We start from the raw sequence: 72,089 nt of genomic DNA, 5'->3' as shown, positions 1-72,089 counted from the left end.
AGTATAGTAAAAGCCGAAGTCCTTTGTCTAGGACACAAAAAAACCTGCGTCATCTGACCCTTTCTTTGCTCCTCCAATTTTCCTCCTTCCTGCATCCCTCCTCTGTCTCTGCCGCAGCATTTTCACTTCTTTTGTGCAACAAAATTAACTCAGCAATCTTGTTTGTTGCCTGCTCTCCCTTACTAGGAAGTAGGCTTTATGAGTGTGGGGATTTATGTCTACTTTGTTCGCTATTGTGTCCTCTAGTATCAAGAGCACAGTAGCTTGGCACACAGTAGGTACCCAGTAAATACGGAATAACTGAATCAGAAGACAGATAATATATGCTCACCTGGATCACCTAGAAAGACTATACACAGGCAATAGAAGAGCCCCCAGGACTGAGCCTTGGGTCTCGCCAACACACAGAGCTCCCCTGTCCAATATGGTAGCCACACGTGGTTTTTGAACTTTTGAAATATGCTAGTCCAAATTAAGTATAAAATACCCACCAGGGGCACCTGGGTGGCTCCATCGGTTAAGAGCCCGACTCGAGATTTCAGCGTTCAAGCACTATATCAGCCTCTTCACTGACAGTGGGGATCCCGCTTGGGATTCTCTCTTTCCTTCTCTCCGCCTCTCCCCTGCTTGCTTCTCTCTCCCTCAAAGTAAATAAACACTTTTTTTAAAATAACCCACCAAACTGTGAAGAATGTAAAGTATCTCATTAATTATTCATACTGATTGTTGAAATAATATTTTGGATATACTGGGTTAGTTAAAATATGTTCTTAAATTTGATTTCACCCATTTACTTCTACTTTTTTTTTTAATGGAAAGATTAAATACTAGGAAGTTTAAAATCATAAATGTGGCTCCTGTGATATTTCTGTTAGACACATCACTCTCGAGACTTAGAAGAAGAAAAGCCAGCAGGGGATAGTGTCCAGTGAGCCAGAGAAAATATCAAGCAAGTATGGTGCATGGAAGATGAGAGAAATAATTGTGCCCAGTAGGAGAGAACAGTTAACTAGATCATGTGAGTAATATGAAGATGGAACATTGACCAAAGATTTGGCAAGATGGAGATCACACTTAACCTTGAGAAGGGTGGCTTGTGAGAAACGTGTGGACAGAAGGTCAAATGTAGACAGTTTAAGTCAGAATATAAAGAAGTACAGACAGCCAATATAGACAACCCTCTCAAGAATGCCTGCTATGAGAAATGGGATACTTGCTGGTCACAGAGGAGACAGAAAAAATTAAAGGTGGGAGGGATTTTGAAAGCTGAAAGAAACCATCAAAGAAAGCCCCAAATTGGGAAATGTAGGCTAAACACAAAGAGTATAGAAGCTTAGCATTTTGAATCTGAAAGGGCCCTTGAAGTTCATCTTGGACATTATAAATAAGGACTTTGAGGCCCAAGCAGGTGAAGGATTTGTCAGTGTCCTACAACAGATCGGAAACCAGAACCAGAAACATGGTCTACAAATGATTGCATGGTCTCCAATGAGATTACATAATCTCATTTCCACAGAGAAGAACATATCCGAATCCTAATATATTTAACCCCAAATATTTTTCCTCTCATAAGCAGAATGTTTATGTGATTATTAATGGTCCATTAAGAGCTAACATATAAAAAGAATACCTAACACTTATTGAATACGGTGTGCTATGTGTCTGGTATTTTACATATATTGATAGTGATTCATGGAATAATCCCATGACGTAGATAGGTATCACACTGGTTTTACAAAATAGGAAAGCAAAATTTTGAGAGTTTTAGCTACTCATATATGTAACTGCTTGGAGCCAAAGCTCACAGTCTTTTCAATATATCAGATGGCCTCACAATCATAAACTTTTTGCTTGGAAATCATCCCTCTGTAGGGGAAAATACCCAAATCAGCCAGCTGATGTAAAGCAAAACTACTATCCAAATTACTAAAGCAATATCCACTCGTAAGTCAAGTAGCTCCTCTCTAAGGTATTTGTTTGGCATTGTACTTCCAAGGTCTGCACTCAAACAAAAAATTTTAACCAGGACAATCTTACAGCTCTGAGCAAACAGTGGCACAATCACGGAGGGGTTTGCCTGTTAGTTTTCTAGAATGAAGCACACTATTTTCCTACAGAAAATCCCACTCATCGAGTGAAAACGATCTTACGTGCCGCTGGTATAGAATGACTGAGTGTCTCCACTGGAGTAGCTTCAGTAATTCTCTGTGAATTGGATAATACTCACAAAGAGATTCATGTTCAACGAAGAACACCCATCTGCACTTCACGCCTAGGACTTTCATACCTGTGACCACATACGACTTCTCTACATAGAATAGAAAACAACTCTGGATAATTACTCTTTCCATGTACAAAAATTAAATTGCCTGGAGTGCTCAGAGAAGGGTAGAAATGAGAGGTTCTGGTAAATTTTATATTCTGCTTAACCTGAGGTCAACAAAACGGACACTCTGTGTTCCAGCTCCACTGAAAATCTCCCTTAAATGCCTACATCTTCTTTCCTTACTGTGTAGGAAATTAAACATTATTTGATCTTTTTCTTAATGACTCAGTATTTTTCAGTGCTTCGGGGCATTATGTTCAATACCATCTCACAATACCTATCCAGGACTTACTTATACATAGAGCCAATGGAGGGAAGGGAGTTTTACAAAGTATATTTCCATGAACTTTGCAGAAATATGTTTACTTACGATTTGCCTCCTTTTGCGAAAAGTTGAGTAGCCTAAACACTTCAAGTAATGAGATTATCTGCTAATTCAGGTTTTAGCACCCAGTTTTGATCCCTTGTCCACTAAGATTATACAATGCTGTTAACTCCTAAGAGAAATACAGCATATATTGAAGGATTTTGATTTCGGGTCTTGTTGTTGTAACATTGCTGGTGGGTTTGTGCTGACCCTGCCATAAGTCCTCACTTAGAAATTGTTGTGAACAATGATAATTCACATTCACAAGAAATGACGTTCCCAAGATGATCGGTCTGGGGCGACGAGTCTGTGGCCACAAAGAGGCAAACTTTCACACGTGTTCATCTCCAGGGCTTTCCGTCTTTATTTTTCTTAACTCCTCCGTGGGGTCTCTGATACAGCTGGATCCTTCCATTTGGAAACTCTCTTCCCCAAGCTACTACTTCACTTTTTCTTCTTTTCCCTCATCCTCCTGCTCCGACCAGACCTTAGTTTCCCTCACTAACTCTTCTCCTTGTGCCCCTCAGCTCATTCGTCTTTTTCCTCCATTTCTTCCCTCAGTAATTTCATCCGCTTCCCAGACTCTAGCTGCCCTGGATCCACTGACAACTCAGAAGTTCAGGATCTCTACTGAGCCCCAAATGTGTATATCTAAGCAGCCTCCCGGGCAAGTCTACCTGCACATTCTGGAAGTGACCTAGAAGTTAACGCATCCAAAGGAAGCTCATTAGGCCAAGGTTTTCCCTTATCACTTAACAGGCCAGTTAGTTACCTGGTCACTCAGGCCAGTCCCCTGGAATCCTATTTTTCCCTCACTCCATTGATTCTAGCTCGGACAGACAGCAAACCTGTCCTTTCCGCGAAGCTGGTGTATAACCTTAGTTCAGATCTGCAAACTTCCCCTCTGGCTTTCCTCTTTCCACCTGTTCACTGCCCTGTGCATTGCACACACTTTGCACAGGGGCATCTCTCCAAAACACAGATTTGAACTATTATACTGCTCCTCCTTGGTGGACCACCACCCGCATCTCTGGGGACCACGTCCTCGACCCAACCCATAAAATAAAGTCCAGAATTATTTTTCAGAGCATGACGTGTCCTTCACCTCCGGCCTTAACTTGTCACACCCACCCCCCACCCCCCGCAATGCCTTTGCACACACACCTAACAAACACCACCTCCTGCTTTCTGCTCAACTCACTCCTGTCTCATTACCCCTAGAACTCCTATTTAACCTTCAAGGCACTTTGTCAATATCTCTTTTATGCACTTATTACATTGAATTATAATTGTTAATTTATTTTTTTTTAATTTTTTCAACGTTTTTATTTATTTTGGGGACAGAGAGAGACAGAGCATGAACGGGAGAGGAGCAGAGAGAGAGGGAGACACAGAATCGGAAGCAGGCTCCAGGCTCTGAGCCATCAGCCCAGAGCCTGACGCGGGGCTCGAACTCCCGGACCGCGAGATCGTGACCTGGCTGAAGTCGGACGCTTAACCGACTGCGCCACCGAGGCACCCCAATATAATTGTTAATTTACACATCTCCCCCTATATTGTGTTACAATTACTAAAAGACATGAGACAGGGACGATGGTGTTTTCACCATTAGAAAGATATGCTAGATATTAGATAGATATGCACTGTCTAGCATAGTACTTGTAACTCAGTGGGTACTCAACCGATGTATTGGAATTGAATGGCTCAGTGATGAACTCAGTCTAAAATGGTCTAATGAGCTCATCTTCATCGTCTACCCCTTCATTATCCAGGACAGGCATCCTCTTCGACATAAGGGAGAGGGGATTTCTAATTTCAGGCACAGGGTATGTCTTCCTGATTTGTGAGGAAAAAAACAACCCCTCTTTTCTTCACTTCCTCAGGGGAATAAATTGCATTACACAACTGTGGGAACAACATGTTTTTTAAGGGCATACTTTGTTGACCTGATCAAGTCTTCCTTGTCTCTTCTGTTATTCCTTCTCTGAGCCTGTCTGCCTTTTTTCAAAAGAGAAAACACCACAGAGCATTTCTATAATAACATGGTGTATATTATCACGTTAGCTACAGTTATAATAAAAGTAGCTACATAATCAGATTATACTTTGCCTCATAGCCATAGAAATAATGGGGCTTTATCAGGAAATTTTTATAACCGAATGGAAATTCACTAATGCAATAGGAAGTTATCAAATGTAATATAATTCAGGAGTCCCAAACTGCTAGTGTCTCAGTAGGTGAAGGGGGGTAAAAAAAAGCTATTTTATTATAATGAATCTGTTAACAGAGACATGCTTATTATTCTCATAAAAATGCTCAGCATATGTTTTTTCTCTTATATAATCTTTTCTTGCTTTATTTCATTTTGTTTTTACTTGGATGCTTTTTTATGAAGAGTCTCTTTGAGTATCAAAAGAAAATTAAAATGATCAGTGATCAGGGGGTTATTTAGTAGAAGAAATCATCCAAATCTTGAAAATATGGACTTGTACTTCCAAACTGCTAAGAGAGTTTTAAAAAGGCTTCCATAAATGTAATACACACAACAGAATATCAGTGTGGCCATGTGTTGTGGAAAGTGACAGGCTTTCTACTCAACATACATGAACTAATGAGCAAGAAATCGTACATCATATCAGATAGCCACTGCTCAAATCCTGTCCAAACGTTTACCTGTGTTTCCATGGAACGACAATGAACAAATATGCAACATCTAGGTAGGTACAATTTTTGCCTTTACTAGACAATGGTTTCATGACAGTCGTATTATCAAATTGAAAGAAAAATATTAAATGGCTTTTCTACTTCATGATAAATCAAATTCTAGAATTCAAAGGAATTTTTCTTTGAATTTTCTTTTCCTTTCTCTAAAAAAAAATACTCCTTAGTCCAGGATTGGGAAAAGAGTAAGTGACCACACACACACACACACACACATACTTTATATTTATATTTATATTTATATTTATATTTATATTTATACACATATACCCACGTATGTAATAGATACCTGGTGACCTGTTATTCTGGAAGTTTTGAAAGGGAGATGTTTAGGGGAACCTGGGTGGCTCAGTTGGTTAAGTGTCCAACTTCCACTCAGTTCATATTCTCATAGTTCATGAGTTCAAGCCTGCACTGGGCTCTGCGATATCACTGCATGGGATTCTTTTTCCCTCTCTTCTCTGTCCCTCCCCCACTCACACTCTCTATGTCTCTTTCTCCTTCAAAATAAATAAATGAACTTAAAAAAATAACCTTAGACAATTGAAATATTCCTAAAAAGAAAAGAAAGGAGAAGTTTATTTATTGGTTCAATGGCCTCCTCTCCTAAAGTATAGCTACTTCTCCTTCTGACCACCTGGGAGCAACCACAATTAGGTAACAACCGTCTGCCATGAAAATGTACTTAAGAGAGACCAGAAATACTTATTTCAACCACTTAGACATATTTGCCATTTTGTCCTTTTGATCAATGCTTTCTACACAGTTTTGTTTCCAACCAGAATATTCCTATGGCTCGGGTTCAGGATCTGATCTGTGCGGAAGGGCTCCAGCTGGTCACATCAGCTCCCCTTCTCTGGACTACAGACACGGTGTTCTCCCCTCCAGCATCTAAGCCGAGCAGAAAAGGAGGATGTGATCTGGTAACGACACAACCACACATAATTACTTATACTTTTTAGGATCATGCTTTCCAAATCTCGTACAAGCCCATTGTTAGTATGTGATTCTACGTGGTGGGATAGATGGGTGGGGGTTAGAGGATGTAGGGAAGAATAGGAACCAATTTGGGGTGGGGACAGGTGGTGTTAATTCAAAATGACACATCTAGAAGAGACTCATCTTGGTCTGCCGTTTGAGGACAAAGCTAAAGGAATGAACAAAGTCTTCAGGAAGCATCTTTGTATACGCAGAATTAACATAGAAAGGCAGGGCGCCTGGCTGGCTCAGTCCCAGTCCGTTAAGCGTCCAACTTCAGCTAAGGTCATGATCTCATGATTCATGGGTTTGAGTCCTGCATCGGGCTGTGCACTGACAGTGCAGAGACTGCTGGGGATTCTCTCTCTCCCCCTCTCTCTACCCCTCCCCTGCTCTCTCTCTCTCTCTCTCTCTCTCTCTCAAAATAAATAAGTAAACCTAAAAAAATAGAAAGCCAGTTTTCTGTCCTTCAGAACGATCCCTTCATCCTCGCAGGTAGGAAGTTCAGAGTTCCGTGAAGGGTTCCAACAATCTGCTACTCAGCCTCTTTCCCTTTGCCACTAAATAGCATTGCTTTCATTACTTAAATGTACTTCTGTCCAGGTTTGGACACACTACCCTCCGCTACCTATACATCTCATCCGCTGTTTCTCAGAGCGCTGTGGCCCAGTGGGGAGGGGAGAGGTCATAGAACAGCTCATGCAAGTGACATTATGTTCTCACACCAGTGATCCTGTACTTAAATGTCCCAATTTGATGAAGAGTAGAGATTTGTAATGAATCACTCCCTCTTTAGGAATACTGACTTCTCAACCCCAGAGTTTTAAAATACCTGTATGAGTAAAAGCAAACTGAAAACCGTAAAGCTCCTATAAGAAAACATAGGTGGTAAGCTCCTTGGCCATGACCCTTTGGGTATGAGACCAAAAGCAAAAGGTGACAAAAGCCAAAATAAACAAGTGGGCCTACCTCAAAGTGAAAAGCTTCCACACAGCCAAGGAAACCATCAACAAAATGAAAATGCAACCTACCAGATGCAAGGCAAATATTTGTAAATCATATAGTTGATAAGGTGTGGGGAGTTAAGATTCAAAGTATATAAAGAACTCATATAATTCAATAGTAAAAAAAAAAAGATTATATTAAAACAGACTGAGAATCTGAATAGACATTTTTTTTTTCCAAAGAAGACATCCTAATGCCCGACAGGTACATAAAAAGGTGCTCAACATCACTAATCATCAGAGGAATACAAGTCAAAACCACAGTGCGACATCATCTCGCACCTGTTGGAGTGGCTATTATCAAAAAGATAAGCGATAACACATATTGGCAAGGCTGTGGAGAAAAAGGAACAGTTGTGCACTGTTGGAATGTAATGGGTGCAGCCATTCTGAGAAACACCATGGAATGTCCTCAAACAACTAAACATAGAAATACCATATGACCCACTGATTCCTCTTGTAGGAATACACCCAAAGGAAATGAAATCACTCTCTCAAAGAAGTATCTATATCACCTTGTTCATTTCAACGTTATTTACAATCGTCAAGACATATAAATAAAGTGTCCACTGATGGATGAATGGATAAGGAAAATGTGAGATGTGTATACACACACACACACACACACATGCATATGTATATGCATCCGTATGCATATAACTCACATATCCATATATGTATGAATATCATTCAGCTATAAAGAAGAAGAAAAGGCTGAATATGCTGCCATTTGGGACAACATGGGTAGACCTTGAGGGCATTATGCTGAGTGAGAGAAGTCTGAGAAAGATAAATACTGTATTATCTTACATGCAGGTGAAATCTAAGGAAACCAAATTCATAGAAACAGAGGGTAAATTGGTGATTGCCAGAGGTGGGGGTTCAGGGGTGGGGGGACATGGGTGAAGGGACTCCAAAGGTGCAAACTTCCAGTTACACAACAAACAAGGTCTGGAAATGTAACGTACAGCATGGTGACCATAGGTAACAATGCTGTTGAGTCCATGTGAACATCTCTAAAAATAAAAGTAGGACTTAAAAAAGTGTTTATCACAAGAAAAAGATGTAACAATGTGAGGTGATGGGTGTTAATCAAACTTACTGTGGCAGTCATTTGGCAGCGTATACTATTTTGCCAGAATCATTTCCCAGGTAGCAAATCATTACGCTGCTCACCTTAAACTAATACAATGTTATAGGTCAACTGTATCTCAGTAAAACTGGGGGAGAAAAAGATTACAGGAAGATAAGTCACAAGGCATAGACTTCCTTGTTCCCGTCTTCCTCTACTGTTCTATGGTGTAACTGTCTTTAGTATTGAAATCACCCTTTTAGAACAACTGCCACCTGCTTATCAGAGATGCAGGCTCTGCGATTGTAATACCTCAATGAGGTACCCCGCTCGCGAACTTTCAAGGGGCAAGATCTTGGCCATTTTATTTAAACCCTGTACACTTCAGTTTCCTAATCTGGAAAAGGAAGATAGTAACCATAATAGCCATCTGGGCTTGTTCTGAATATTAAGTGAGCTAATGTGTGTGATGTGCTTGCTACATTGTAAGGCAAATAAGTAGCAAATGTTGATTATTATGAGAAATTAAACAGCGTATTGCTGGTTAATAATGAGTCCTATCATTATAATGAGTCTTATCATTATAAATATATTATTAAATCCACACTTTGTTTAAATTTTACTATTATCTCCAAAATATGTAGCAGTTTTAGGGGCACCTGGGTGGCTCAGTCGGTTGGGCATCTGACTTCGGCTCAGGTCATGATCTTGGGGTGTGTGAGTTCCAGTCCTGAGTCGGGCTCTGTACTGATGGCTCAGAGCCTGGAGCCTGCTTCGGATTCTGTGTCTCCCCCTCTCTCTGCCCCTCCTCCACTCATGCTCTGTCTCTCTCACTCTCAAAAATGAATAAATGTTAAAAAAAATTAAATATTTAAAATATGCAGCAGTTTTGTGGGTTTTTTTTATTTCGGTTATCCAAAAAGATATGTTTTGCATAATCATCTTAAGGAAACAAAAAGATGGGTAACTGCCAGGCATAAGCCTCAGGATGCCGAACAGCTTTACAGAATCACCAACTGCTGTGATCATTTCCCATTGTCTCTCTTGTGTCTGTTACATTATAAAAATCTTGTCAGCAGACTCATGTCATACCTAGACCCAGGAATTTCAGTCACTGGGGTTTCTGAGAGGCGCGGGCTTCTGGGGTAGAGGAAATACCAGCACCTCGCTTTTCAAAACAAAGTATATTTCCCTGTGCCCCCGAGTCTAGGAGGAAGACCATGCACTTTGCCGCACGAGTGTAGACAGACTTCCCCCGGGAGAAGAGGAGATAGCCATGAGAAGAGAACACAGGTAGGAGGCGTCCTGGAGTCAGAGGCCCTCAGCAGGGCCTGACCTTGGGAGATGAGCCCTACACAGCAGGCAGGAGAGAAATTGGAGGGGACCTGATGCAGAACTTGGAGTAGGCACACAAAAAAAGATGTTGTTAGACGTGAGACACTTCAGTGGAACAGATTCTAAGGTTGACACTCGCTCTGATGAAAAGATAAACCGACAGGGGCATTACTGGGTAGTTAAGCTAGTTTTTAAAAGGGGCCAGGTAGGGACAGTTAGTACCTGGATCCTGTCTTCATATGTGGGGCACCTTGCCCTGCAGGTGCTCTGAGTTGCCTTTCAGGTGCTCTGTTCTTCCCTAAGTGAGTATGGAACCAATGGTCTGCACCAGTTTTAATCATACATCGTTGATCATTCCACCAAGGGTCCTAACCATTCACTGAGAGTAAGTCTGGGGTCTATGCAAAGATAGTGAGAACAATTGCTATATCATAAAGCTAGAACATTCCACTTGGCATCAGATGCTCGATACTGAGTGCTCTCCTTGCCTTCATCATTCTGAGGACCTTAATGATGTATGCAAAAATCAGTCTCCTGGCTACGGTGTCAGATCACAGCAGGCTTCATGATTCTTCTACTTAATTTTTATTTTATTTTCTTAATTTTTTTTAATGTTTATTCATTTTTGAGAGAGAGAGGGGGGAAGAGAGAGAATGAGTGGGGAAGGGGCAGAGAGAGAGAGGGAGATACAGAATCCGAAGCAGGATCCAGGCTCTCAGCTGTGAGCACAGAGTTTGACACGGGGCTCGAACTCATGAACCGTGAGATCGTGACCTGAGCCGAAGTCCAATCATAACCAAGTGAGTCACCCAGGAGCCCCACTACTGACGTTTTTATTAAGGACCACTGCGGCTCTCTATTGAAAGAATTCCTGAGACATTAGGAGTGTTTTGTTTGGAGAAGGGAAAACAGAAGCCAAAGGTCAGAGAAGGCTTTATGAAGTCAGATCACCTCCACACCTCACTTCCCATCCCACACTTTCTACTCACAGAGTGACCTCTCCCACTGTGACTCCATCCTGTCTCTTTACGCTTCACGGGAAAATCTGATTTGCTTTGCAACACACTTTGACAGATTTACTTCCATTTGCTTCCATGAGTTTTGAGATTGAGCTCTCTTGAACCCTCAGACAGGGACTCCTGTTCTAGGAGACCACTCTTGAGATTGTCCCAAGCCTTTGGACATGTATGGACTCTTCAAATCCATACCCGCTCTCTTGAATGGTGTTAGATGGCCGTGCTTCTGGGAAGGATTTGGAGCATATTTCCTGGTGGGTGGTGAGTCCACAGCTGGGATTATGTGAGCAAACTTGAGCCTAGCCTGTGTCAGATCTTTCTTCCAGGTGCTGCAGCATTCAGTGCCATTGAGTGAGTGTGTTTTGTTTTACTCACTACCGACACTTACGTGGCATTTTCAGAGAGTTCTCAGGGCTGCGTTGCATGTTTCCAGCCCCAAGAGTCACAGTGGCTTTCCGCCCTGTCTGCTTCACTCTAGAGAGTCCGTGGAATCATTAAAGGGGGAAACCGTGGCAGTCGAAGAAACACCCACAGCAGCCATCTCATAATGATCGTCCTTTCTTAACTGAGAAAGGAAGACTACCACTGCCCAGATGGGGATCTCTGGAAGTCACCCCCATTCTTCAATTTAACAAACATTTATTGGGAATCTCCATGACTGAGGCAACAGGGAAGAAGTCGATATGACACTTTTTAAGAAAAAATCTGATATTATGAAACGACTAACAGGTGCCATATTTTACGTACATTATCCCGGCTAATCCTTACAACAGCTTTTTGAGCTGGGGAATATTATTCCTGTTTCACAGATGAAGAAACGGAGGCTCAGTGAATTTCTCTCCCTCGCTCAAGCAGTAGAGATAGAACCTTCTGACTCCAGAATATAGAGCGATCTTTTTTTTCAACGTTTATTTATTTTTGGGACAGAGAGAGACAGAGCATGAACGGGGGAGGGGCAGAGAGAGAGGGAGACACAGAATCGGAAGCAGGCTCCAGGCTCTGAGCCATCAGCCCAGAGCCCGATGCGGGGCTCGAACTCACAGACTGTGAGATCGTGACCTGGCTGAAGTCGGACGCTTAACCGACTGCGCCACCCAGGCGCCCCTAGAGCGATCTTAATGTGGATGAAAAGACAGTTCCTTGGACAACTAGAATTCAAGGTGATAAGTATAACAGGATGAGAACATTTTCAATTGCCATATGAGTTTCGAGGAAAGAGATAAGAACTTGATCCTCCCTTCCCCTTGACCCCCCCACACAAATGAGTCCCTTCCTACCCACCAGCTTGGCATGAAGCAGAACAACTTAGAAATACATTGGAACACAGTGTCGCAGTTACTTAGGTTAAAAGTTTGGAGCTGCACCTGGGTGGCTCAGTCGGTGAAGTGACCCATTTCGGCTCAGGTCGTGACCTCGCAGGTCAAGGGTTCAAGCCCGGGTCAGGCTCTGGGCTGACAGCTCAGGGCCTGGGGCCTGCTTCCGATTCTGTGTCTCCCTCTCTCTCTGCGCCTCCCCCTTCACGCTCTGGCTCTCTCTCAGAAATAAACATGAAAAGAACCCAGAAGCTTGGGGATAAGACTGTTCACTTTCTATGCATGGATACTGTCACACATTGGTGACAGTTTCTCAGAACTGGGTGATCAGTTTCTCAAAATGCCCTGCTCAGGAGATCAGCTGGGGCTCAACAGGGCCAGGCCGATAAGAACCCTCCTTACCCTCAGATGGTCTTCTGTTGTCAAAAGCCAATTCTGTTTTCCCCTTCCGGAAAGTAGTATCTATAAATCTGAATGATACCTATTTTCCATTGTAGATGAAGCAAATATTGGTAACCAGGTATGGAACAACTTACTGCCTAGGTGAAAAAGATATGTGGAAATGTACGGAAATAAAATCATTTTTCCACATTTGGTAGCAAACTTCTTAAAGAATTTTTTAATGTTTATTTATTTTTGAGAGAGAGAGAGAGAGAAAAACAGAGAGAGAGAGAGAGAGGCAGAGCGTGAGTGGGAGAGGGAGACACAGAATCCGCAGCAGGCACCAGGCTGGGAGCCATCAGCAGCACAGAGCCTGACACAGGGCTCGAACTTACAAACTGCGAGATCATGACCAGAGCTGAAGTCGGACGCTCAACTGACTGAGCCACCCAGGCGCCCCAAGCTTTGTGGGGTTTTTTTAATGTTTATTTTATTTTATTTTTTTTAATTTTTTTTTTCAACGTTTATTTATTTTTGGAACAGAGAGAGACAGAGCGTGAACAGGGGAGGGGCAGAGAGAGAGGGAGACACAGAATCGGAAGCAGGCTCCAGGCTCCGAGCCATCAGCCCAGAGCCCGATGCGAGGCTCGAAGTCACGGACCGCGAGATCGTGGCCTGGCTGAAGTCGGACGCTCAACTGACTGCGCCACCCAGGCGCCCCTTTAATGTTTATTTTTGAAAGAGACAGAGAATAAGGGTGGGGAGGGGTGGAGAGAGAGGGAGACCCAGAATCCGAAGCAGGCTCCAGGCTCTGAGCCGTCAGCACAGAGCCCGATGCGGGGCTCGAACCCACGGACCGCGAGATCGTGACCTGAGCCGAAGTCGGACGCCCAGCCGACTGAGCCCCCCAGGCGCCCTGACGTTTGGTAGCAAACTTCAAGTACCGTTCACCTTTTGGTACCTCCTTCTCTTGCCTAAATCCAAAATAATATAGTAATGAAAACACATTTTATACGGTACGTGACAGGACAATACGGTACGCTTATTCCCCCAATCCTCCTGAGATAAGTAGGAATTATTTCCCCTAGAGCAGAGATGAGAAAAATGGCTCAGATAAAGTGTATTTCCAAGGGTCAAAAAGTATCTTTCCAGGATTGCGGAGCCAGGGAGTTCTCTAAGCCAGAACTGTAGCCCAGAACACCACGTTGCAAGCTGCGTGCTCCTTCTACGCATGATGTGGTTTTGCAGCAGGTGTGAAATTCTCTTCACTATCGCCAAAAGTGACACTCTAAAAGATCATACCCTTGGGGCGCCTGGGTGGCGCAGTCGGTTGGGCGTCCGACTTCAGCCAGGTCACGATCTCGCGGTCCGTGAGTTCGAGCCCCGCGTCGGGCTCTGGGCTGACGGCTAAGAGCCTGGAGCCTGCTTCGGATTCTGTGTCTCCCTCCCTCTCTGCCCCTCCCCCGTTCATGCTCTGTGTCTCTCTGTCTCAAAAATAAATAAACGTTAAAAAAAATTTTTTTAAAGATCATATCCTTTGCCAATTTTGCCGTCTCAGCAAAACTCCCATTACTTCACATATATCTCGGCATCTCTTCTTTCAACGTGGAAGCCTTCCGTTTTACGGGACTCTATCTGTATTACTACATTCCCACTATTATGACTTCTCATTGTTTTCTAGTATCTGTGGTTCTGAATTTTTTATTTTCAGTCTTTTCCTTCTGGCTACACCAGACATTCATACACAGGAAATGACACAAGTGAGTGGAAGATTTGGATCCACATCTAGACCCAGGAATGGGTTATTATTTCAGTAGTAATCTTAGAAAGTTGATCCAAAAGCATCACTTAAGCAAAGCTTAATTTACTTGGGTAAAACGCAAATTAAGCAATGAGTTTTCCAAACAAATATCTGAGATACTAGTATCCCCACAGTTCCCAGAAGAAGCAAATGGACAGATAAAGACCATGTATATATATTTGCGTCTTCAAATAAGGACAACTGGATACAGAAAGTCTCATAGCTTTAAAAGATTTCTTGGGGCGCCTGGGTGGCGCAGTCGGTTAAGCGTCCGACTTCAGCCAGGTCACGATCTCGCGGTCCGTGAGTTCGAGCCCCGCGTCGGGCTCTGGGCTGATGGCTCAGAGCCTGGAGCCTGTTTCCGATTCTGTGTCTCCCTCTCTCTCTGCCCCTCCCCCGTTCATGCTCTGTCTCTCTCTGTCTCAAAAATAAATAAACATTGAAAAAAAAAATTAAAAAAAAAAAGATTTCTTGTACATGGCCAGTTTTTAAATGAAAATTGTATTTATCTAAGACATACAGCATGATGATTTGATACACATAGTAAAGATTTTACTACCGTCAAGCTAATTAACATACCTTCTCATATAGTTACCATTTCTGTGTGTGTGATGAGAGTACATGAAATCTACATGGGCATTTTATGGAATTCTCACCCCGACCCCCACATCATGCCATGCTTTGGAAAAGCATTTGTCTTCTCAAGATATCAGGCATTTATATATTCGCGTCTTGTGATGATGTATGTTGGGTTTAGTAACGTCTTACCAGGCCAAGAACTTACCAGTTGGAGGCAGTCTAGAGAGGCAGTTAAGATGGCCAAGTGTACACAAGGCTGCAGAAAAGGGGAATGGAATTCGGGGGAAAGAAACTCAAAGCAATGGCCTTTTCATCCCCTATCCCTTTGGCTACAGGATTCTACAAAGGCCACTAGAACTCGGCTCTCAGTTATCGAATCCTGGGCCTTCGCAGATTCAGAATGGAGAGAGAAACTGAGATTGTTAATTATTTTTTTCCGTTTTATTTGTTTTGAGAGAGAGAGAGAGGGAGGGAGAAAGAGAAAATCCCAAGTAGGCTCCACACCATCAGTGTGGATCCTAATGCAGGGCTCGAACTCAGGATTGTGAGATCATGAGTCGGGCGCTTAACAAATGGAGTCACCCAGACGCCCCTGAGACTGTGATTAACAAGAAACATGAACACCGTATTTAGCACAACCTATTCATCAGGCACAGTGCCATCTGTTTACCTACAAACAGCCTCCCAGATAGCAAATAACACCCAGCTCGATTCATGAGGGCATATCCAAAGTACGGTGATATTTCCAGGAAATGAGTATGGACAGAATTCTGAGGCAAAAGGTGAATCATCAGTGCCTCCCCCAAGAGTGACCTCCCAGGAGACATTTAACACCTGGGAAATACCAATGAATGTATTGGGTTGTTCAAACTCATCCAACGTTGGGTGGCTTTTTCATAAATAAAGATCTAACCATTTCCTCTAAGAATCTGTGACTTGTCACTCCTCCTAACATCTTGTCCCGATTTTTAAGAAATGACAAAATCTCAAACCAGACTTTTGTAAACGTAACTTGCTTTTTCCTCTAATTCGTGGGGGGAAGTAAAATTTTGAAAAAGACTTGTTGGTTTAAGAAACTAAAAATATAATCAAGAAGACCCCAAATATCAGATGCAACTTTCTAACTTCTGTACCTCAGTTTTTCTATCCTTAAAATGGGATTAACAATGTTGCAGTGCGCCTGCAGAGGAATATAAATTTAATCAGCATCTTAAACCTCCACTTTGTAATCCTCAGAGGAAAAGGCACTGTGTAAATACAAAGTGATCTTCTTGTGCCTCATTATCTGAGCTAATATTAACTGTAGAAAAGCTATGTCGACTGACATAAAATGGATATTGGAAGAAAATTGCAGTTTGATTTTGTTGTTTTATCATTTCTATTGGCAAGTGAGGACAAAGTAAGCACAAAGGAGAAATAGATGACAAACATTCATTATATTATGTCACCCAAATTCCGGCTTAGAAATAATATCTAATAATAACAGCACAGTTCCTGGTTCTACCAACTTCTAAAATAAAAACTAACTCAAACCGAGCATGCCAGCTAGATATAAAGTAATACCTTTAAAAAAAAAAAAGGCTCAAACTCACTTCTAAATATCAGACTGGAATCCTGATAATTGACCAATAGCATCGCTTTCCACTACTTAATAGCACATCGTTAGTAAAAGTATAAATGTCCAGAATCTCATATTGATGTTGTTTTCACTGCTTTTTGTTTTGTTTTGTTTTGTTTTGTTTTGTTTTGAGAGAGAGTGTGGTGGAGAGGGGCAGAGGTAGGTAGAGAGAGAAAGAATCTGAAGCAGGTGCCACACCCTGCAAGGAGCCCCAGTGGGGGGCTCAATCCCATGACCCTGGGATCATAACCTGAGCGAAAATCAAGAGTTGGACGCCTAACTGACTGAACCACACGGGTGCCCCAATATTGTTTTCACTTTTATGAAGTGGTCAGGTGATTCTCATGCAAGGATAGCTTATTCTGTAACTCAGATACATGGTCTGTATGGTTCCATGGAAGCTTCCATGACTGGCCCAAAACATCAGGCAGAGCAGGAATGGCGCCCACATCTCATGACCACTTAGTTAACGACGTAACCCTTGCACATTCAGTGTGAGCCAGACTCGAGCCTCTTCTTCCGAGGATGAGAATGGGAGCGTTAGCAAGCTGATCTGCAAAATCCAATCTGAAGCTCATCCCAGTACACAACGACGAACTGATCCTTTGTGTTGGTATAAATAGTGCTGTGCGATTCTTTTGTTTATTCATTTCGAGAGAAAGAGAGCAGCATGAGTAGGGGAGGAAAGAGAGAGAGAGAGAGAGAGAGAGGGAATCCCAAGCAGGCTCTGAGCTGTCAGGGCAGAGCCCAACACAGGACTTGAACTCATGAACCATGAGATCATGATCTGAGTGGATACCAAGAGTAGGACGCTCAACCGACTAAGCCACCCAGGCACCCCATAGTGCTGTGAAATTTTTAATGCTTTACAAACTTTCTCTCATTTACCTCCTTCAAAGCAGGGTCTCTGTCTTCCTTGTGCTCTGTTTCCCTTGTGCTAATGCAGTGCCAGGAATGTTGCACATATTCAAAAAATAGCAAATATTCATGTTATTTAGTTGGGACCCTAATTCGTTCATCTTATAAACCAGATTTTACCTCAGCTTCGCGTAAGTACTTTTCTAGCTCAAGTTGTCCTTTTTCCTTTTTCTTTCCTTTTTTTTTCTTTTTCTTCTCTTTCTTTCCTTTTCCTTTTTCTTTTTTTCTTTTTCTTTCTTTTTTTTTTGTATTTTGGCGTTTTTTTCCATCTGTAGCTTGTCCATAGCTATATGATTCTCTTAGCACCTTCAAAAGTTGTCCAGACTCCTGCAGTTTCTCTTTTTGTTTTTTTTGTTTTGTTTTGTTTTGTTTTTTCTCCACTGGGGATTTCACAGCCCAGGCAAGGGTATTTTACCCTGTGACTGCTTTCTGCTAACTCAGCAAAGACTTTAGATCAAATTTCCTGATTGTTCACGGAGGATATTTACATTTCCACAGCCAGAAGTAGGGAAGACAGAATGATACTGGTCATTTTCAGGGTGTATTTCAGGGCTTTCCTTTTACAATTACAACATTTTCCTCCAGCTAACCACTCCCCCACCCTTAGTTCCTTATCCATTGAATTGCCTATTGTTCATATACTGCCTTGAATCTTTTAGGCTTTTTTATGAATTACTCATGCTCAGGTGCCCTTAATAATAATCCTTAACCATCTTCTAGCTTAAAACCCTGCTTCTGAGTCTAAGGGAGGATTAGTAAGTAAATCTATTTTTTAGGCATTTTTTTATTCCCATCATCATAAAGAAATTATTAAAAATTGCTGTGTGAAATTGTGCTAATCAGTATTTTAAGATAGTATCAAAACCATAGATGGCTAACGTGACCAAAGACCAGACTGTCCCCAGGAATCAGGACCATGCAAGGGCATGGGACCAATTGCCAGGAGATCCGGTTTTAGGTGTAACATGTTCCCGAAGTCTGGTTTCCTCACCTTTCTGCCTCCAGCGACTGGTGTCAAAGCTGGGTGAAATAATGCAGAGAAATGCGTTTATAAACGGTAACACTCATGTAAGATTCTTCAACCTTCTTATGCATACATGTTTACACTGAAAAAGAGAAATAGGGGTGCCCGGGTGGCCCAGTCGGCTAAGCGTGCGACTTCGGCTCGGGTCTGGATCTCCCAGTTCCAGAGTTTGAGTCCCAGGTCAGCCTCCTTGCTGACGGTGGGGGGCCTGCTTCAGATCCTCTGTTTCCCTCTTTCTCCGCCCCTCCCCCGCTCACAGCTCACCCCCTCTCTCACAAATATAAAATAATAAACACTAAAAATGAAAAAGAAAATAGAAGATTTGAAAAGGGACGTGGAGGAATATTGCAGGTATGCTGAGAAGTCTCTGCAAGATTTCTTTTGACGTAGTTCTTCGGCAATATATTCTACTTCCTTCAGGAAAATTCCAGTCTCTAACCTAAAGCCCTTGTCGTGAAATAACGTCCCAAACATCATAACCAATTTGTTTTGACTACTAAAGAGGCCCCTTCACAGTCCCTATAGTACACCCCCAATTATATTCAAGCCCTAATTAATCCTGGAAGTGGTGGGCAGACCCTAGGTTGGTGTATGTTGACCGAGAATTCCAACCCTCAAGTGGTAATTTTGCCATACTCAGCGGTATTTGTGGCCCTCGCCATCCAAATGACTTTGCTCAAACGCCCGTCATCCCATTTGGCCTTCACGCCTACAGACTCGAACAATCCAGCCTAATGCTTTCTTGGAGGTGACGCGCTCCAGTTCAAAAGTCCGCATGTCCCCCAGGCCACTGAGGGTCTCAGATCTACCAGCGAGGCACCACCACATACTTCGTAAGAGAGACTGTGAATTAGAGGCTTAACTGTGAAGTTGATTTTCTCAGGAATGGGGTTGTAGGAAAGAGCTCTTCGCTTTTCTGAAACAAGTTTGCAGCCTTAAAGCTTGGGCCTTATAAACAGTCTGTCTTTGGACTTGCTTTTCTTTCCCTCCCTCAAAGGTGTTCTGGAAAGCAGAGCGTGTGAGAACATAATACAAATGAGTCATATGGGGGTGGAGGACCCCCCAGGAGGGGCCTGGCATTTAGAGATAAAGACACTGCGAGAAGGTTACCCAAATTGCATTTCCACTGGCCAAGTCCTTTCTCCGCGGAATAGCAACGTAAAATAAAAACGCAACACAAGGACCAGGAAGGATTGTTTGCAGGGATAAACAGGACGGGAGACAGACTCACATGTGCCACGTTTTTCCCACTGCAGATGAATAAAAGAGGCAATTATCTAATAAAAAAATGTACTGTTAATTGCCCCCAGTTAAGCAGTACTACTGTTAGAGCTATTAAGTACTATTTGGACTGAAGAGATTTATTTCACCTTCCTCTGCTTGGAAATTTGACATCATTCCTGGCTTCCATCTCACCCCCCAATTATAATCCACTGGAAATGGGAAAGCGACAAGAGCCATTTAATGTGTCACAACAAGAGTGAGGGGGAAGAAGGGCTGGAAGTGAAGGCTTTTCAAAGACAGGGGGGGAAATAGTGTCGCATGATGATTACAGAATCTGGTGGGGTTTTTTTCTTCTTTCCCCCTCCTTTGCCGTATGGATTCGTTTTGTTTTTGTTTGTGTTTTTGTTTTCTCCCTTTAGGGCCAAAGCGTTATGGTTAAAGGGTGTGTTCTTTCGGGTTTATGGCTCTGACTAATGGAATTGCTCTAAATAACATTTTGATCTCGCAAGGTCACCCAGAGTGCTATACCTTTCCTTTAATGATTCAGGTCTGGACCAGGCATTTCCCAGAATTGAGATGGTAATGAAGTCATTAGTTTCTTCCTACTTGAAGCCCTGGCTAGAAAGCAGAATTCTATGGGCAAAGTCTGAGTGGGCTTTTTTCATAAATCTCACACCCAGCTGAGCTGTAACACCTGTTACATTTTCCCAGGAGCTTGAGCCATAAGACCATTTCCAATCTATTTGCTCTTCTTCTTGCGCAGGACACTGACAAAGGCAGGGGTCCCTGTTTTCTAAGGCACTGCTAATTGAAAATCTCTGGCCGGTGCAAATGTGAACTCAAACCCACAAGAGTTCCAAATAAGGCTCCAATGAGTATTTCCTCCTCTTTTTAAAAATGGCCTTTCTAACGCAGGTTATACAAGATTAATTTGTTGGAGGGAAAAATCGTCATTGAACCTCTTTGCCCCCAATAAACTTTTACTTTCCATGCATTTTTTTTTTAAAGAAAGAAAAGGGAGGGAAAATAATAAAACCCAGAGATCAGCTAACCCTACAAGACCCGTGTTTGTAAGAACTGGAGGGGGGGGGGGGGGAGCATAGCATTAAAGTGTATTTGCTTTTGTTGGTGTGCTTTTAAAATCTCTGTGTATTAATTTTGAACGCAAGAAAGGAGAACAAAGTTGAGTCACATGAGCGAGCAAATGTAAAGTGATTACAATGGCAAAGCAAGTTTCAAAAACTGTTCTCAAAAACTGAATAATTAAAAGAGGAGGAAATTTTCCTCTAGGATTCTTGAAAGGGAAAAGAAAATGCATTCATCTATAGAGAAGATGGGCATTTCTGGTCCTCATAACAGTCCGTGGGGAAACAAAACAAAACAAAACAAAAAACAAAACAAAACAAAACCCCAAAAACCCTGCAAAACAAGGGAGGTTTAGAAGAAGCAGCTATGAGGCCTCACCTGGCATTTGGCAGGAAAAAGAAATATCGGAAATAAAGTAGATGTAAATAAATGAACAGTTACATATTCCTCTGGGAGCTCAGACACCCTAAGAATTTGAGTCTTAAAGATACAACGTTGGGATCCTAGCCCCACAAATCGTAACAGAGCCCACAATCTGGCTGTTCCACCAACTACATTCTTCACCCAAAGCCCCTAAAGAGATGGCCTGTCTCTGAATTCCATACCACAGGCTTTATCGCTTTATTGGTGTTTGATGTTTTGTGACTTGTTGGTTTGGGGTTTTGTTCACGCGTTGTTTTTAAGTGCATTGCTTGTGGTCATTGTCATTGTTTGAGTAGGTAGCACTTAGGTCATTTGGGTATCTTTGCAGGCCTCCTTCTTTTTTTTTTTTTTTTTTTTTTTTTTTTTTTTTTTTAAATTTTTTTTTTCAACATTTATTTATTTTTGGGATAGAGAGAGACAGAGCATGAACGGGGGAGGGGCAGAGAGAGAGGGAGACACAGAATCGGAAACAGGCTCCAGGCTCTGAGCCATCAGCCCAGAGCCCGACGCGGGGCTCGAACTCCCGGACCGCGAGATCGTGACCTGGCTGAAGTCGGACGCTTAACCGACTGCGCCACCCAGGCGCCCCGCAGGCCTCCTTCTTAAGGCACATTCTCACTCATTATACTCCTCCTTTGCCAGAAGTGGAGAAGCTGGTCTAAAGCGTGCAAGCTTTCAGTCATGATGTGTGAAGGGGTGTATGCATCGGTAGGAAGAAAGCTACCATTTCGGTGCAGGAGGAAAAAATAATGAATGACATTTTTAAGTCCACGTTTAACAAGCTGTCTTTCTCCAACATAGATTAACTCTACTGTGAAATCTGTGTGTGGTTCTAAATCCAATCCTGAGAAGAGCTGAGACACTCAGAACCTTCAGAGAACACTTGTTCATACAGTTCCTAAACCATATTTGAAACCACCAAAAATGGATTTGGTTGCCTATTTATTGGAAAGGAAAGAGGTTCATGATATACCCCTGAGTGAAAAAGCTTTTCAGCTCACCCATCTATGAATCGCCATATTTTTTGGTAAGGTCAAAAGTGGTCAAGTATCTACAATGTCATATCTCAGCTTAAATACTGTGTAAGATAATATGAATAAAATGATCTGATTTTGTCGTTGTTTTATATATACTCTGAAAATCTACCGTAAGTTTTCCCTGAAACAGAGATTAGGGGTAACTTTTACTTCATTTCTTCTTTTGGCTTACCTTTATTTTTCACTTTTTCTGGAAAAATCTCTGGGATCCCCCCAGGAGGTCCAGGCCGGCCAAAGCTGAAATACTTGAGAAAATGTTAGCTACACCCTTTGGGCTCTTGTCAATCTCTATCCCAATGCTCAATCCATGTGTACTATTCATGGTGGGGAGGTGGGGTGGGGGGAGTAGGGGGTGAGGATGGTGTTCTTACCCATATTTCACCAATTCTGACTTTGTCCATATAAGCTGTAGAGTCAAACAACTTAATAATTTAAGAATCAATTTGGACTTACGATTTTTGCCCCACTTAAATCTACCATGAAAACATGTCACAATTCTGTCCGGAGAATTTTCTGTTTCCATCCACCATAACAAAATTAAAGATATGCTCCCATGGAGGAAAAGTCAAGCAAAACAAAGACTCTCCATAGACTGAGTCTAAATTTCTGGAAAAAAATATGGTGAAGGTGGTGACCTTTTATTTGTTAGGAAAGACCAGTAACACTGATTCTATCTGACTTACCTTCTCTCACTTCCAGAAATTTGGGTTATTTCTAGATTCTTCCATCTCCTTTCCACCATCCACCCCTTTAGACTCCCTGCTTGTGTTTTTTGTGTTTTTTTGACTCTGCATGGATCATTGCCAATTTCTGCCTTTCCTGCTTGTTCCTTTTATGTGGTTATTTATGTCCAAGAGACTGGACCTTACCACCATTTCATCAATAGTTTCTGCCACTTATTGCCATATTTTCTTATCATAGTAACTTCCTTGATCAATTTTCTATTTTGTATGTGTTAGTGATGAGTACTGGTATTCATAATCTTTCTAAGAGCTCAGAATTTCTTTTAAAAGGGACCATTCTATTATTTAGGTTGGTGATACCGATCTATATTTTAATTAGAGAAAGTTGAGCAAAAATTATTTTAAACCCCACACTATTCAGGGAGGCAGCCTGAAGCAGGAAAAAAGAAATCACCGGTAAGATAAGGTTGTAGCCCAGGTTTTGTGACTCACTCTGTGACTTTGAGCATGTCACTTAACCTCTATGGGACGTAAGCCATCATCTATAGGACAAAAGATTTTCAAGACAGAGAATGTAGGTCTCTCTATTTCTACTTTTGTTTTGGCTCTCAATTCATGAATCCATAAATCCCTTTGAATTCTTACGTGCAACACCAGTTTTCCACAATGACTACTAGCCAAGAGTGGTTGATCCATCAGCCCCGTGATTCCCAGGGCTCTGGAACGTGGCTGAATCTCCATTTGCCAGGCAGAGAGATTCTTTTCATTCCCTTAGTGCCCGTCGGTCTTCAAGGCACAGAGAGGACTCTACTCCTGACAGGTACCTTGGTGGGTACAGGTAACCTTGCTTGAATGAACTCCTCAGAAACACCCGATAGCTTTGAGTTTCACTGTGCCCACCCATGTCCTGTAACACTTGGGAATTTCCTGGATTCGTTCTTCCATACATTCCCACCCAAACTACACGCTAATGGAATAGGAGTGGAAATCAGCTACGAGTGCGGAGCGCCGTTCAGAATCGAATGGGAAAATTTTCTCAGCCTCAGGTAAATAAAAGTAAAAAGGCAGAGCGCTCTTTGAATTCTCCTGGAGACAAAAAAAAAAAAAAAATTAAAATGTTCTCTATGAGTTGCTCCAGGGCCCCGGGCAGGCATCCCCCCCCTCCCCACCCCTTTTTAAAATAAGAGCTTGCCCTTCCCTGCACAGCCCTTTTAATACAAGTGAAAAAATTCCAAATTCCTCATTTGTTTAGCCTGAAAATCCCCTGCACATTCCCACAAACTACTTCCTTTTCTCTCTTTTTAGCAAGACTCCCCTCTCTCTCTTTAATGAAGAGAAGTTCAGAGGGTTTTTCCCATGAATAGATGGCAGGCACCTGGGAGTTATGAATTTTAAAGTGATCATTTTCTTTCAGCCATGCCGGACAATGGGCATCTCCTTTTGACTCACTTTCACAGCTTTGAGAGGCTCTCAGATCAGCCACATTCCAATCGGACTGGAGTCAGCTCGGAGCTGTGCTGGACCGCATCAAGGTCTCGCACAGAAAGACAGGGAGCAGATGGCCGGCCCGGCTCTCCTCCCCCCTTTCAGCGCGCAGAGGCAGGCAATGTGGGAAAGCGTTGGCCCGGCATTGCCCATTGATCCCTGAATAGAACCACCGCGGGCCACCAGCCTGTAGGTATGAACCTCTGTTAACAGATGGTGAGATCATTATGAGCAATTAATTCCTTTAATGTATCAGTGGGAACATGTTGGAAAGGATGACGCAAACACTCAGTGAATAGTGAGCTCCTCGCTCCTGGGGGAGTGAGCGAGCGGGTGCTACCTTGGGGGGCGGCTGGGAATCTCTCCCCAGGCTGCAAGGCCGCCTTATGGCTTGGGACGGGATCTGGGAACGGACTGCCCGGCACGGAGGTGTGGTTTTCATTAACTAATTGTGAATCTTTCCCTTCCTTCATGATGAATGCCAGATTTGTCTCTAGGTCATTTTTCTGTACAAGCACCATCCAGAAACAGAGACACAAACAAAAACGGTGCTTGTCAGTCAATCCGAGGTGCGCAGGGAATTATTTCACAGAATCCGGCAGAGAATCAGGTCATGGGGTCACTTTTGCTAAACACGATTTCAGTTGCGAAGGTTCGAAATTTCAAAGAAGGGTTTCTTTCAACACAGATGAAGCAGTGGTAATACTCCGTGCATCCCAGGGTTTGAGTCTGCAAACTGAATGTTTGGATGCATGATAAATGGGTAGATGCAAGGAGAGTCATTTTTAAAAATATGAATTCGCAAACATAGTGAATTTGAGCAAATGACCCATGCAGCAAATTACGCCCCTTGCATCGGTGAGATAATTTTTAAATTCCGCAACAAGGTAAAAAGGATGGTCGGCGGCCATCTGGGAAAAATTGGCACCCTCTTCTTCAGGTATTACTCTGATTAGTAATCAATGAGATAATGGCGTTTTTACGTGTTTTTCCTACTTTTGGAAATAATATTTAGTCGTAGGGGTGTTTTTATTTTATAGGAAAAAGAAAAATCTACAGATGGTTGGGTAGCCCTTAGATTTTAAGAAGATAGAAAATACAGGAACAGGAAATACTGGCAACTATTCGCTTAATTCATATTTAAATGACACTTTTTGCTTGTAATTAAGACACTCAAGCAGTGTCTCTGTTCATGAAATTTACATAACTGTACAATAGCTTGCCTAAATGAACAGCAAATGGCAGTTAACCTTGAAGTGTATTATCTTAATTGAATAAATCTGGCTTTAATTCAATAAATTAAAAACAGAAATAATATCGCAAAAGACTTTTAAAAACAGACTTGCCATCACCCCCTAAATACAGACTGGTACTGTTTATAGTTGTGTTGGAATGCTCGGACATTTTCCAGTATGATTTTAGAACTCTAAAAGCATTCTGGGTACACATTTGCTATTTTTCCATCATTGTTTCCAAAGCAAATCAATGTCACTTTTTGGAAATCATTGATAACAGTATCTGAACCCTGAATCAGAACTCATAAGCCTGCTGATTTAAGATGATTCTTCGTCCGGGTTTCCACTGCCTCTACCTCCATGGGAAATTTGGTCTTCCTTTTTTTCCAATTCTTTATGACGGAGTGTCCTGTGACACACAGAAAAGACTAAACAGGGGGGAAGAGACTTCTTACATAGGAAAGAGACATTCCCACTACTTGTTCATTTAAATCAGATTCCCATGGGCTACACATGCCTTCAGCATCAGGGAAATGACAAAAATTGCTGAATTCTTTCTCCCAAAGTTTGTTGCATTAATCGGCAAAATTATGTTTCAGTGATTATACAGTTAAGGAGAAGAAATCATGCAATATGTTTTTATTTGCATGAAATAAGTTAATGAGGCACCACCTGTGCCTTGTATCAGTTTATGGGGGAAAAAGCAGGAGAACACAGGTGTTCCAAGAGCATCACGGTAGACTTCCTACATTAATTTAAAAACCCTAAAAGCATTTAGCAGCATCTACAGTGCATATTGCCAAGGAATAACCTATGCACACAGAGACGTGCATAAAAATTATTGTGAAGAAATTCCTGGTTTCTTGGCTAGCAAGGAAAAAAAAAAGCCGTAATTCATTCTTTCCTTGTTCTCACAGTGTTTGCTATTATACCATCTGCAATATACAATGTACATGCTCAGCCATAACCCGTACGGCTGGAAAAGAAGCATTCACACTGTGAATTACCATTTTTCCCAGCATCTAGCTCTAGTCAAAGACAGCACAATAATAAACTAGAAGCTCCTTTGTCTGTTAAACATTGTTCTTCATTACTACATGAAAAGCAAATTGTCTTTGTATAGAGAAAGAGTGGCACATCAGCCATGGGAGTGGGGGGAAGGGCTTCGCCTCTCTCACTGACCACCTCGCAGACACAGAAGCCACTCATCTATCTTTCCCCACCGGCCCACCCAACTCTGCTTTCCAAATCATTTCGTCGACAGGCACGTTGGGGAGAGATCCCTTGTTCAGTTGAGTGAGATGCTGGATTGGAGGCTCACAGGAAGCTTTTACCCTGAATAGCCTAACACTTACATCCACAGATTTCTTGTTTAAAAATCTCTTCGGTGTGTCCCTTTACAATGTTTGGGAGAAGTGAAGCTTATCAGAGATGCTCTTTTTCCTGTGGTTAAATATACTCCACGAGTTATTGTGCTCTTTGTATTGTTTTTGAGCTCCTAAGGGCCAAATGAGAAGACAGCCAACAAAGAAACAAAACATTTGGAGCAGCCGACTAGATAGATAGACAGATAGATAGATAGAAAACATATACCAAGTACATGAATACCAGCTATCATGAAAGTTAAGAAAATGTATAGATTAGACCAGAACCACCCATTCAAGGAAAGGGTCCTCATGATGCAAATCAGTTACTTACAAGAGACTGATGATTTTCTCAGGGCTTTTTAAGTCTTTTGGATGTAATAAATTCCAACAAAACTTGCAACATCATAAGCTTGCTTGTGAAAACTTAGTTACTAAATTAAAAACTCAAAAATCTCTCCTCATAGGGAAGGCAATGGGCAAACCCAAGTTCTCGTTTTAAATCTCGAAGACGATTACCTCTTACTGACGTCTCGTATGACCCACAGTAGATCGTGGCCACAGTGTGTTGCTAGAGAGGTCTGCCAGGAGGGACTGAAGAAGGGGACCCTGCTAGACATGACGTGAGGAGTCAAAATCACTTCTGTTAACTCCACTCCACTGGACAGAGACCGGCTGGGTGAAACACCCTGCCTGAATATCAGTCCCAAAGTAGTTCAATTTGTGCATTTACTGTTCAAAAGAAGTTGAGATCTCATCAGAGACTGGTAAAAATCACTGGGGGGAGAATGTCCAGAATCAGCTTTGGACATAAAACAGCCGTTTCCGTATTGATGGGTTTTGCAGTCTAATTTTGAATGTGACTGCAAGTTTTTCTCTCTGGCAGACGGGAAAAATACCTGGCTCACTGAATCGTCATGAGGCTTTTAGGAAATCACATCATAAAATAACTACATTAGCTCTCCATAGCGTAGGCTCTCAATAAATGCCAGGTACCTTTTCAGGTGTAGATTAACACTTGATTTTCACTTAGGAGATGGGGCGCCTGGGTGGCTCAATGGGTTAAGCGTCCGACTTTGGCTCAGGTCATGATCTCACACTTCGTGAGTTTGAGCCCTGCGTGCTGAGAGCTCAGAGCCTGGAACCTGCTTCAGATCCCTCTCGCCATCTGCCCCTCCCCCACTCACGCTCTGTCTCTCAAAAATGAACAAATGTTAAAAAAAAAAAAATTTTTTAATTTCAGGAGAAAAAAGTACATAATTGCCAAGCAGCATATTCACATTTGTTCTCTCCTGAGGAGAGACACAACTTTTATTTTTAATGTGCAACACTTGAAATGGCAACTTGAGAAATTGTGAAATGTTTGCGGAGGTAATTGGGACAATCCTTCTCAACTCCGAAATTCCGTTATTCTCGAATGTTCTCGAATGTCTAAAGTTCCTGTGCTCAACCCAGAAATCAAGTCTGTTACCCTGGAGCTTGCAACCGTATCCCATCTAAAAAGAAACTCGCCTATGTATTTTTATCATGCATCACGTGACAGGGCTAGTTTTGACTTAGGCAGGCTCATTCTGTGTAAACAAGATACTGACATCATCAAGACACAGAGAGGAATAAACTGAGTCCATGGCCATGAGAAAGTGGTAAAAATACATGAGTCACATCAGAAACATCTGTCTTCAATCCCAAGTTAAGGACTTCCCAGGCTAAGGGGCAATTTGTGAATCATACGATCGACTCTCCAATTCAAACATTGGCATTGGTCTTAATTCTACTGATACGTAAAAGGATAACTAATGATTTATCTTTTTTAATAATACTGCTTTTCCTTGTAAGTTTGCATACTGGTTTCCAAATGGTTACAACAAATACTTTTTTTTTTTAATTTTCAGCTTGAATGCTTCCTTCTTAATTCAGAATGACATTTGTTCCTAAACTCATAACACAAAGTATTTACTAGTACTTCGTATAGTTGTGCCTTTGTTTTTTCCCTCTCAGGGAAAACATGTTGAACTTCCTGACTGCTACTCCTCAACATTTAGACCCTCCCTTTCCAGTATCCCTTTTCTTTCCTTCTCCACAGGCTCTTTCTCTATCATTTCAAACATACTCGGACCATCTCAGTTTGGGGTGGTACTTCTTCACTAAAGAGTGATTTTGCCTCTGGGAACTATTTAGCAACATCTAGAGACTATTTTGGTTGTCAAAACTCCATGCCATTGGCATCAAGTAGGTACAGACCAGGGATGCTGTTGAACATCCTACCATGCATAGGGCAGTCCCCTTGCCCACCCCACACAAAGAATTATCCAGCCCCAAATGTCCATTGTACCCAGGTTGAGAAGCCCTAGTCTAGAGGAGGAAAAAACCTGAGACCTAGTTTTATGTTATTTTGTGCCAGCTACTCCACTCCCAATCCTTTCCTCTTTGCTAACCTGTCTCAAAACCTCTCCCCTCTATCCATTTCCTATTACCCCCTTACTCCTTAATCATCTGCAATTTATTTTCCTTCTCTACAAGTCACGGCAACTGTTCTCTTCGGGGTCACTAACCTCCTTGCATGCTCGACCTCACAAGGCAATGAACACTTCCTGTCCTTTATTGGGACATCACTGTTGCACTTTGCTTGCTGACCACTTTCGCCATCGTATAACTCTCTCATTCCTTGGCACCATTGACAAAAATGGTCTACAAGTCTTAATCATTACATCTTCTTCTTCCTCTTCAGCATCATCATCATCAACAACATCTCCTCAATCGTCGCGACCACTCACACCTCATGCCTCGCTTCATTCCATTCTCCATTTAAATATCCTCCCCGCAAAGAGCCTTCCCTGCCTGCTCAACTCAAAGTAGCGTTATGGGATTTTCCTTTCTCCTTAACTTGCTTTGTTTTTTTATTATTACCTGATACTATATTATATGAATGTATACTTGAGTTTGTACCTTGTGTCTCTTCACCGCATTCCTTTTCCCCAAAGAATATAAACTTGAGGACAGAGGAGGGACAGTGCTTGTTTTGTTCACTTCTATGTGATTAGCACCCGGCACTTAGAGACACATGCATATTTGTAGAATGCGTGACTGAATGAAATAATGGATGTGTGAATGAATGAGTGAATGAATGCATGAATAGTGGGGGGAAAACCCCAGACCTTCGAGTGCTTTCCACCTGCCAGCACTGTGCTTAGTGCAGTGTCTGATACTGGAGATTTTTTCTTAAAATTCTTTCCTATTGTTGTCTTCTAAGACATTGCCCTAGGCTGATTCTACTATTTCCATGGTCATTTCTCTGTCTCCTTTGATGCCTCCTCCCTCCTGCTGGGCCATTCCCTCCTCAAACGAGGGCCATCTCCTTATTCTGCTCCCTCCTTGACAGCATGTTCCAGTGTCCCACTTGAGTGACCCTGATAAGATTCTGTGTGTGGCACCACACATCTGTAGAACCAGTTGTATCATGGGGCATTCTGAGAACCCAAACATGTTCTAAGTCAATGCCGTTGCTGCTGAATGCATCTACAAAGTATGACATTGGCAGAGATCTTGAGGGAGGAAGAAGCCTTAAATATTTGGGAAAGTGGGGGGGCGGTGGGGGGACGGGCTGTATGCTGGAATAAGGAGACTGAAGGGTGTAACGCTGATAAAATACGGTGGTGAAGAAATTTTCATTGGAAGCCCCTTTATGGACATATAACTACATCTAATTTTCTAAGACATGTGGACAGAGAAATTAAAGATGAACTGAGGTCCCCTTCATGCCTAAAGTTCTGTGATTTACTAATCACAAGCACTGTGTCTAAATAAGGCACAGCCCGCTGTATTGTGCTCCACGGATGTGTGTTTCTTTACGACTTGGAGGTTTGAGGCAGCTCTGGGTTGAGTAAGACTAAGCTGCCACTTTTCTACCAGTATTTGCTCACTGCATGTCTCTGTGTCACATTTTGGTAATTTTTGAAATATTTCAAGTTTTTTCATTATTATTCTATCTGTGATGGTGATCTGTGATCGGTGATCTTTGACTTTACTATTGCAATTGTTCTGGGATTCTGTGAACTGTACCCATAGAAGACAGAGAACTTAACCAATAAATACTCTGTGTTCCAGCTGTTACACTGACCAGTCATCCCCCAATCTTTCTCCCTCCCTCTCTTCAGGCCTCTCTATTCCCTGAGACACCATGATGTCGAAATGAGGCCAGTTAAGGACCCAATGTGGGCTCTAAGTGTTCAAGTGAAGGGAAGAGTCACTTATCTCTCACTTTAAATCAAAAGCTAGAAATGGTTAAGCTCAGTGAGGAAGGCATGGTGAAAGCCAAGACAGGCTGAAAACAAGGCCTCTTGTGCCAAACAGAGAACTTGTGAATGCAAAGGAGAAGTTCTTGAAGAAAACGAAAAGTGCTGCTCCCGTGAACACACGAATGATAAGAAAGGGAAACAGCCTTTTTGCTGATAAGGAGAAAGTCTGAGTGGTCTGGATAGAAGATCAAACCAGCCACAACATTCCCTTAAGCCAAAGCCTCATGCAGAGCAAGGCCCTGGATCTCTTCAGGTTGGGTGAGAGAGGTGAGGAAGCTGCGGAAGGAATGATTGAAGCCAGCAGAGGTTGGCTCATGAGGTTTAAGAAAGAAGCTGTCTCCATGACATCAAAGTTCACGGTGAAGCAGCAGGTGCTGATGTAGAAGCTGCAGCAAATTCTCCAGCAGATCTAGCTGAGGTAGTTAATGACGGTGGCTACACTAAACAACAAAAGTTTGGTTAATTTTTTTAATGTTTATTTACTTTTGAGAGGTTGGGGAGAGGGGCAGAGAGAGAGGGAGACACAGAATCCGAAGCAGGCTCCAGGCTCTGAGCTGTCAGCACCGAGCCTGACGCGGGGCTCGAACTCACAAACTATGAGATCATGATCTGAGCCGAAGCTGGATGCACAACCGACTGAGCCACCCAGGCGCCCCACAGGTTTTTAATGTAGATGAAATAGCCATCAACTGGAAGAAGATTACATGTAGGACTTTCATAGCTTGAGAGAAGTCAATGCCTGGCTTCAAAGCTTCATTGGACAGGCTGACTCTCTTGTAAGGAGCTAATGCAACTGTTGACTTTAAGCTGAAGCCAACGCTCGTCCACCATTCCAAAACTCCGAAGGCCCTTAGGAATGATGCTGGATCTACTCTGCCAGTGCTCTCTCTATAAATGGAACAATAAAGCCTAGATGACAGGACATTTGTTTACAACATGGTTTACTGAATTTTTTTTCAATATATGAAATTTATTGTCAAACTGGTTTCCATACAACACCCAGTGCTCATCCCAAAAGGTGCCCTCCTCAATACCCATCACCCACCCTCCCCTCCCTCCCACCCCCCATCAACCCTCAGTTTGTTCTCGGTTTTTAAGAGTCTCTTATGCTTTGGCTCTCTCCCACTCTAACCTCTTTTTTCTTCCTTCCCCTGGTTTACTGAATATTTTAAGCCCACTGTTGAGACCTACTGCTCTGAGGAGGGAAAAAAAATCCCTTTCAAAATATCACTGCTCTTTGACAATGCACCTGCTCACCCAAGAGCTCTGATGGAGATGGACGAGATAAATGTTGTTTTCATGCCTACTGATGTAACATCCATTCTGGAGCTCATGGGTCAAGGAATAATTTTGACTTTCAAGCCTTATTTAAGAAATACATTTCATAGTACTATAGCTTCCATAGACAGTGATTCCTCTCATGTATCTGGGCAAAGTAAATCGAAAACCTAAAAAGGACTCACCATTCTAGATTCCATTAAGAACATTTGTGAAGGGGCCAAAATGTCAACATGAACAGGAGTTTGGAAGAAGTGAATTGCAACCCTCATGGATGACTCTGAGGGGCTCAAGACTTCCATGGAGGAAGTCACTGTAGTTGTGGTGGAAACAGCGAAAGAACTAGAAGGGGAGCCTGAAGATGTGACTGACTTGTGCAATCTCATGATCAAACTTGAACAGATGAGGAGTTGCTTCCAATGGAGGAGCGAAGACAATGGTTTCTTGAGATGGAAACTACTCCTGGTGAAGACACTGTGAAGATTATTGGGATGGCAACAGAAGATTTAGAACATTACATGAACTTAGTTGATAAAGCAGTGGCAAAGTTTGAGAGGATGAATTCCAATTCTGAAAGACGTTCTACGGGTAAAATGCTGTCAAACAGCACCACATGCCATGGAAAAAATGTTCCTAAACGGAAGATTCCCATGGATGTGACAACCTTCATTGTTGTCTTATCTTAAGAAATGGCCACCTCCACCCCAGCCTTCAGCAGCCACCATGCTGATCCACTGGCAGCCATTGACATGGAGGCAAGACCCTACCCCTGCACAAAAATTCTGAACGGCTGAAAGCTCAGATGACAGTTAGCATTTTTTTTAGCAATAAAGCGTTTTAAATTAAGGGTGTACCTTTTTTCAACATGATGCTATTACACAATTAGTACAATGTAAGTGTAACTTTTATAAAATTCATTCGATTCGCTTTATTGCAATATTCACTTTATTGCGGCGGTCTGGAACTGAACCCACAATATCTCTGAGGTTGCCTGCACTAAAATAAATAGATGAGAATGAATGCAATAAAACGCGTGCATACTGTTGATGGAACAGACTCAAGTGTGCTGCTGGTCATTCTCCGAATCAGTTCTGCGCCCTTTCCTGGCCGGCTCTGTGCCCGAGGCTGACTCCCGGCCTCACCCCCCATTCCGGCACCAGCTGTAAATGGGAGGACGTGAGGAGGGAAAGTGGGGCCGGTTTGCCTTGTTCCCTCCTGCGTTGCCATCAGGAGGACAGCTCCTTACTGGGCCCAGGCGACCCCTCCTCCCTCCAGGCCCAGGAATGGGCACAGCTGCCCCTACTGCCAGCTTCTGGAAGTCTCCGAGTCCCTCTCGTCCCCCGTCAGTGCCACAGCTGGCAAACCGAGTACAGCCTCTGCACCTGCACCACTTGGGATGAAGTGTCTCCAGCTGGAATCTTGTCCCTTATCTCCTCTTGTGCGTATGTGAGTTAGATATTTTTCTGTGTATATACAAATTGTGTGAGCATAACTGTCCATTCTCTTTTCTTTAAATTTCTTTAATCTTGCCGTTTCTTTATTTTTAGATTATTCTCCATTGTTGACATACTAACTTAAAGTAACTCATATCTATATTGTGGTGTGTGTGTGCGTGTGTGTGTGTGTGTGTGTGTGTTTGTCATCAAGGGAAAACTTTTATTTTAGGGTGTCTGGCTGGCTCAGTCGGTGGAGCGTGTGACTCTCGATCTTGGATTTCTGAGTTCAAGCCCCATGTTGGATGTAGAGGTTCCTTAAAAATAAAAATCTTAAAAAAAAAAAACAAAAATGTTTAACTGTATGGGAGTTGAAAACATTCAAACAAACAATATCTTAAATAAAACAAAAAAATTTTTCAATGAAAAAAATGAGTTGCAAAATTTAAACTCCCCTAAATTAATCTATGAACTTAGAGCTAATCTAACTGAAATATTATGACCTTCTAATGGAGTGATCTTATTATTTAGGTTTTTTTCCCAATTAAAAAAAATCAAGTCATTCAGGAAAATATTAAATTCTTGTACAGAGTTCTAATACATGTTCATGTATCTGAAAATGACACACAAAAATGCTGATGCCATACAAAAATGGTCTTTATTGTTTTAAATCTCAGTATGCGTGCCAAATTTTAATGATGGATAAAGTAATAGTGGACTTTTTATTTAAATCAAAATACAATACTTACATTATCTAAATCTGCAGTGTCCAATGATGTGAAAATAATGTATTCACAAGAATTATATCAAACGAATCTTTATTTGAAAAACACTATCCCAAAATTATGTTATATCTACTTGAATAAGAACGACCGTAGCAGCAATTAAATGACAGCAACTAAACCAAGAAGAGATCAGTGAAAACGACTGTGAAGACAGAAAACACTTGCAGACGCGCCGAGGCTGTGGGTGACCAGGACCCGGCTGCCGTGGGCCGGGCCACACCTGCAGGGGAGCCTCGATCCCTGAGCCCTCAGCACGTGACCCTCCTCTTCCCTGGGGGGCTGGTGGCCCAGGGGACCCCCGGACACTTGCGGGCCTCTGTGGGCTGTGAGTGGAGCACCGGGGGCCGACGGGCCACTTGGGAAAGGCTGGGAGTCAGACGTGGCGTTGGCCAGCATTTGCTTGTGGCGATCCTTTCCTTCTCTCAGCTCCTCGAGGTTCCTCCAGTCAACACAGCTGCCGTCCAGCTTTCTCCAGCTCTGTCCTCAGGGAAGAGGATTTATTTGTTTGGGGAGAGAGGAGAGTGGGGGAGGGGCAGAGAGAGAGGGAGAGAGAGATTCCCAGGCAGGCTCCACACTGTCAGTGCAGAGCCTGAGGCGGGGCTCAGTCTCCTGGACCAGGAGGTCACGACCTGAGCCGGAACCAAGGGTCAGACGCTCAACCAACTGAGCCACCCAGGCGCCCACGGATCTCTTTCGATTGGAGGCAGTGCTTCTCTCCATTCTTTGCCCATGTCTTCGGCCGTCTTCCTCTAGAGGCTGGGAATCTGATTTGTGCAGTTCGTGCTTCTACACACGCTGGGAAGTTTCTTCTCGACTCCCAAGCAGCCTGTTTCCTCCTCAAACAACTGTCTGTGACGTTGCACGATGTGTTCCTGACGTAATCCAGGCAGAATTGGAAGCTTCAGCTTCAACCGCAGAATCTCACCTTCAAGCTGTGAATTTTCACACTACAAAGGTGCTTCTTCGGTTTGGAGTCTTGTTATTTGTCCTGCGAGCTGTTCATTTGTTTGTTTTCCTTCCCACAGTTGTCTGGCTATTTCTTGATTTTCCTCTTTGTACGTTGAAGGGACACCCTGAAGTCAGCATCGTCGATGACACTCTTCAGATCAACTACTGGCCGGTGGATGGGGCCATTGCCATCTTCTCTTTTGCTTGACTGCCCCTCTCTCTAAGGAGATCAGAGAAGGGGAAGGTCGTCAGCAGGTTTTCAGCCTTTGATAGCAACTGGCTGAGTTTCTCCCTCGAGACCTGCCGCATCCCTGCGTTTGGCTGCTCCAGCCCTTCTCTCTCCTCCTCCTTTTCCTGGACTCTCTGCCTCCATCTTGCAACTTCTTGTTTGGACGGTTCTGGACTTTCCTTCAAACCACCCATTATTTCCTCCTGAAGTTGTCCTCTGTCCTTCTCTGATGCCTTGAAGATGGGTTTTTCATCAGTTGCTTGGGAAAATTCAGGGGGCTGGCTCCTCTGTGCCTTTTTCAGGGAGTTGACGGTGACGTCTTGGAGTGACGACCTGCTCAGGTTTGTTTTCATCGCCGACAACCACAAGGTCTGTACGTGAGAGGACCGGCCTCCGCCCCAGGTGCCTGAGGGCCTCATCGGCCTCTGTCACTGGTGCGAAATTCTCACCACGTTCGCCACAGACTTTGTTGCAGGCAGAACATGGTTTGCCTAGAGCCTTCACACTTCTTAAAGTTCGTAGTCTCTTTACACTCAAACCAGCACCGTAGTACAGACCGGGATCTCCCAGGGAAACACACAGAGGCCCGGGACATGGCTCCAGCTTTCAGAAATCACCCACAGAGCACCCCCACCACCACCCAGACGCTCCAAGGCCAGCTGGAACGTGGATCTGGTGACGGGCGGCAGGCCCTCCATGGCTGTATCGCGCTCCACAGCGCTGTCTCCAAGTGCCAGCGTCCTGTGGGTCTCTACCGATGGCTCAGACCCCCGGGGAATGTTCTGCCTCTAAGATAAACAAGTGCCCGACAACCAGGGCAGAGTAGTCGGGCCGGGGGAAGGGGAGGCCAGCCAGGGGCCAGAAAGCAGTTCTCCCTAACTTGGCCCTGAAACAGAAAGGGATGTCACTTACACAGGCACGGGCGCAAGTGCAAAGGGCTGATGGCAGCTTGGAGCCCCCACTACTCCAGGCCCACCTGGCCCTACAGCAGACCTAGGGGGCTCAAAGCAGGGCCAGGCCATGTCCCTTTTCTCACACCAGAGCAAGTTAGGACAGAGGGGTGGGGCCCCTCTCCCTGTCCCTGGGTGAGGCTCATTTTCCTGATTTAAGGTTTCCTTCTGCCGGAGGAGGCCTGGTGCTGCCCACGAGATCCTGGGGATCCCACCCTTCTGAGTCTTCTTCTCTCCTCTGTATGTGGCCAGTGTGGGCAGGCAGGGGCCCCGGGCGGACGGATGTCCCCAAAGGTATTAACTAAGAGACCTGGATTCCGACCCTAACAACTCAGGAGAAATCAATCACAACTGGCAGGTCTAATGATTTCCCGGACTTTCTGTGGAGCCAGTAGCCCCTGTTCGACCCGGAGTTCCTGGAAGGGGTGACTCTGCTCCAGAGGTGACAGAGTGACCGGGTTCCTTCCCTCATGTGGCCCTCCATCTTGAGCCCGTGCCTCCCAAGATGGCCTCGGGGAGGGTCCCCAGTCCATGAGTCATCTTCAGAAGTGGGCCTCTGGGGAGGCGGTCCTTCTTTGGGCTCAGTTTACCACTTTTACTTCATTAAACCACATCTCACTCTCTGGTGTCTCTCGGGCAGACCCTGCTCAGGGCCTCCTTGTCCACCCCCGGGGACTCTGTCGTGAGCAGCTTGTCCCCAGTCCCTTTACTGAGAGGGACACAGGACAGCTGTTAGCCAAAGGCTGTCTGGGGGTCCTGAAGGGCTCCATGGGTGCAGAGAACAGAGGCTCTGACCAGGCCTGGTGGTGCAGGGAGGAGGCAGCAAAATGCCCACGGTGAGAGTGGCTTCGTTTCTTCTTCTTCTGTTTTTTTTTTTTTTATAAATGTTTATTGATTTTTGAGAGAGAGGGTGGGGGGAGGGGCAGAGAGCGAGAGGGAGACACAGAATCTGAAGCAGCTCCAAGCTCTGTGCTGGCAGCAGAGGTCACGACCTGAGCCAAAGTCGGACAGTCAACGCACTGAGCCACCCAGGTGCCCCCACCAATGCAGCTTCTTTTTGACTGGACTATTTTTAAGAGCAGTTTTGGGTTTGAAGGAAAACTGAGTACAAACAGAGCCCAGCCAGCAGCACGCCTGTCTGTGACCCTATCAAACCCCAGCATTTCACCACATACCTCCCCTCCTGTTTCCTTTCTGAGGTTCCTTCTGGTCAATTCCGCTGGTCCTGTTTGATTGAGAAAACAATTTATCAGTTTTGATTTTTTCAAATAGTGGTCTATATTTAAGAGTCATCAAAACAAGACACTTTATTCCAAATGTATTCCCAACTACTAAGAATCCGCATGGAGCCTAAATTATATGTCACAGAGAAAAGCACAGTTTGGGAAGGATCGCGTAACTAAAAGGTATGTCATTTGCTTTTCTCTTTTTTACCTAATTGTGTTTTCTTCTTCAAACTCTTTTTTTCCTTCCTCGGATTCATTTTTCTCCTATCCAGACTCTTTGCCTTTAAAGAAAACTCCAGTGGTGGGCAGCCATTGAAAGCAATAACACATACTATGAGTTATCAAGGGGGATTTGAAAGAAAAGTCATTTCTGACTGGGAATATCAGCCAAGAAAAAGGGAAAGAAGCTGTGTGTGTGTGTGTGTGTGTGTGTGTGTGTGTGTGTGTGGTGTGTATTTGTGTGGTGTGTGTGTGGGGGGTGTGAGGTGGAACACACGTCTGCCTGTGTTTATGCCTCACCTTGGAATCTGAGCTTCAGGAATATTCTCAGACATCATCTGCTTCTTAAATTTTCAAACAGACACGACCCCAACAAGGACTAAATAAATGAAGATGACTTCGATTATAAAGGCAGGACAATTGCATAGATTATTTTAAAAACGTCTGAAGAAAAATAAGCTGGTACGGTAAGGAGGATGAGCTTAACCACTTTAGAAACTGTAAAGCATTAGACAAACGCAATGTGGTGGTGCTACTGATAAATAATTACCTGTGTTTTAATTTGGCTTTGCACATGCAGTATTCTGTGACTTCAGTAGGATTGCTGGGAAGTCAGTTCTAGGGAGAAACTAAAAGGGAAAAAAAGTTACTTGTCTTTCTGCATTTGTCCCAAGTAGCTCAAATTCAGAGCGTTTATTTTAAATCACTCCTTCCTTCTGATGATCTTCTGTATTAATATAGTTGGACACTGAGATATAGAGTTATATTCTGCTTAGAAAAATTCTTCTATTGGCCACACTATACAATGAATGTAACTGATTAATGAATTAACCAGCTGGCAACCATACCTGGGTGTATTTTAGCACATTTTCAACTAAGACGGATGAAAGAGGTATTACAGACCACTTGGGAATCGTTAATAATAATAGCCTACATTTAGAGAAAGGAAGTTTGATGTTAACTTTCAGAGAAAACAGCCAAAATCTTGCAATATTTTCTGGGAGAAGGGGCAGTAGGTAGAACCCAGAACTTGGGTTATTTTGGGCAGCCATCCATGCTTTTAAGACTGATCCTTACAGAAATCACTTGGTTTGCAAAATTGTCAAGGGACTAAATGACTTAATCAACCTTTCTCATTTTTATCTGCAGTCAATCTGAGCTTATTATCAAACCACTCAAGTGATGGCCCCTGATTGAACAGAACATTCCACTGGGAGCAGCGTGAGTAGCCTTCCCTCCTGGGAGGGGGTACTCACAGGCATTGCATTATTCCTTTTTCACCTTCAACCTCTATAGGTAGAAACTTAAAAGCCATTTTGAACATCATCTCATTATCCCTTCAGTCTTGAGCTAGGAGTTGATTACCCTTAATTTACGAGGGGACACTATATTGAGAAGCAATCCCGTTTCTCAAATGTCACATACAAAGTATTCTGTGTGGGGCCGAGAAGAGAATTCAAACCTACGGGTCATAATTCACCTTCTGCTTTGGCATTTACATAGCATAATATTATGACGGAGACTCGCCCCACCTTTGAAAAATAATGAGATATTATTGACAAACAAAAATCCTTTCGTGCACATGTAAAATCCTCTTTCCTAAGTCAAAGGTGGCTGGTTTTTTTTTTTTTTTGAGAGAAAAATAAATTCAGATGTTCAAATATAGAAGTGGTTTCATTTTATGTGTTTACTTTTTTAGTTCGAAAGCTCTTCTGTTTACCAGGAGCCCAAATGAATGCGTACAGTCCTCAAAGAGACAAACTAAGGTAACCCTGATTGTTTTGTTGACTTTGCTAAAGGCAATGGCCCAAAGCATTAGTAATTAAAACCCATTTAAAATTAATTTAATTTCAGGAGCTCCACAAACCCATAAAATCAGACACACACAAAACTAACAGCCAAAGATGCCTTTTTGAAACCAATGGTTTTCAAAGTGAAAAGGCAGACACCAGAAGGGAGCAGAGCTCAGGAGAAAGAAAGGGAGTAGGGAGGGAGCCGGAAAGGAGAAAGTGCTCGCATTAGCCTGGGAAGCCACCTTTCGAGCCCCAGCCCCCTGTTTCAAAGACAGGATTCCTTCGCTTTTTTGAGTTTCAAGTCGCTGAGCCATCATTCTGTTTCTTCCCAGAATGGAGCTAAACTGGCCTGAGACATTTGGAAATGCTTCTCTGGGCAAACGTTCTATTTGTATACGTTTCTCAGAACAAATCAGGGCTGCCACGGACTAATCTTAAGTCCACAGAAATTGGGCAAGCACTTTCCGCAGTCGAGTGTGACCCCAGCTTTGCATTCAGGGAAGCGCTAACCCGTCGCTCACAACGCGAAGACACAGGCTTTTAGATCATCAAGCGTGGGTGTTTGGGGAAGTGGCGAATATACCTAAATACGGGTCCAAGTCTTATTTCAAAGGAAAAATGTGGAAACAGACTGGTCCAGATGTGGAAAAGAGCATCACTGACAGTGAGTTGCAAGTGTGGGCAGCCGGAGCGTGAGAGCTAGCGGTGGGGTCTGAGTGTGGGGGAGCAAAGAACCTGAAGATAACGGAATCTTTCTCCACCTACCTCTTCCTCTTGCCAAGTGCACCCTTCCAATCGCCAAATGACCTGGCACCTAAAAAGGCAGACCACTTACAGACCCCTATTCTTGACAAAGACTCTGGAAATGACCCGATTTGACATCTGCTTACATATGGTGAGTTCAGCCAACCGTCCCTGACTGCGACGCTCATTACTTCCAGCCAGCTCTCCTGTAGCTGAGATAGTCTTGTTGGCACAGACGGATTCTTAGAAAGTTCTTCCAAATCCTAATTCTGCTCTCTTGAGCAAGAGAGGATACGACATTTTGCTCTGACATCTGCAAGCAATAGGGTAGCAGTGAGCCCTGGAGCTCTCCGCGGAGTCAGACGGGCATAGGTTCATACCCGCACCCAGGGACAGGTGTGTGGATACAGGTAGGTTACTCAGAGAGTCTAAGCTTCAATTTCCTTACCTGTGAAACGGAGTAACAAATATTCCCCACTTCCTAGGTGTTTAGTGAGGATTGTTAAGATAAATCACCTAGAACAATGCCTAGCATATAATAAATGTTTAGATAAATTAATGATTATCGTGGTGTGAAAGGCATAGACTTTGGAGTCAGATGGTCCTGAGTTCAGATCCCAGCACCACTGTTAAGTAGCTCTCCATAGGCTCATGCATTTCCCTGAGCTTCAGTTTTTCCAACTTTGGCATGTCTGCCTCAAAGGGATTTCGTAATGATTTAGTGAAAAAAAACTTTAAGTGTTTAGTATAATGTCTGTCCGGGTTTTTTCATCATCATCGTTACCCAGGGTCTTTTTAATGTCCTCCTTAAAACACAGTGCTAGGAACTAATTCAATATTCCCAAAGTGGTCAGAAACAGGGCAAAGAATAGTGTGCAGAAAGTCTCCTCTGACCTAAACATGATACGTTTATTACTGTAGCAGTCTAATGCTGTATTTGCCTCTTCTCTTTCGGCCCCTCAGAAATAAGAGTATAAGAGGGAAAATACAGGCTCAGGGATCCACTGGATCTATCCCAGTCTTTCAAAGTAAGTCAGTAAAGGGGCACCTGGGTGGCTCAGTCAATTGAGTGTCTGACTTTGGCTCAGGTCATGATCTCACGATTTGTGGGTTTGAGCCCTGTGTTGGGCTCTGTACTGACAGCTCAGAGCCTGGAGCCTGCTTCGGATGAATTCTGTGTCTCCTCTCTCTGCCCCTCCCCCACTCACACTCTGTCTCCCTCCCTCTAAAAAAATAAATAAACATGAAAAAAAAAACACCAGAATCCTTTTGGGGCACCTGGGTGGTTCAGTCGGTTGAGCGTACAACTTTGGCTCAGGTCATGATCTTGTGGTTCACAGGTTCAGGCCCCGTGTCGGGCTCTGTGCAGGAGAAAGAAAGGGAGCAGGGAGGGAGCCGGAAAGGAGAAAGTGCTCTCATTAGCCTGGGAAGCATTGCAGAGCCTAGAGCCTGCTTCAGATTCTGTGTCTCCCTCTCTGTCCGCCCCTCTCCCATTCACTCTCTCTCTCCCTCTCAAAAATAAGTAAACATTAAAAAAATTTTTTTCATAAAAAAAATTTTTGAAAAGAATCCTTCCTAGCTGTCTAGGTCTAAAATTGTAAAATTGCATTGTTCTATCATTAACAATTTCCTGTGGCACAAACTATCCAAGGCTCTATATGTCCCCGGGACAGTCTCTCTTGGATCAGTCATAGGAGGGGCTCTCAGAGTGAGTTCTTTTTCAACTCTCAAACATTCAAGAGGAACTTCTTCATGTCCCCAGACAAAAGTGACCAGCCTCCAGAAAGCTCTTGCAGCACGCACACCGTTGCTTTTCCCACCAGCTCTCTCCCCTACCCACCTTTGTTTCTTCCCAGTGACAGAAACACACTGTGTTTATGCTTACACCATGTGCTTCCAAGGAGGCCAGGCTCCTACCTTGTCCCAGAGGGTAAATGTGCATTGGCCTTAGCCAACCGTCCTTATTCCAGTCCCTCTGCCAGCACCCGATTGAGGAATGGGCAACACGCTGCAGTTCTAGACAATCAGATATGAGACGTGTAACACGAGGAGAAATCTATTGAGTGGCTTCTGGCAAATGTTTCCCTGCTGTCTAAAAGGCGTATAGGAGGGGGGAGCTTCCCTTTCCTACCCCCTCCCTCCGCTGTGCTGGGAGGTAAGGCCTGCAGCTTCCACAGCCATCTTGTGACCACAGAAAGATAAATCTGAGTGGAAAAGGAAGCACACACAGCACAGCAGAGCAGAAAAATGGAAAGCACCCAGGTCCTCCTTGACATCGTTGACTTGCTGAGTTAAGGCCCCCCGCGCTGCTGACCCCTAGCCGGCTTGCTATCTGAAATGCATTTAAAAAAAAAAAAAAAAAAAAAGGTCCTTGTTTAATGCTGTGCCTTCCCAGACTACAATGTGTGCAGACAAGTAACCCACGTCTCTTGTCAAAATGCAGATTCGGATCCAGAAGGGGTGGTCTGGAGCTGAGGATCCCACAAGTCCGAGCTCCCGGGTGGGGGTGATGTTGCTAGTTCTAAGCCCAAACTTTGAGCAGAAGGGCTTGTGTCATCTCAGAGAGATTTCTCTGCTATTTGTAGCTGAGATCATCCCAAATGATACAATCCTCAGTCCAGCATCCTTGCTCATCACCTCCTACCTGTGTTCACGAAACCCAATTGAGGTCCGGAAAATTTTAACAGTGATTCCAGTCGACGTGAACCTGCAATTCGTGTTTCGACTCCGTTGCACACATTTCAATACCCCGCCATCACCAGCACCCTCTCACTCTTTTCTGCCTTTAAGTAAGGCACTCACGGCCCGGGCACCCAGGGTGTGACAAAGGCGCCTGTGAATGCCGGCTGCACGAGCCCCGCACCACCTCGGAGCGCGTGCCAGTGCACCTGGCCCAAAGGTGAGGCAGCTGCACGCACGTCGTCGGTTCCTTCCTTGCCATCTCCGGCTCTAAGGAGAAATGCTTGAGCGCTTTTGCAAATCAAAACCTTTTCATCCTGAATTTGGTGATTCACCCTGAATGGCGTCTTCTTGGAAAGTCTGTAATGCGCTATTGTGTAAGATGGGTAAAATTGGCCTGTCTCTTTGACAACGCTCCTCTTCTCATGGCTCAGGGCTGGGCTGGGGGAGGTGAAAGAGTCACAATAAAAGGCGTCCTTTACACACAGCCGCCCTCCCCTCCCCGGCTGGAGCGGTGTACCTGCGTGGGCCGGGCTGTCTGCACCCCGTGCGGTCGGTATTACTAGCCCCCTTTGTTCATCGCATAGCCTCTGGACGAGAACTAGGTTTCAGCAGGTACGAAGATGGGGCTTGTTTTTAACAAGGCAAATTTACAAAGCTTCCACACTAGAGAAAAAAAAAAGTGTGGGGGAGTCAGACATTCAAAGGCCATGCCAAATTTGCTTTTCCCCAAAGCAGGGAGAGACAAAGGAAATCTCAAGCATACCTCCCAGACACAAAGGACATGTGTTTACCCTCCAAATTCAAGCTGAGTGAACTCACCTCATTATCCCAGGAGCTGGTCACTAATTCTACCCAGTTAAAAAAAAAAAAAAAACCACCCAAAACAAAACAAAAACACCCAAAACAAAAACCTACAGTCTCAGTCAAACAGTGTCATATTATCTTTGCATCTGGGTCCGCTAACAATTCTTTCAGTGTGACACAACTCTACACTACAGACTTTCATGTATATTCTCTTCCTTAATCCTTGCAACAACTCTGTCAAGTAGATACTTGGATTAGTGAGAGAAAGGTCCAGAATCTGAAATGTCCAGAATCTGAATCCAGAACCCAAGAGATTTTTACAAGAGGAACAGGTAAAATTGCTTTGGGAAACTATGTCAAATGGTGCTAGAACAGTTTTAAATTTTTTTTTTCAACGTTTTTATTTATTTTTGGGACAGAGAGAGACAGAGCATGAACGGGGGAGGGGCAGAGAGAGAGGGAGACACAGAATCGGAAACAGGCTCCAGGCTCTGAGCCATCAGCCTAGAGCCCGACGCGGGGCTCGAACTCACGGACCGCGAGATCGTGACCTGGCTGAAGTCGGACGCTTAACCGACTGTGCCACCCAGGCGCCCCATCAGTTTTAGAACATTCATACTTTTTTTTCCCCCCGCACAGCTGAAGCAGACCTCTCCTTGGCTCCTGCCTCAGTAGTACGGTCGTGGTCTTTGGGGACAGGACAGATGACCACAAATTTCCAGATACCTTGAAGCCCTGGATTTAGAGCCCACAACTACGTGGCTGGGGCAAGACTGTCTGGGTCAGGGCTTGTAAGTAGCCACTTGGAAGCCGAGTCTAGTGTGGCTCCCTTAACCATTGTTCATTTGGACTAATGCTTGCTATTTTTAAATGTAGAAATTTCATGTAAAAAGATGTTTTTGTTTTGTTTTGTTTTGTTTTAATTCTCCGAAGAAGTCAGAAGATCTGTCTACACTGGGTCATGGGACAATAAGTTGACTGCTAAAGAGTGAGAGCCCTTTTATTCAAGGAAGGTGCTCTCCAGTCAGCACACTGAAGCTCTCCCTGGTCTATCTTCGATACGGGGTCCAATGTCACTACCAAATACATGTCTCTCTAAGCCAAGCTTTCTCAACCTCGGAACTCTTGGCATTTGGGTTCAGATAATTCTTGGTGAGGCGGGGGGATGCTGTCCTACACAATGTAAGCTGTTTAACAGCATCCCTGGCCTCTACTCACTAGATGCCAGTAGCAAGTACCCTCCACAGCAGTTAGCACAACCAAAAATGTCTCCAGATACAGCTGAAGGTCCCCCGGGGGGGGGGGGGGGGGATGGCCTCTGAGGGAGAACCACCTAAACTTCTTCATCCACTTAAGATCCTAGCCAAGCCCCCACCCACACGAGAGTCTGGATCTCCTGCTGCCTACAAATAGTCCCCCGTACAACCAACGATGGAAGGTCTACAAATCACGCTGATTTCCTTCAACTTCAGGTTTTGTGTTCCCTTTAAAACGAGTGTCCGGGGGCGCCTGGGTGGCGCAGTCGGTTAAGTGTCCGACTTCAGCCAGGTCACGATCTCGCGGTCCGTGAGTTCGAGCCCCGCGTCGGGCTCTGGGCTGATGGCTCGGAGCCTGGAGCCTGTTTCCGATTCTGTGTCTCCCTCTCTCTCTGCCCCTCCCCCGTTCATGCTCTGTCTCTCTCTGTCCCAAAAATAAATAAACGTTGAAAAAAAAAAATTAAAACGAGTGTCCGTCTGGATGAGGCAGTACATCAAGTATCCATCATTTGTATCTCGGACTTTCCGGATCCTTTCTTAAGGGCGGCTTTTCAAAGGAAAAGGGGTAAGAGGAACATGAGACCACTGCGTTCAGAAGGCAAAGTGATTTTAAGAAGGGAGGGAACAGAGCAAGGACCCAATGGGCGACATCATCGCCTTGAGCGCCAGCCCAGCAGGCACCCACCTGAAACAGAGCTTTACGAGGATCACCTGTGCTCACGCTGAACCCTGCCGCTTTGAGTGAGGAGAATAGATGTTCACGAGTCCACTGCCTCCCACCTTGCTTAATGATGCACCTCATCACATTCTGATGAAATCCGGACGCAATCAACATTCTTGTTTTAACTAGTTGTTCTGGCAAGGGGTCTTTCTCCAAGCTCAATTTCTCACGTTGGCAACACGGCTAAGAAAAACATACCCATTTGCCAGCTCCCCTCACCGTCCACCCTAATTAGAGCCAATGTTGCTGCTCCCTTCAAAATGGCTGTGGAGGGCAAAGGGACGCTGTAAGGAGGGTGGCCCTCTGCAGGGGTGAGTGCTCCCAGCGTCCTCTTGGCAGGGACGTCAAGATCTGAGCAGAGTCACTGCGAGAACTTTGGGGTGGGACAAAGCCAACTTTACAAGTTGTTTATAACTGAGCAACCACGAGAACCTCATACACCAAAACCTTTGGAGTTGGGGCACCTGGGTGGCTCCGTCGGTTAAGTGTTCGACTTCAGCTCAGGTTGTGATCTCACGGTTCATGGGTTCGAGCCCCACGTCGGGCTCTTGCTGACAGCTCGGAGCCTGGAGCCTGCTTCCGATTCTGTGTCTCCCTCTCTCTCTGTTCATGTCCCCCCACTCATGTTCTGTCTCTCTCTCTCTCTCTCTCCCTCTCTCTCTATCAAAAAATAAATAAACATTAAAAAAACAATCTTTGGAATGTGGCTAAAGCAGTACCCAGAGGAAATGTATAGAATTAAAAGAATATACTAGAGATCAAGAAGGCTGAAAATAAACTCAGAAAGCTATAAGCGACACAAAAATCATTTTTTAAAGTAGAAGGAGTTGGTACAATAAAAGAAGATATTAATAATAAAATATTATTAAATAATAAAATTATTAAAATAATAAAAATGAAATAAAATTTATTTTATTAAAAATAAAAATAAGAATTGGGGTGCCTGGGTGGCTCAGTCAGTTAAGCCACCAACTCTTGATTTCAGGTCAGGTCATGATCTCACAGTTTGAGTTCAAGCCCTGCATCAGGCTCTGCACTGACTTGCAGAGCCTGCTTAGGACTGTCTCTCTTCCTCTCTCTCTCTGCCCCTCCCCTGCTCATGTTCTCTCTAACTCAAATAAACATTAAAAAAAAAAATAAAAATAATAATAATAAAATAAACAATTTTTGACAAGTATGACAAAGAAACAGAGATCAAAGTCATACATAAATGGCATTAGGTATGAAAAGGGGCACATAAGTATAGTTGCAGATGAGAGATTTTAAATCCTAAGACACAAGAGACCCTCTCTGCTCTGTATCAAACCCTACCCGACACATTTTGCTTATTTCTGCACAAAACAGACAAACGCTTCTTCCGTAAGACTCTATGCATATCCCTAGTATAGCACCTATTCTGGCATAGATTTTGCATTTGTCTAGCCTCAGCCCTCCTTTATGGAAGGGAATAGATCCTTTTTGATTCAGAACCCTAGCTTTGGGCACGCCTGGCATACAGTTAGTACACAATAAATGTCTGATGAATGAATTCTGGGAAAAGAAACAGGCGGAGGAAATGGCTGAATATATGAAGAGGAAGGTTTGAAGGAAACAGGGGTATCCGATCCTCAAAAGAGACAATTACAGAACATACCACAGCTGCCTTCAACAGTGTCACTGGTCATGGGAAGGAAGGATTGAGTTTTTTCTGCAGAGGAGACCCAGGGAATAGAACTTACATCAGTGGACACGACAGAGACCAAAAAGACCCGAAATGGCAGAAGAGCCAATTGGATTATTTGACTTTATTAAGATGCCTTTCTTTCCCAGAAAGCTTCTATTTAAATTATTTAAAGGTAAGAGATATGTCTTACTTCTTTCAAATTAATCATAAACCTGGGGCACCTGGGTGGCTCAGTCAGTTGAGCGTCCGACTTCGGCTCGGGTCATGATCTCATAGTTCATGGGTTCGAGCCCCGTGTCGGGCTCTGGGCTGACAGCTCTGAGCCTGGAGCCTGCTTCGGATTCTGTGTCTCCCTCTCTCTCTGCCCCTCCCCCACTCATGCTCTGTCTCTCTCTGTCTCAAAAATAAATAAACGTTAAAAAAATTAAAAAAAATCAATCATAAACCTCTCTGCCTTTCTTCCCCCATATCACCCCCACCACACCCCCAAATCACCTGCACACAGCACTCTTTTGGGCCAGCTTAGGGTTATTGCCCTCATATCTCTGTCATATCTCCATCAGATTTCCAGTTTCCGAAATAAACCTCGTCTGGTTGGTATGAAGCCCGATCTAGCAAGGCTAAATATTCCACCAAGCTGCCTGCCAGACGCTGATAGTATCAACATTCTGTCTTCGTTCCGAGTTGCAGTTTAAAACCAATCGGGCTTTTTCCCGAATCTCAGGCCACCTGTTTAAGTCCTCCTTTCCTCCATGCCCAGCGTGAACATATTTCTCCAAAAATTGGAATTAATGAGTTTTTTTTCATCAACCTCGTTAAACGTAGAGATTAGACTGACTTTTCAACCTGATCGCAGCTCACCAGCTATCTGCGAGGGCTTTGTTCTTCAGGCAAACAAACTCTTGATATGCTCCCCTCAAGTTATATTTTCTATGAATACCACTTTCAGACAAGACATGCAATTACTAAACTTGCATCTGATATTTGTAATTACTTGGGTCTATACCTGCGGCGAATTGGTTTCACACTAGAGGAAATGCAAATTGCTTTACATCCAGGTGGAGGAGTATTCTACAGCACAATAAACCTCGCAGCTTAGAGAATTAGCCAAAGGTAGGGAGCCGAAATGTCTTACTTGCTCAAATTAAAGATATTGCTGTGTGTGCGTGTGCCTTTATACATTTATAATGTAAATATATATGAGGACGTAGCACAAGCTCATTATCTAGACCAATCAGAGCTAACCCCCTGCAGCATGGCCCTCAGACTGTTTGCCTGGAATACCGATTTTGCTGGCATATCCGTCTCCTCCCTCCCCCCCCCCCCGCCCCGTCACCCCTCACAGCACCAAACCTTTGGGGAGTACCTGAAATATGCAACAAATATGTCTGTCAACCTCTTGGTTTCCTATGGACGGCTCCAGATCACTAGGATCAAAGTTAGTTAATAGGAACCTATTCTCGTAGGCCAACTGAACAAATGGCATACCCAACTCCCGGGTGTGTATGGGCTGAAGAAATGATGGGCTTTCCGGTGCTGCCTTCACCATCAGTCTGTTCCTTGACGCAGAGCCCTCTTCCCCACCCCAGGGGCTTGTGGTGAACATCACGCACAGTCCTTACAGAAATGACAGGCAAGTCCACGGTTTGTCCCAAACTTTGCGCTTGACTCCTGGAGAGTTATTTGAAAAGGCACTGCTTACTCCTCAGTTTTAATGAAGGAGAAGGTAAGACAGGAATTTTTTTTTCTAATTTTTGGGGATGCTCTATTTTTTTCTGTAGGTAGAGTGGTCATCTTTATCTCATTCCTATTTTAAGTTTTTGATTTGTAGAGTCCCCTGGTTTCCCTTGGAATGTATGTTTCTTTTTAAAATTTTTTTAACGTTTATTTATTTATTGAGAGAGAGAGAAAGAGAACCAAGGAGGGGCAGAGAGAAAGGGAGAGAGAGAGAATCCATCAAGACGTGGGGCTTGATCTCACAAACTGTGAGATCATGACCTGAGCTGAAATCAAGAGTCAGCTGCTTAATTGACTGAGCCACCCAGGTGCATCCTTCTGCTGTTCACACACACACACACACACACACACACACACACACACACACTTTTCCAGAGTATCTGCTGTGTTATACCATTGTCTTACTAATGACAACACTTGGGCATAGTGTAAGGTAGGTAGATTTACTAATAGGAAAACGATAAATTGATAAAAAGAAGAGAAAGATGATAGATAGATAGATAGATAGATAGATGATAGATAGATACTATGAATCCTCCCCTAGAGTTAAGCCCTCAAAAGCTTATGATTCCCTAAAAATCCGCCTGACAGAGGGAAGAAGACAAAAATGCTTAAAGTGGTCTGTACTTTCATCAGAAAGTGACCATAACATGCCTCTGATATTCTTCTTTTCAGCTGCCCAACATCCGAATCTCCTTCCTGGAAATTAGACACCTTCTGCCATACGAACCTTTCCCGGAAGCAGACAGAGTTCATCCGCTCTACAGAAAGGCCTCTTGTCTGCTACCCCCACCAAACTGGCTGCCGTTCGTGGACTCGTGACCTCGTCAGCCAATCAGACCCCACCACCCAAGACACGGGACCCGGGGGCCACCACAAAAAGACGCAGGGAGGGCGGAGAGCACGTGCTCCCCGGTAGGTCCCCGGACGCCACGGCGGGGAAGGCGGTGCCGGCCAGGGCCCGCGCTGCCCGGCAGAGGTAGCCGCCGCGTCCTCCCCACGACGCTTCTCTGGTCCCTGCCCCGCTCCCAACCATACCTCTCCAGCCTCCCTGGAAACTCTGGAAGGCGACCGACATCCTTTTCTTTTCACTTTATGGGATTTCTTTTCCTTCACTGCGAAGATCCGTCCACGCAATGCAGGTGCAGAGTTTAAAAATTAAAGGGAAGTAGAGGATGTTTGAAGAAAACCAACCAGCCCTGCTTGTTCTCTCTGCCTCTCACTGCTCGGCCGTGCTCCCGGGAGGTATCCCTTCCAACCTCCTTGTCTGTTTCCTCTGGAGGGTATCCCCATAATCCTCGTAATTACCCTGACTTCTTCTGCTGCTAGATGAGCAGGGGCTTCCTGCACTCTTTTCTACTTGTCCTCACTAGACCCTCCAAGTAAAGTCATAGAAGAATTTTATTTAACCCACCACAGAGTGGTCACATGATAAGAGAAAGGCCATGTAGCGCTTTCTGATGTCCTTCTTTCTCTCGTGCCATCAATTTTTGTCACACTTTTTGAGACTTCATGGTTTTCTATGTATCAGTCAGCGATACCGTTTCAAACGCTTGATTTACAGGAATCTCAGGAGGGTTTTTTTTCTTTTTTTCCCCCAATGCATTATCATATCAGATAGTCTCCTCATGCCCTCTTCCCCCACCACCCCGCCCCGGGGGATCTGATGTTTATCTGGCTGCTCTTCGGCCAGCCGGAAGCTTTCCTCTGATATTTGCAGGTCTTTGGCTGTCTGCTCATAGAGCAAAGCCCTAAAACGGATGGGAAATCCAGTGTGCATGGAAGGGCCCGGACCCTTGTAGGTGTCTCTCTAGTGTGAGTGGGGCAGGCAGTGGGGGGGGAAGTCCAGTGTTTATTGGTGAACTCCTAAGTTAATGGAAGTTGGGTTTTTTGTTTTTGTTTTCGTTTGTTTTTGTTTTTCTGCAGCTGTTCAGTGTCTCCAGAGTAGAACCTCACCGATCTCCCTCACTGGGGCATCAATCCAGCTGCTGGCCTTCAGGAAAAGAAGCGAGGCACCCTACCACGGCCAGCTTCGTGAATTGTGGGGCCCAGTGCAAGATGAAAATGTGAGCCCCCTTGTTCCAAAAGCAGGAAAAATGCCATTAAAGTTCCTAAAATATAAAGCTTCCTTCTGCAATCTCTCAATTTGTCATGGCAGTTTTCGGTTGCTATTTAAAGTTGCTCCAAATTTTAAAAAAATTAAAATTTTAAATTATTAGTATTTTTACTGCTCATCTTTATATCATGCAATGCCAGTTTTAAATGCAAATATAAGTGCATTTAGCTCTGAAGCAGAATCACTGAAATTACACAATTTTTGTTTCCTAGGCTTGTATTTGCATCTGTGTATATATAGATTTCATTCTCAACCAAAACAATGGAAATGCTTCACAAAAAAATAAAAATAAAAATTGTTTTCATTTCACATGTTGATATGCTCATATTCTACCAAATTCTCCACCCTGAGGATGACTAAGTTAGGACAGAAAAGACATGCACTCTGGGTCGTCTTATCTGTCTCTTTGCTTCAATGATCTGTTTTCATTGTAGGTGGTTTGACAAATAAAAGGACGTGGTAAGGTTCCTTGGTAGTCATGTTTCTTACAGTGCAACTGCCCTTTGTCTGCATTGAAAGTTCTGATTTGAGCAGAAAGCACGGTCCCTTGGGGCCAGCAGTGCTCACCCTGTGCTCATTCTCAGTCTTGCTAAACTTCCACGTGTCTGGGTCCACTGAACCTCTGTGCCCATGGACATCACAAACACTGTGCTCAAATGGGACTGCAGGAGACAATGGACGTGCACCTTATGTACATCTCCTCTGCTCACATTCATGCTTCCTCATCCCATCGGGCCTCACTTGCAAAACACAGGCTCGAAGATAAAATGATGAAGACTTCCAGAATGGAAGCACTGTCAAGCCAAGCACAGGACCCTTCTGAGCACTGGGCCCTGTGATACCAGCCCCGTGCCCCATGCATCATCATTCACACTCTGACTCAAAACCGTTTTTCCCCAACTCCTGGCCTCCCCCTTGCCTATGATGGTGCCTGGTGTCTCCGAGCCTGCAACCTCTCCTGTTTCGTTTGTTCAGAGAACAAAGCTCTTCTGTGGTCAAGAACTATACCTGGGACATCAAACGGATCCACGAGGCATGTGGGAAGCCGGTCCCCGTTGACGAAGGTCTCAGTGCCACAAACACCAATAGAAAGTTGGGCAGGTTCCTGTAGCCTGAGTGGGGCAAAGTGGGGTAGGCAGGAGACTGGGCAGAAGGGGATATGAAATACCAGACCAGTTAACGTCCATCTGGGGTTGGAAAAGTAACTGTAAGTGACACATCAGTTTATTTAACTGGAGATTATTGCTTCCCATAAATGACATTTTGCACTTTAAAAATGTCTTTGTTAAGTCTGGCGCTGTGAACATTTGTGATTTCCCCAAAGTGTTTTTGTTTGGAAAATAACGCATTCTGGAGTTTACAGACCTGGCATTGTATCCTGGTCCTGGCACTCCCCAAATGTAGCTATAGATATATTATTTAACCTCTCAGAGCTTTGCTTTTCTCTTCTGTAAATAATGGAGGTAACAATATCTAGTCTCAGATCACAGATGCAAAGATAAAATAAAGGTTGAAATTATAACACAGCGCCTCACATATTCTTGATGCACAATGAATATTAGTTTTCTGCCTCACTTTTGATAGTATATACAAATCTCTTTCGAAGATATGTCAGTGAATCAAATATTAACTTGGGAATGATAGAGAACCAAGACGGATTTCTTATCCCCCGTGGACAACAAATAATGGTTGATATATAAATACAGTTTTCCTTATCAGACTAATGACTTTGCATTTATGCGTGGGCTTAAATGATAATGGATAACTGGCTTTCATTTGAACATCGCACACATGTAAATTTGATCAGATTTGAGCAAGTAGAAGAGATTTATTTTTGGAGTTTTTTTATGAGCTTATTTTTGTAAATGCTTATTTATTTTTGAGAGAGACAGAGACAGAATGCGAGTGGGTTAGGGGCAGAGAGAGAGGGACACACAGAATCCCAAGCAGGCTCCAGGCTCTGAGCCGTCAGCACAGAGCCCGACGCAGGGCTCGAACTCGCGAGCTGTGAGATCATGACTTGAGCCGAAGTCAGACGCTCAACCGACTGACCCACCCAGGTGCCCCTATGAGCTTATTTTTAAAGATATTGCTTCTGTTTCTAATTGGGTGTTTCTAATTGTTTTTTTTTTTTTCCTAGCAACCAATAGTTACATATTTTCATACCGTAAGGTGTGCTTCAGGTGGCTTTGATGCTGCTGTTCACAGTTATCCCATGACATCACCAAACAACGGCCATCATGGGGTTATGTTGTGGTCCATTCACGACCCATGTCCACACTCGGTAACTGCAAGCATGTCTTCTGTGCTGGCGTCCTGGGTGCATCACAGATCCCCCCTTCAGCAGTTGTGTTTTTTGCTTTTTTCACATTAATGATTGCCAGGATGTTAAAGTAACTACTCGAGAACCCATGCGTGTCTTTGTGTCCAGCCCAAGATTTAGAATTAAATAGGGTTCTGAAGCCCCGTACTTGTCATACTTCCCGTTTGATCAGAAGAATAAAGCCCTATAGGGATGTCATGAAGGTATAACACATACTGAACACAACGTAAAGTGTTAAGGACGGTAACAACGCAAACTTAAGCCAGTACACGATTAAATGCCAGCTATTTGATGGAGTAACTGATGTGAGAATGATCACTCTGGGTGGTAGCGTTCGGAGGGGAAGGCCGGGATTCGGCCAGGTAAAGAAGAAGCCATTGCCCAGTCAAGAGACAATTATCTCACAGGAAAAGTCTTAATGATTCACAAAGTTGAAAGTAATCCCGTAATATATATATTCTTTATGACAATGAATTTTGGTTCTATGCTTTGCTTTCGATATTACAACAGTTTCTTAGAGATGATGGCTTCAAGTGCAAAGAGGAAGTCGGATGAAAACACTTGACTCTCGGTGGAAAACATGAGAAAGTTCACTCCGCTCTTGTCTTCCTCCATCTGCTCTGCAGGAAAACAAATGCCCTTGGAACTGCTACGAAGCTTCTTCAAAAGAATTTGGGAAAACTTTCCAGAGGCCCCCAGAGCCTCAGAAGGCAGTAAGGAAATGTATATCATGCCTTGCCTGGGAAACAGGATGTAAGAAAATCTAAAAGATCTCCAGGAAAGAGTCCAACCAGAAAGACCCAGAAAACCATGATGCAAATTAGAATCTCTATGTTTCACTTTTGACGACAAGGACATTTTAGAGTTTGCCCATGATCGCCTGTAAAACATGACCATCTTTCCAGAGATCCTGGCCTTAAAGATAGATGAAGTGACCAGCTATGAGTCTGAGAGTACTGGAAACGTCTCCCCTACCACCTGCACCTGTAGTTCTATCATTAGAAACTCTGATCTTTGGATTTAGATTTGTTTTAATCTGTAAGAGCCCACAATAAAACTTTAATGCTCTTTAGAGGGCCATCTAATGTTGGTGTCAGCTAACATTCAAAGAGCTTGCACTCCACTCGTTCTTCAAATGAGAGCATAAATTAAAACGAGTCTCAAAGTTGACTGAGAACCAGATGAACAAAAGGCCCCAAAGGAAACAAGGGAGAACGATCAAGATAACCATGCATTTCCTTCTTGGCTATGCTCCCTAGAGATGGCTGTCCATGGACCGCCTCTTAAAAAAACAAACGAAGGAACAAACAAACACAAAAACAGACTTGCTTCACTTCTAGCAGATAGACTTACCTGCCAGTCTTTCCTGAAGATATCTTGTTCAACAATGACTCCGTTTGGGTAACAAACTATGCACAAATCCTGTCGTTACCACTCTCTCCACAGCAGGAAAAAACTGGCCACGGAGATCCTGGCCAGGATCTCCACACCTGCCCAAAAGTGTGGAGATCCTCAGATCCCAGAACAGCCGCACAATTCCAACCCGATGAGCCAGCACGTCCCCAGAGTATGGGAAGGGGGACGGGATACGGGATAACTTTCCAGCTCTGTTACTAGCCTTCTTGGCACACTGGTTTTACAGAGAAACATGGCTCTCGTCGTGTGTAAAGAAAAGTACAGGAAGTAGTCTTTTTATTTTTTTCTTCGTGGTAAACAAAAACAGCCATGCCTACATCAACGCAAAGCAACTGCACACATTTTTTCCAGTCTGTGGATTTGTGCTTAGAAACCGTCTTCTACCAATGGCAGTTGGGTGATTTTTTTTTTTTTTAATGGACTGGCACAGATGACCTTGTATTTGACTCGCTGGAACTGACAGTATTTTCCTTGGTTGGGGACCAAATGGAGACCTATGCTTGCTCTCTGAGACACAGGAGCTCTGTTTTGAGAAGGAATCAGACACCTACGGGCATGACAGTGTTCTCGGGCAAACCTCAGTCAGATAAGCCCTTTCTTAAATCCTCAATTTTAGCCCAAAATAAACCCTAAGTTTTTAAGTCAGCATGACATGTGTGAGGTACCTCTTCCTTCCAGCATCTCTGTACTTGATGGAGCAAAAGAAAGGAGACTAAGTGTGTAGCCGCCTCGCAGAGGGTATTCCTGAAAATCAGGAGAAGAACAGAAGATGGATGCAGGACGAAGGTTGAGGGAACTGGGATTCTTACATCAGAAAAAGGCAGCCAATGGGGTGAATCAACGTTTGAGTATGTCGGGGATAAATGCCTGCAAGAGGCCATCCGATTTCCTCTGATAAGCAATGAGGACCAGAGCAAATGAGGACCTCTGAATTGCTGTCCCTGTAATACATTATGCGCTGAGCAAAGTGGAGCCAGAAGTTAAATCTCTGTCAACCGATGCGCTACTATATCAGGTACCAGATACCCTAAAGAAGATGAAACAGATCCCCACACGCAGACTTCATAAAAGAAATTTCTTTTTTTTATTTAAGTTTTTAAATGTTTATTATCTTAGAAGGAGAGACAGAGCGTGAGTGGGGGAGGGAGACACAGAATCGGAAGCAGCTCCAGGCTCTGAGCTGTCAGCACAGAGCCCAACACGGGGCTAGAACCCACGAACTGCAAGATCGTGACCTGAGCTGAAGTCGGACGCTTAACAGACTGAGCCACCCAGGGGCCCCTAACAAAAGAAATTTCTGAGAATTGGTCCTGTAACTCCTGAACCTTCTCGCTTACTTTGAAAATATAAAATGATGGACATAGGAGAGAGAAACAGATTGTGTGGAGAACAGTAATAATTGTGCTTTGAGCACCCGGAAAGGAGTGGAGGGGAAGAGGGAGCTTCCTCTGTCATCTCAGTGCACTTCTTTGGGACCATTTGAAGAGCTGGAAAAGAATTTTCCCCTGTCGGGAGATACGGAGGATTTGCTTCTGCCTCATCCGCGAGAAAGCAGAAACATTCCAAGGAGAATGGATGGAGGGGATATTGGGACTGGTCTTCATTCTCTAGTAAGGGGTATGCAGATTATCCCTGTGGACCTCATGTAAGCTCAAGGGGTTTGCAGACAGAGTCCCAGGAGCAAGATGCCAGAAATGTAACCCGTCGGAACCACACCCTGACTTCTATTTTGTTACAAAGATTAGAAAAAGAAGGCCTCTTGGCTCTAAAAATGAAAACAAAATCGAAAGAGCTAAGTAAAACCAAAAAAAAGAAGGAAATAACTTGATTGTTCTTATATTTGTTCAGAGCAAGTCAAGAGAGAAAAAAATCAGGTATAAACTTTAATGCAAGGTGCCATGCTACTGATAGAGAAATTAAGAGTTTTGATGCAACCCCAGCTGTCAGACGGGTAGAAGATATGATCTAGCTCTTGAGAAAAGAGAATGCTCCTGGAACAGATGGGCGCGCCTCTGAGCTTTATAAAGCATTAACTAGCTGTTTAAATAAGTCCTTAGCAGATGTTTTCAATGGAATTTTGGAGGTGAGATGGGAAAAAAAACAAAGTCCGAGGCACAAGGGGACTTGATATCACAAATAAGAGACATTCTTGAATTCAGAGAACAATTTATGGTCAAAAGCTTTTCTTTTTTCTTTTCTTTTTTTTTTTTAAGACTAGCCACAGTATTTGTAAAATGGGAGCACATCACCCAAATCTGCCATTAAATTAATGCATATCGCAGTATTAGCCTTTCAAGGAAGAGACGGATTGAAAGCCAAGGACGGTTTACTGTGGAAGCTTCGTGATATGGATAGCTACGCATCTGAGACCAAGAAGGCGAGCAGACATGTGTATCTGCATGGTGATAAGTAAGAGGTCTGTTCTTGTAATGGTACCCCGTATATAATGAATACGTTTATTAGCGATGAGATAAATCGCAGAGGGAGAAAGGAAAAGATGCTCCTAGGTCTGTGTTGAAGGTACTGTGTGAACGCGTCCAAAACATATAAAAAAGAAGAGTATGTTGCACAGCAAATAAAAGGAGCGGTGAGTTTTCTTCCTCCCGAATGGCTCCCACACGTCCATACTTTGGAAGATCAGCAAACAATTCTCGGTGCCAGCCAGTGGATGAGGTGATGCACAGGGAGATAAAGAACACCCCGTCCCTACCCTCCAGTGGCTGATCTTCCTTGGAGGCTGCAAGGACGCTGTTCTCACTAGCAGTACCTGCTGTGTTAATAGTACCTTCACCTCCAAGTGCTACTCCTCCCATAGCTTTACCTACCAACTTGTAGGGATGGGGGAGGGGAGATTAAAGGGAGAGAGCCAGGGAGACTCAAGCCCCCACAAGAGAGAGGCTGGAGTGGAAAACACGGCGTGGAGACCTATGGATCTAACTGCTCAACGCCTTCACCCCAACAAACGACTGCGTATCATCATTTAGGGGGGACGGAGAGGATGAATGGAAAGGGAGGAGGAAGACAGCACCCACGTCTGTCAAATCCAGGCATGTGTATTGAGAAATGACGTGAAACAATCCACAGATGAAAAGACACGGAAATGTAAGGCGGAAAGAAAGGACTGACCCATTTAAATAGTCGTTTTTGACCAAATTCACATCATTCAAGGTGCCGTGAAATCCAGCACGGTGGTTTAGGCAGGTTTTTGCCCCTGACTCACCCAGGATGAAAGCCGAGGCTTTGGCAGTCACGAGACTGTAACTTCTTAGGTTTGGTTTCCTCGTTTGCAAAGTGGGGATAAACACAGCACCCACGAAGGGTTGCTGTAAGAATTCAGATAATGCACACAAAACACGTTTATGTTGGTGCATGAGACGTACGAGACCTCAACACACGGTTTCTATCATTACCAAGTCCATCACGGAGCCTGCTTACAACTTTGCCACTTCATCGCGTAGCTCCGTCTGCCCCTCTGACCTCTCAGGATATCTTGCTGGCAAGGCCCTGCACCGTTTATCACGGGCGCATCCAACAAGTCCTTACGGAGCATCCAGTCTCTGGCAGACACTGTGCCGGGGGACCCAGCAGGGGAGTCAGACAGGTCTGCTTCCTGTCCTCACAGAGTTGGGGAGGAGAATTACCCTAGAAATGTGATGTCATTGGCAACATTCTTGGCATCTGAAAATCGCAGAAGAATCCTTCCGAGACTCACGGCGGGCCCCGTAACTCTTACAAAATGGAAAAGAAAACCTCCCCTCCAGGAAAGCCAGAAGGGGAGAAATGAGCCCGGGGATGGTGAGCCTGAGACAGGATGGGCGGCTGACCGTGCACGGGGTCTTCTGGATTAAGGTGATTCTAGGACCAGACAGCTTGCCGTTTCGCCCTCGGTGTCTCTGGCGGCTCCACTCTTCTTTACCTTCAAAGCTCACTGCTGCTGTGCGAGCTCCTGCCTCGTCGTCGGTGAGCTCCTGACGTCTGCACTCGGCTCCTACACTCCTTCCTCCAGCCACCCCTGACGGCCTTGCAAGGCTTTTCCACTCATCGCTTCCCCTGTTGCAAACTCACCAGCGCTTTCCCGTTGCCCACAGGGTAAGAGCCAATGGCTTTCCGTGGCAAACAAAACTGTTTATGAACCAGACTCCTATACATCAGGCCTTGCCATTTTCTCTGCCAAAATGTTTACCCCGTTTTAATTACTTAAAGGTTTCAGTGACATTATAATCTCTCCCCTCTGTTTTTCCACACGCGGGCCCCTCCGCCCAGAGTGCCCTGTCCTCCTCCGTTGGGCTCCCTAGTATTATCATGGCTCCTCAGACCTTGGTTTTAGGGATCTTAATGGTTCGTCACAGTTTCTGTTTCCTGTGTCTGTCTCTCCACTGGCTGGCAAGTTTAATGTCTCGTATTTTGGCGTCCCCACATCTGTAACTTGGCATAACTCGAGATAGGTGCTCAGTGGAAAAGTATTTCTTTTTTTCGTGCATTTTATCTTATTTGATATTCACAGAAACTGCCTTTTGGAAACTGCCTGAGACTGGTGGAGCCAGTTCGGGATTTTTAGCTTTGCTGTCAAATGACAAAACCGGTATTAAAAAATATTCAGAAGCGGTGGTCCAGGTAAGTAGAAATAACACAAGTTGTTTCTTAAATTCTTGCATTGCCTTCACATTCTCTCTTCCACCTGACCTCTGAATATAGGGATGTGAAGCAACAGAAATGGATTGGATGATAAAAATAAAGAATACGGCACGAAAGCCAAAGATCTGTGCGGATGTAAACCAGTAAACGAATTAGATCATCACCCTGTATTTGTTAGTCACCTTTCAAAGAGTCTGCTCCTGAAGGATTTTCTACATTGTTTTCCAGTCTCGACCCAACCAACCAAACAAACAAAAGTCTTTCACGCTTTTGTTCTTTTGCTGTTCGTAATCCTCGATGTTAAGTTTCCAAAATGGCATCCAGCATTCAATTTAGTTCCATCACAGACCTTCAACCCGGGTAGAATGCTGCCTTCAGAACCGACGCCTGGTGATACCTGGAGGACCCAAACAGGGAAACAATATTGCTTTAAGCCACTTCAGCTCTTGAGACAGTGTCACTGGTCACGGGGAGAGAGGCAAATTCACAAGGAGCCTTGTGGGAGTTAATGAACGGCTGGCCACATGGTCCCTGTCGGAAGGTGTTGACTCTTCAGACAACTGGGACTGTTTCCTGGGAGTAAATGAGAAGGGCCTGCATCTCAATCACACGGAAGCATTCAGACCCACAGCTAATGAAAATAGCCAAGAGCCAGGCATATTTTTCCTCTTTTGATGGTGTTTTTTTTTTTAATTTTTAAAAAATTTTTTTTTCAACGTTTTTTATTTATTTTTGGGACAGAGAGAGACAGAGCATGAACAGGGGAGGGGCAGAGAGAGAGGGAGACACAGAATCGGAAGCAGGCTCCAGGCTCTGAGCCATCAGCCCAGAGCCCGACATGGGGCTCGAACTCACGGACCGCGAGATCGTGACCTGGCTGAAGTCGGACGCTTAACCGACTGCGCCACCCAGGCGCCCCACTTTTGATGGTGTTTGTAGACACGGAGGAGTATCTAACTGAAGATACGGTTTTCACGTTAAGCTACGCTAGGGAGAAAACATGAAAAGCTATATAGAAACGGCATATTCTTTTTTTTTTAATTTTTTAAACGTTTTTTATTTATTTTTGAGACAGGGAGAGACAGAGCATGAACAGGGGAGGGTCAGAGAGAGGGAGACACAGAATCTGAAATAGGCTCCAGGCTCTGAGCCATCAGCCCAGAGCCCGACGCGGGGCTCGAACTCACGGACCGCGAGATCATGACCTGAGCTGAAGTCGGCCGCTTAACTGACTGAGCCACCCAGGTGCCCCGGAAACGGCATATTCCTAATTAGGAAATATCAAAACACGACAAGGGAAAATTCTGAAACACGGGTACACCAGCCTGGAATGAATGTGGGCGTCCCAAGGACTGCATCATTAATGGCTCGGAAAGAAATGAAGTTGAGATACAAAAATCCGCAGATATCACTGAAAGATGGTCACACTGATAGAACCTGCTAAAGGCGTGTTGACATCCCACATCTCCGACATTAACTGCTTTTCCCAACTTGACCATTTTCATTTTTTAAAAATTGTTTTACATGTTTATTTATTTTTGAGAGAGAGAGACACACACACACACACACACACACACACACACACACACACACATACACACAGAGTGCGAGCGGGGGAGGGGGAGAGAGAGGGAGACACAGAATCCAAAATAGGCTCCAGGCTCTGAGCTGTCAGCACAGAGCCCAACGCGGGGCTCAACCTCACAAACTGCAAGATCATGACCCGAGCCAAAGTCGGACGCTTAACCTACTGAGCCACCCAGGCACTGCTTAATCATTTTCATTTGTTGCTTTACTCAACTGGTGATATTTTCTCATTACATGCTCACTGACATCTTTGACGGGTAAACCCTGTCACTGAATGCTAACCTTTTAGCAGATACAAGCAGCAGAAAAGTTCATTGCCTTTTTGTTGCCATCAGATAAAATTACCTGAACATATAGATCTGCCTGTTGTGTTACTGTTAGGTGTTGCATAAAATAAGGTAAATAAATGCTGTCAATGAACTCTGGGAGGCAGTTTGATCTAAGTGAAGAAGTCAGACGACTGGAGGATTCGCTTCTTGGCAGTTACGTGACCTTGGGCAATTGTTTAACCCCTCCTTGCCTCAGTTTCCTGTTGTAGTGCGGATTATATGACATGATTGTAAGGAACCTGGCATGAAGTTAACTCTTGTATTGATTTCTCCTTCCTTGACTACAAAGAGCACTCAGTTGAGTTTATTCATTCATCTCATTTTTATTTTTCCATTCTCCTTCTTGCAAACCCTGGGTTTGCCTTTGACCTTGCATACATCCTCAACAGCCCTCTAGAACTTCATAGATATATCCAGAAATTTGTCTTGCCTGTTACCCAATAGGAAGCAAGGACTATATGAGTACAAGGTGGGTGGATATTAAACATCTTACTATCGTTTTTTTGTTTTATTTTTGTTGTTGTTTTGTTTTGTTTTGTTTTGTTTTGTTTTGTTTTGCTACTAGAGTCAAACCCCCCTTGGCAGGGGTCAGTGTAATGGGTTTTTCCATTACAATTTCCTCCATGTTGGGGATCGAGAATTTCCTGGGGGCAGACATCTCCTGCAGAGAGTTTAAACAATGCAGTCAGGAGTAATAGTTGATGTTCCATATTCCAAGTAATAACCAAAATGTGGGTCATTTCTTCCTCTTTCAAACATGATTTTTTTTTATTTGTTGGTTGCGAGACATGCATCAGATTGCATGCATATACGCATTTCTCATTACGTGGGGTTAGGCTTTCATTCAGCCTCCACTTCTTCCTGCACGAGAGATGGAAGTAACTATCAAGATGTGGAACAAGGAATTTTTGTTTCTTTTTTTGGTCAGGATAACAATGGCATGTTTTTATCTCCAATAGACTCAACAATGAAATATAATAAATAACAGAATGAGGAAGATTTTTGACAATTTATACATGTGTATTCTAAAATGAAAAGGAAGCAGAGAGAATACTGCACTCAGGAGAGAACATTAAAAATGTCCAGCCCGTCATGGCAGAACGTGATCAGCATGGCTCAGAATACAGAGGTGATGTTGACATTGTTCACAAGATTGAGTTCAGCCAACCTGGAATGTGATGTGCGCTGACCGCCATTTAACCAGAGATTTTTAAAAATCTATCTCAGCAGCATCTCCAGCTTTTAAAACTTACCTAAATTTTAACCCCAGGCATTCAGTCATGGGGCAAATATCTCGAATGTTAATTCTGAGAGACTAGAATTCTAAACTGTTATTGAGTTGAGTCACATACGTGCTTTGTGAGCAGCACGATCAATGCTAAAAAGCAGTAACATTTCTACATATGTGTTTCTTGTCATTCCTCTCTCAGTCCTCTTCATCTGTCTCGTGGTAGCATCAGAGTCACAAACAGCATTCAGACTCACGTATGCTCAGCACTCCTGACTATTTTCACACTGAGAGTGATGCATGCATACCTGTAGGTCAGTGCCCTCTTAGCTCTAACCCATTCGATTTGTCACATATCCCTGAGGACCATTTACAGAACTAGACGTGTTTCACTCACAAACACTTGCAGACCATCTCCATCTAGTCACTTAGGAATGCTTACTTGCACGTTGCTTGCGAGATGACCATCACAAACATACGTGCTTTTCCCACGTTACACTGTCACATATACACATGTGAAGGAGAAGTTGAATTTTAACACGACCTCCCTCCCTAAGGATCCATGATTTTCAAATTTCAAGTTCAGAGTTAGGATTAGCTCCTTCTCGAATCCCAGTTGCTCATTAGGGAAACAACTTTTCTCCACTGGGCTAAGAAAGACTGGGGACTGCTACAACACTGGATAATTTGAGCCAAACACACTTTAGCTTCAAAGATTTGTGCCCCATAGCATTTCTGCCCCTCAGTTCTCTTTTGCTTTGCATTTACTGACCCAAGTAAAGAATTGAACACTGATAGATAATGATGTCAGCCAGGGTATTATTGGGCCAGGCTTATCAAAGTCAGAGAAATCCATTCATCATGGATCATCAAATGAGGCTGAGCAATTTAAAAACCGGAATTTCTGGGCTCCCGTCCCGCTATGGCAGAGCCACTTATAATTAGGTAAAGTAAATGTTTAACCTCTGAGTCGAGTGACCTAAGAGTAAATGTCCCTGCCACCCAGCTGGTCCTCATCCTCCCAAAAATATCTTCCCAAATTGCTTAAGAATTTTTAAAATTCCTTTCACATGGAGGAACATTATATGACAGTAGGAGAAGCCGTACGTTTACTTAGTATTGCATGAAAGTGTGGATAGCCTTACAGGGGGCACGTGTCCTTTAGTAAAATGCAGACCATTAAAATTTAGCACTAGAAGGATGATCTCCTAGGAGGAAGGTTGGCTGCTTGAGTATTGGTTCTCCCTCACTCCCCCCATCACCAGAGCTTTACCTCTTGGGGTTCTTGCTTGGTTCTGGTTACCACAGCCACCCCCAGGGATGGCATGCTCTCCCTTTAATACTCTGGGTCATGCGTTGACTAACGCCTCTCAGCATCTCTTAGCAAAGCAGATACCGGCTGGAATACTCAAATACAATGGTGGCAGAAAGAGAGGAAATGGAGAGGACGAGGGAGGGAAGGAAGACAGCGAACTAGCACTATGTGACTCCAGTCTGGAAGCTTTCCATGCGTAGGAGCTATTTAACCCTCAAGTCAGTCATCCAAGGAAGATTTCACTATTCACACGTCGTAAGGGGTACAAGACTCAGAGAGATTTAGTAACTTGCCCAATGTCACCCATTGGTAGACGACAGAGCTGGAATCCTAACCCCGATGCGCATGACCTTCCGGAGTCCACCTGGCTCCCATCCAGGGAGGGCCTGCTCCTTTAGAGTACCGAAGGATCCCCACAACTTTTCTGTTAAGTCTCTGGACTTCCTAACTCCTCATACCAAGTCCATCTCTATAGGGACAGTGCCAGAACCTTCCAAAGGAAACCACATCTCCAATAGACAATCGACTTCATGGGTAAGTCCAAGAGAAACATCCAGCAGCACCTGGATTTGACTCTTTGGTGTCTGGCTATCTAGCCTGAGACACCCCTTTCCAGGTGACTGGTTCTCCCTCAAATCCAGTAGGTCTCTGGACCCACAAAACCATAGAACCTCATAACCATATAATCTCGCATGTATCTTCCACACAAGAGTTACACACAAATACAGTAATGGAGAGTATTTCTTCTATAGACGTTAGTACCACATTCTTTTCTGAGGAAGGCACTAAGTGCAGAAAGGAGGAGGAATGAGGATTTCTATTAAGACCCTGCTCATTTCTGAAGGCTCACCACAGATACTCACTCCTGGGGATTTTTCTGAGGTCTCCGTGTAGTCCAAATTTACCCATTTTCTAATCTCATAACGTTTTGTTTCTACCTATATTATTGCCCTGAGATTATGCTGTCTTGTGGCATAATTAGTCGATGACAGCCCTCCGCCCCAAGAAAAGTGAAAGTGCCTTATTTCATGCAGTTATTGAGAACAGTTATTAGAACTGGTAACAGTAGTAATCGTATTAATAGCAACAACCAGTATTCCTTTGAGCACTTGAGTCTCCCATCCACACAACCCTGGAGATAAAGAATATTAGTCTTTTTTTTTTTTTTGGTAGATGTAGGAACCAATGTTTTAAACAGTTAAACAACTTCCCCAAAGTCTCACACCAATATATGGCTTCAATCCCACATCTGACTAATTCCCAGAGGATACATTTTTTTTTTCCCAGTGACCACTAAATAAGTATTTACTTAAAGAATGAGGATAGTAAAACGTCACCTGTTTCTTAATTTTGGTCTATCAAACAGGCACACAGTTTTATAATAACAAAGTTATTAAGACCCCCTTGTTTTTAAGACCCCATAAGACCCTGCCTAAGTAAGCCCAATTTCAGACTTTTATTTCCAAGAGGCATCAGTGGTTCATAAAAACGTATGCGTATTAAGAATACAAAAACAGAGATAAGAAGATAAGACCCGGTAGGTGTGGTCACAAGGTATAAACTCCTAGTTCTAGAAATAAGTCCTGGGGATGTAACGCACAGCATAGTGACCACAGTTAACAATACTGTCTTGTGTATTTGAGAGTTTCTGGGAGAACAGATCTTAAAAGTTCTCATCACAACACACAAAAATTGTAGCTATGTGTGGTGATGCATGTTAACTAAACATATCGTGGTGATCATTTCACCATATATACCTATGTCAAAACATGTTATAAAAATGAGTACAGTGTTATGTGTCAGTTACATCTCAGTAAAAAAGACCATGTATCTGAAGATAGGACTTTCAATTTTTATCTCTGCCATGGTCTAGGTGGTCCTTCTACCAAGGATACTCCTACCTCTCGGCAAGCCAGCTGATTCACTACTACTCCAAGATGATCAACCTCTCTGTCAACTTCTATAGATATTCCGCGGATCCTCAAATCCTTTGAGAAGGGATAAAACAAAACAAAGATCTGCATTAGTATGTATTAAGCAATGCGAATTCAGTATTATCATTTTTTAATAGAATTAAAAGTCTGCAAGAGACTGAGTAGTCTTCAGGTTATTTTCTGTGGGGAAGAAATAACTCTTCATTCCTCGATGAATCATATTTCATGGTATTGTGCACAAAATCTGCTTGCCAGAGGTCAGTGCTGTGAATAGCAAATGATTTCTGTGCTCGAATATTTAGATTTATCCCAGCTTTTGGGTACAAAGACGGCCCCTGGTCCACTGAGTCAGAGACAAGTCATGGCAATAATGTTAATCAGACATGAACAGATGAACAATGAGGGATATGAAATTTCCATTATTGATGGTGATGAAATAAGAAAGAAAGAAAGAAAGAAAGAAAGAAAGAAAGAAAGAAAGAAAAAGAAAGACAAGAAAGTCACATAAACATACGGGCACACACTTAGGAGAGAACAGGAAAAGAAAGGAAAACAGATGTTCTGTTCCCTAGATCGCACAGGGCAATTGGTGACAATGGCCACCAAAATGATGGGCCAACAGCAGTATCAGTCTCAATAGATGTTATAAGACTAATTTTTTTTGCTGGTTTGATTAATCAACTAATCAAACTAGTTTGTTCTAATGATTGTAGATTATTAATTATTACCAGTGTTAGGCTCTTGTGGAGGGAAACCAGGAAATACTAAAAGCTAGTTCTTTTCCTTCAGCTTCCTACAGTCTCCTTTACTGCACATTTGCTGAATGCCTACCATGTGCGAGCCATTGTTCCCATGTCTCTGTCCCACTAGACCAAGGAATCTTTGAGTGTCGGAACAGACGACCATGCAAGAAAACCAATATGATGCTGCATCATCAGCTTTACAAACCAGAAGGATGGCCTTTGGGAAGACTTCCCAGAAGGGATCTTGATTGAGAAGTTCTTCATTAATGAGTAAAAGCTACATGTTTGAGGCAACCTGTGCATGAGACATTATGCCACTTCTAGCAAACAGTAAAAGAATCCACATGGTGGAATAGTGAAGTCTTTAAGGAAATGGAAGTTGAAGCCAGCTGAAAAGGAGGGTGAGGGTGGGCATAAAGGGTCCCGGATGCTGTGATCTGGAACTTGAACAAAATGCATGTGCAGAAAAATATAACCAAAAGCATAAAGGAGTAAACGAACATGAATAACGGTTAGAAGCTAAACCTTCAGAGGACCCATCTTGCAGGCCGAATAACCAGAGAAATGACAAGACCACCATGGCAGACAAAACCACCATTCGTAACTCCCCTTAGCTTGCTTGCCTCCAACCACCAAGACAAAAATCAGGAGACTGGCCTCCCTTCAGAGGTCTGCTCACGTGACGGGTGATAATGCTCAGGCCAATGAGCTTAAGTCAATGTCTCCTGGGGCTTCTCTAGATACACACACACCAGCAAATTGTGCTAGCTACTTATTCAAAGATTTTTCACCCCTAATTAAAAGAAAGACCAACCAACCAAGCTTCCCCTCACTCTCCTACCACTACCTGTTCTCTGCCTTTGAAAGGGCCTCGCAACCTTGTGAATCTTCAAGAGCCAATTTAAGACCGTGGCAGAAAGGACAGGGCACTGTTTCCTAAACTGAGATCAATCTCATCAAATAAATCATTCCCACTTGAAGTGTCTCTTCCAGTGAGCAGACCATCACTGGCCATCTGATTACAATTTATTTCCTAAGGTAAGTAAACAAAATTTCATTTTCCTACATCATCAGGTTCGACCAAGTTAGAAAACCCAAACAGCTGAAAGGCAGATACACGGTGGCTAGAGTGAAACCCTGATGGGTTTGCCTTCAGATGGCCATACAATATCATCTAATGGCATGAGCACCAGGCAGAAAGGCAGATTCTGGTACATGCTTTGTCTTTAATTAGATGAGGCAGTTAGATTAACCACTAAATAAGGACACCAATTGGAAGTCATGACCTGGAACCGGATTCATTCCCTGGGGTTGAAGACACAACCCAGAGTGTGGGCACAAAGAAACCCATGAATAAGTGTCCAGGAGAAGTTTAGAACAACTACTGTGTTCTTCTCCTGCTTTATTTTATATTATTTTTTAGTTATATGATGTATTTATTTAAATTCAAGTTAATTAACATACAGTGTAGTATTGATTTCAGGAGTAGAACCCAGTGATTCATCACTTACATACAACACCCAGTGCTCATCCCAGCAAGTGCCCATTCCCCATTTAGTCCACCCCCCACCAATCTCCCCTCTAGCAACCCCCAGTTTGTTCTCTGTATTTAAGAGTCTCTTATGGAATTTAAGAAACACAACAGATGAACATTGGGGAAGGGAAGGAAAAATAAGATAAAACCGTAAGAGACTGTCCTGCTGTATTTTATGCCCTCCTTTCTAGATGGTGGCCTTCTGCTTCTAGGTCACAGAGCCACCATGACCCATCTCTTTAATAGCCGGGGACAGTAAGGATTATCAGCAAGGCAGTACCTGGGCACCAAGAGCTAACCAGAAATACTTGCCACGACTGGGTTCCAGTCAGAGTAATGCTAACAGGAAGTGTGACGTTTGAGTTTGTTAAATCTAAAGTAATGGAACCCTGCCTTCCTAAAGCTGAGATTGGTCTTAAAGGCAGAGGGGCTGTGTGCCTCCTCCTGGGGGACAGGTGGTACGGCTGTGTGGAAAGGATGGCTTCTCACCAGGAAGCAGGCAGGACCCAATAGGCCTGTTTCATTTGGTAAAATGAAGACCTTGGATCTCTCAGTTTACTCTTTCTTGATTGTCCTTCAACTAGTCTAAGATCCAACGCAGAGATTTACTGAAATGCAGAGCTACACAAAATAGGGATTTTTCTGTATTTAAATTTGATGAGGGAACCTTAGAAGTAGCCTTACCACCAACCCCCCCCCCCACCAAAAAGTAGATTCCAATGTGTATCAGACCCCTGGGGAGACACTGAGTCAGACAGAGTTTAATTAAAGAACAAAAACAATTACTTAATTAGCTCTAGACCAGTTCATTTTATACACCATCAAAAAAGATCCATACGCACGATGTGAATAATAGCGAGTAACAAAGTCATACTATGCCAGTATCACCCCAAATTTGAAAACCCATTTCGTAATGCCCTCCTTGTATTGTTGCAGGCTGTATTGTTTACTTTTTGTGTGATTGCTAATTGTTACACAGTTCTCTGCTGGGGCTTTGAATCCCTTAATGCATCCCTTAGAAATTCTTAGTTTCACAGCTTCTGAAAGGACAACAGAGCTAAAAACAGAAGGGAATACAGTAGCAAACCCCTGCTGGTGTGATCCTATATAGCTTACTCAGAATGGAAATATTGTGTTTATCCATTTGCATATCAACCCCAACCTGTGCAGGAATATCAATTGCTTTCCATAGCTGCTTTCCCCTTTGTTTTTCCGAAAGTGAAGGCAGGCCAGTGGTGCATGCTGATAAGGTGGTATCTTCTCCCCCCAACACCCAGAGGGATTGTACTAATCATCGAACTTCAGTCTGTGTCAGAAACAGGTATTTTTTTGAGTAGAAGATTTGACAGGAGGTGTAAAGTTTTCTATTAATAAAACAAATTGACAAATCAACACAAGATTTTATTTAGAACAAATGTATTTTAATGTTTATTTTGACAAGGCTAGATACAGCACGCTCTCATCCCTGATTCTGATGAATACATGGGTACCAAATGAGATGCCAGAATGTGGAACGCATTAGCTCAGTTATCCTACTTCAAGGGCTTGAATTTTGATAATCAGAATATAATAACTTAAGTGCTTTCTTCAAATGTCAATGTCTGATCCACGAGTATGACATACGCTAGAAAACAGGCATTCTCAACAGCGCACAGGATAAAATCTCAATAAACTGATAGCTTCTACCTGCCGGAGAAAAAAATCCAACAAGAGAGCACAGAGGAAGACGGACTAAAACAAAATAGGTCGAAGTTCTGGCACGACATGACTGTAATGAGGAACAAAGGGGTCAGTTTAAGGAAGACAGTGATCACAGCTGCTGCCATAAAGGCCGGGACACTGTACCACTGCCATACATATTCAAGGCTGATAACGAGCGTGTAAGAATGTCGGAGCTGTGACCGCAAGAACGGGGGTGCTTTCTACTCGTGAGCAAGAAAGAATCCTTTGACTTCTGGTTGTAGCAATGATTATCAGAATCTGGATCTTGCTTCTGTTGAAAAAGGGTCAGCCTACTTTTCATGGGATTGCTTCATGGCCTGACACTTCCCCATGGCTTTCAGAAGCTAGGACTGCACGTCAAACATGTAGTCATTTATCTAAATAGTTTCAGAACTATCTGGCAAATTCTAGCACCACTAAGGGGCATCTTTATTCGTACACTGGAGAGAAGTGCTAAAGGAATAGAGGATAAGCGTGAGAGAGACATGCGTCACCTCCATCCCACCCCCACCCCATCCTATAAAAACATACTACATATTGAGAGGTCCTCACACATGCTGAGTAAAAGTCTTTTGTTGATGACATTCAAAACCTGATTCTAAAATTCACGGGGAAATACCAAGAACCTGGAATAGCCAAAACAACTTTGCAAAACAACAAAGTCAGAGAAATAACATGACCTGATTTCAAGACTTTCTCTCTCTCTCTCTCTCTCTCTCTCTCTCTATATATATATATATATATATATATATATATGGTATCAAGATAGGAAATTAATTCAATGGAAGGAATAGAAAATCCAGAAATAGCCCACATATATATGGCTAATTGGTTTGGGGATTTTTTGTTTGTTTGTTTGTTTACAAATACGCTAGGGCAATTCAGTGGGGGAAATAAAAAGTTTTTAAATAACTGTGCAAGACAAAAACTGCAAAAAAGTAAAGCTTGACCTTGACTCATTACCATGCCCAGAAATTAATTTTTTTTAAGATTTTATTTTCTTAAGCAATCTCTACACCCAACGGGGGGATCAATCTCATGATCCCAAGGTCAAGAGTCTCATGCTCTACCAAATGAGCCAGCCAGGTGTCCCCAGAAATTAATTTTAAAATGGATCATAAGTTCAAATATAAAACCTAAAATTATCCACCTTCTGGAAGAAAATCTTAGTGACTTTGGATTAGGCAAATATTTTTAAAATTATTTTCAATGTTTATTTATTTTTGAGGGAGAGAGAGCACAAGCAGGAAAGGGTCAGAGAGAGAGAGGGAGACACAGAATCTAAAGAAGGCTCCAGGCTCTGAGCTGTCAGTACAGAGCCCGACACAGGGCTCGAACTCACGAGCTTTGAGATCATGACCTGAGCCGAAGTCGGTAGCTTAACTGACTGAGCCACACAGGTGCCCATAGGCAAATATTTTTTTAACTAGGATCCAAGAAGAAAAAAAAATGAT

At 43.6% G+C, this 72,089-nt stretch overlaps 1 long non-coding RNA gene and 1 pseudogene across 1 annotated transcript; one reads left to right on the top strand and one right to left on the bottom strand.

The window, feature by feature from the left end:
• The first annotated feature begins 24,777 nt into the window (after nucleotides 1-24,777).
• LOC125165651 (tigger transposable element-derived protein 1-like) lies at nucleotides 24,778-33,349 on the top strand (annotated as a pseudogene).
• Nucleotides 33,350-37,861: 4,512 nt separating this feature from the next.
• LOC125166768 (uncharacterized) lies at nucleotides 37,862-55,837 on the bottom strand. The gene is made up of 6 exons (XR_007152532.1): nucleotides 55,546-55,837; nucleotides 42,731-44,235; nucleotides 38,904-38,982; nucleotides 38,654-38,732; nucleotides 38,084-38,133; nucleotides 37,862-37,900 (listed from the first exon to the last, which is right to left on the bottom strand). It is a non-coding gene; the product is annotated as an uncharacterized LOC125166768 (long non-coding RNA).
• Between the last annotated feature and the right edge of the window lie 16,252 nt (nucleotides 55,838-72,089).

This window comes from Prionailurus viverrinus, chromosome B2 (genome assembly GCF_022837055.1).
Source record: "Prionailurus viverrinus isolate Anna chromosome B2, UM_Priviv_1.0, whole genome shotgun sequence".
In the NCBI taxonomy this organism is placed as follows: domain Eukaryota; kingdom Metazoa; phylum Chordata; class Mammalia; order Carnivora; family Felidae; genus Prionailurus; species Prionailurus viverrinus.
The sequence above is the reverse complement of the archived record's forward strand: the minus strand, read 5'-3'. Positions and strand labels throughout refer to the sequence as shown.